We start from the raw sequence: 58,293 nt of genomic DNA, 5'->3' as shown, positions 1-58,293 counted from the left end.
TTTAGTTAAAGTAGTATCGCCACAGTGTAACATAAAGGCAATGGATTAAAACATTTGGCGTAAGGAAAAATACAGAAGCCAGTGGCGGAGCAGGGAAGAAATATCAGTGCGCAGCTGCATGCGGTGGAGCACCAGTGTGCAGAAAGTTAAAGGGCACCCCAGAGGGCACTTCATCCTGTTTTATCCACCATAGCGGCATCCAAGAGGGCTCTTTTTTTTATTTAATTGACTGATTTAAAGTATCAAAGGTTAAAGTATACTCATTATGCAGAATGGCCTCTTCCTGTGTGCCATTATGTAATTGGCTTATTATTGTACATATTGTAAATTATAAACAAGATTACAATGTTAATGGTGGAGGTAGAGCTAAATTGACCTACTTTATTAGGAAGTTTAACACAAAATGCATCATATTGTCTTGATCGTGTATGTTGTGTTGTAGTGTAAAGTAGGGCATTACAGTACAGTAAAGTACTTCAAAAGTACTTTGTTACTTTTCACAACTGCTCCTCAGTAATGTCCACGTAGCAGGTTATATTGAGTTTAGACACCAGGATTATTATGAGGAGTGCCACTGTAAGTCCATAGTTATTGTTCTTTTATACAGGACTTCCTTTATTGTTCACACCTAGACATAGAGCCATTAGTGAGCATCATTCCCCCAGTAGTTGATTGATTTTAGATGTTAATGCTACATAGACTTGTGATTTATTTACATTTGTGTGATTTGTGTGAAGTCATTTATCACATTTTGCCATTAACACTATCAAGTAAAAAAAGAAAAAAAAAGATATACACTGAGGCACAAGTATTCCCCCAAAAATCCAGAGAGACAATTATCCTCAATCCTCAGGAAGTGGATAATATGGTAAAATGGATAATGCTCCAGTAGACTGATATAGTTCCTCAGCAATATATCAAACAAGTAAAATGCCTCTGTGTACTGGAAGGAAAAAGGAAAGAGTTCTTTCAACATGCCTATGTATTGGCACAATATAACTATAACTGTTGTTGGCATTTGGTATTCTCATAAAAAAATTCTGTTTCTTAATTCATGAGTCAGTGTGCGTCATTATTTATCTATATTACAATATAGATAAGTCTTGTCTACGTGGAACGACAACACCCTGACTGACCCTCGGATCGTTCAGTCATTCATTCAAGTTTCTGTTTACTGGAATTGCCTTGGTGATGTACCTATTTAAATAACTTTATTGCAGGGACAGGAGTGGCAGTGTTGTGTTTAGTAGCCTACTGTAAATCCTAAATCAAAACTTAATCGGTTTAGAATGTGAATCAGATTTCTGGGATATCTGTTATCAATGCCCAGACTGATGTTGATTATGAGTTTGTGAATGATAATATTCCACACATAGGCTGCCTTTGGTTGCATACATCTTTGTAAAAGGTCACATATTCTGTTCAACGAATGAATTTCATCATACACACTGAGCTTCATCTTCTGATTTAAGACACATTACAGGTCAAATTTGACAGATTAGCATTGAAATCCTGTTTTTAGCTATGCTAGCAGTATTGGTATAGGCATATCACCCTTAAAATGAATTGTAATAACTTTAATAATCCCATTACCATCAGGTTAATCAGGTTAAATTTCATTTTGTCCAATACTTTGGTTTTTGACCAAATACCAAATATGTAAGTCATTCCCATTAGCCTCATGTACTTAGTGTTTAGTGCCAGCTACCTAGTGCTAGCATGCTAGCACATTAAACTAAGATGTTGAACACGGTGAACATCATACCTGCTAGAAATCTACATGTTAGCATTGCCATTGTGACTGTGAGCATGCGGTTAATTAGCGTTTAGCTCAAAGCCCTACTGTTTCTGTTCCTCACAGAGCTGCTAGCATGACTCAGTTGTTAAAAAATGTCCATCCATTCTAAAAAAAAGGCAATTTTCTCTCTTAAGAGCAGTTGGTATGACAGCTGAATATGTTACAATCAGTAGCAAGGAGAACAGAGGTGGGTTTTCATGTACCTTCATTAAAAAAACACTGTTAAATGTTTTCTGTCGGGGTAAAGAGGAGTGGTGCCGTGGTTTTGTTTTGAGGCAACGGTCTGATAATGAATGCATCCAGTGTGTAGAAGAGAAGATAATCTTTTGTGTAACAGTCTTTAATTAGGAGGGCGAGGGGGGGGGTGGGGGGGGGGGGGGGGGTGGGGGGGGGTGGGGGCTGACTGACAAGAGCTCGTTAGGGAGGTACATGGATCTCTGCTTTCTGAAAAAGACATTGGTCCACTGATTGGTTCTGATGTGACATGTTTTAGAAAGGCCCCTGGTTTTCGCAATGGAAGCAAAGAGACTGCTGTTGTGGCCATGACAACAGAAACACCCATTCAAGAAGAGCCCCTGGGTTCTGATGACCCAGGATGGCATGCTGCCATGGACTGGCCATCCAATGATGGGCTGAGAAGTTTGCCTGTGCCTGTCTCTCATTACTACGCAGGCTTAAACAACCATAATGTAGTCAGAGCAAACAACAGGTGGATATTTCTGTTCAATACATCCATTTTACTTCAGTGCAATGCTTTTGGGTGCTTTTTTTTCAAGAAACATACACACGAAGGTTTACTGCTGTGTTATTGGCTGTGCACTTCGTGCTCGTGTTAATCATTTATATTTACAACTGCAAGGCACTATTCACAAGGAGGAACAAGAGCCAAAGGTCTCATCCAGACATAAAGGAGAACCTCCTCTGTGAATGTCGGCTGGTAAGTCTGATTGCTACGTTTCATTATTAGGTTTACCGTTTTAAGTGTTAGCGTGATGTTTTTAGTTACCATATAGCATGGTTAACGGTGCTGCTCTCTTCAATCTAAAAAAAAACTGTACTGTATAACTTTAGCTTACATTTATAGCCTATACTTGTCTTTTCCTAGATAGTTATTTAAATTAAACAATTCTCAGAAGCATGAAAGTATCAAAGTGATTCATCCACTGAAGTCCTAGCATTAACAATCAGTTTATTCTCATATTATTAATTGATCATTGCTTACAACATACAAAACCTTACCGGAAATGCAGATTCCATTTTGTTTCTGTCTTTAACGAAATAGAAGAAGAACTTAAGGTAACCTAGGGGTTCTGTAAAATGACCTACTTGTTGTTGTTGTCTCTTGAAAATAAACTTCGATGAGATTAAGGGGTTTTGTTCCCTTGTGTTGCTCATGTTGTGTTCAAATGTTTCTAATGTAGAACTTCTTGCTTACATTGAAAACTATTATGTAATTCAATTTTCCAATTTAACATAATTTCACGCAAAGCAGGTCTTGTCTAATTACCTCCAACTGTATCAGTATTAAAGAGGAAATCACACAGGGCAGAAAGCAGACGCTGCTCTGCTCTCTCTGTAATGAAACCGTACAACATGTTATGAGACACTGCTCAGTGACATCACAACAGGTGGTAAAAAAAACCTGCTATGATATTGCTAATGTGGGTGTGGCCATATGCAATATGCTGTTACATTTCAACCCATGATTGAGGCACATAAATAACTTAACTGTCTGAATTTTGAACACTTATATTTAATTTGTTAAATTGTTTTTTCAGTTGTTTAATTTACTAATTGTATCAGATTGCTCATTCTTTTTATTTGCAGACATGGAGGGGATCACAGGGCTTATGATAGTGTTGTGCCTTATCGGCTTAAGTAACGGTGAGTATTTAGTTAATTTTATTACAATTTTGTCATTATGTCTTTACTATGAGACATTGTACTTATACTGTATGTTTTCTACAGCAAATACCAGTCCTACAATCAACTCTGTTGTTCATAATGTGTGTGAAGACGCCCCCATAGGTACAGTATATGTGTGTGTGTGAATTTTTGAAAACCGTTTTTTGTTTCACTTTTGCATTATACCTCAACAAATACTGCACACATGTATTTATGTTCCACCAATGTTGTTTTCCTAGGTGCCCCCGTGTTTACTATAAACGCAGTAGACGCAGAAAGCGACCCATTGACGTATTCACTCACTCCGCCCAATGCCGAATACTTCACAGTTGACAAGGACACCGGCAGAGTATCAGTCAGGAGGACACTGGATAGAGAGGTGTGGCGTGGTGGATTTAGAGATCCTTCACTTCTTCAATGGTTTCATTTGGATTCTGTACGTGTTTTATCGATTTATCAATTTTGTCTTATTTTCTTTATTCTAGGGGTTTGGTGTAATGGAACTTGGAGTTGTTGTCGAAGATGGTTTCAATAGAGTAAGTTTCAGTTAATGTTCATCATCCATTTATATCAGTTTGTTCATTATATTCAGAGTACACCATGCAATGCTTTTCAGACACCAGGAACATTAACTATAATATTGGAAGACGCCAATGACAACCGACCCATATTCCAGAACACTCCATACGACATTGAGATCCCAGAGGTAAGTCAAACATATCAGTTATTGATTCTCTTAACCTCTTTGTTCATCAGTTTATCTTTTCTAGCATCAAACTGACAATCCATCATGATGTCAAAATTAGCTTACACAGTTGATAATGCTGAGAGATAGTTGTGTGTTGAATTGTCGTTTGTTTTTCTGTCTTTGTTTTCATCCCCTTCCAATGTATCAGAACACCGCTGTAGGTGCGTCTCTTTTCATGGCACAGGCCACTGATGGAGACACTGCAATTAGTGCTGTTGTTCGATACAGCATTGATGAAGTAAGCTTCTTTTTGTAAATCACGTAATTGATTCATATCATATTCTGCTGTTCAACAAACTTTATTGAAATGTAATTTATATGGTATTTTCTAGGTTACTCCAAATGATGGAGTGAATCTTTTTAGGATTGTACCCGTAACTGGGGAAGTCAAATTAAATGGACAACTGAATTATACTGCATTGAGCACGTTCTATCGGCTGAAGATTAACGCAACTGTAAGTACCATGCAATAATCAAACAATAGTTAGAGATTTTGGGAAATGTGCTTATTTTAGTTCTTGCTGAGAGTTAGGTGTGAATATTGATGCCACTCTCATGTCAGGGAGTGGTGTCAACCTTCTCATTTAACTCTGGGCAAGATACTGAAGAAGCATATTTTTCAAAATGACATACTTGGATTCAGTTGTTTTTGTCCCCACTACATTTGTACATTTACCTTAACCATGATATGATAAGTAGAGTAAAAAGGGGTTCTGTTCTTCTGTGAATCTAAGTCAAAACTGATCTCTGAAGTGATTCATTTTTTCATTTTTTCAAGACAAATAATGATAGTTAAATGTTGTCTGATTTTTTATACATCACTTTACTAATCTAGAATTATTATTGTGGTAAGAATTTTGACAACCTTGTTTGTCCCGCAACAGGATGGCGGAGGCCGTTGTTTTTATGACGAAACCAATTACTTCTCAAGCATCGCTTTTTCCTTCATTACGGTTAAGGATGTCCCAGACCTTGACCCACAGTTCATTAGTATTCCCTACGTAGGGAGAGTTGAAGAGAATACTCCTTTGGTAAGTACTGATGCATTTTATTCTGAGTGCTGCATTGGAAAATGTGACTTAACTGGACTGATGGTATACAAATCTACAGGCAGTAAGCCTGCTTCTGAGTTGTGTGTAGATGTTAAAATCTTTTTTGTTTCTTTGCCAGGGCCGTTCTGTGTTTAAAGTGACTGCCCTAGACCAGGACACAGGAGTCAATGATGATATAATCTACAGCATTCAAGGTAAGCTTGATCAAGCTCAGCTAGAACAATGTCTTGTGTGTGAGTGAGAAATGTTTTTGTTTCTTCCACATTGTTTGACAGATTCCACAGCAGAGGGCCTGTTTGCAATCTCAGAAATGTCTGGCGTCATATCTGTACTGTCATATATCGACAGAGAAGATATTGGTGACACTGTTACCCTGACTGTAAAGGTACAGTTTTTTTTTTTTTAGTAATACACCAATTCCTTCCGCTGTATGTCAATTTACTTTGTATCTGTCTTGCATATATTTCCACTTAAACATTTTTTTTTACTTAAATTACTTACATTCAGCGTCTTAATACGGCTTCATAGCTTCATCCTCCCTCCTGTGGCTCCTGTAATGAGAGACAAGGAGGCCAGAAAGAATACAAGGAGCTGGTGAGGGAGGGTTGTGAGAAGTAGGCGTGATCTTTGCTCTTGACCATAATGCATAATAACTTCACTTATGTTAGAAACAGCCTTCTCTCAATCACAGCCCATGAGCACCCAATCAAAGAAAGGTGCCTGCTGCAGTCTGTGAAACACACCAGATAGTTATTCTTGAGAGCCTTATTTAATTGAGAACATTTATTTTTGCAAATATTTTAGGCTACTGAGTCTAAAGCAAACATCCACGGGTTCCAAGCCAACACCACAGCAGAAGTGCAGATCAACATCATCGACATCAATGACAACAAGCCGGAGTTTTACAAGTGTGAAGATGAGCTCCACTGTGTGACGGAGAGTCACTTCACGGGAGAAGTTGTTGAGCACTGGTTGGGCTCTGTTTTTATCAACATGACTGTCAAAGATCTGGATAAGGTGAGAGAAAGAAATCACCCAGAAAGGGGATATTCTTCAACTAAAGTGAAATGAGTGAATTAAGAAATATTCTTTCATGGCTTTTCACAGATTGCCCAAACTTATCTAACCCTGGAGGGAGATGACAAAGACGTGTTTTCTGTGCAACCACCATTTACAACGTCAGACAGCGTCGTTCAGCTGCAGGTCAAGGAGCCCCAAAAACTGGATTATGAAAAAAAACAGCAAATGGTTCTGCAAGTGAGAACAATTAAAATTGAGTCTATGTTCATAACTATAGTGACATTTTTCATCTTTTGGTTATCATATTTGTGATTTTTAAAGCACTTTCCCAGTCTGAGCTGCTTCCCATGCTTGTGTTATGGTGCAGGTCATTGCCAGAGATGGAAATGATCCCACCTTCCTGTCCAATGCAACAGTTACTATTTACATCAAGGATGCCAATGACAACAGCCCTACGTTCCTGCAGGACACGTATAAGTTGAACGTTACTGAGCATTCTCCTGTTGGGACAGTATTGGACACCTTAACTGTAAGTCCTTTACTATCTGGATTCTTACTCAGACAGTCTTAGCTTGCATGTAAAACATGTAGCACTTGAGGAGCACACAATGTTTTTTTTCCCCCCAGGCAGACGATCCTGATACGATGGATGAAGGCAACATAACCTACAAACTCCTTCCAGACAGCATGTATGGCAAACCAGTTAGTCTGCTGATTTGAATGCAGCCACTGCGCAGCTGTCGCTGTCATGCTAACTGAGACGACGCCACTGAAAAGTCTGTATCTGTGTTTCAGACTACTGTATTTTGATGTGGAGCCACATACGGGCAGAGTTTACGTGAAAAACGCAACTCTGCTGGACCGTGAGGTCAGATCTCTGTATTCAGCCACTCTGCAGGCCAGAGACACAGAGGGCAAGCCCGGCAGCACAGTGCTGGAGATCACTGTGACTGACATCAACGACAACGCCCCGATCATCAACAGAGACACTTACCGGGAGTTTGTTAAAGAGGGTGAAGCGCTTGAACTTCGGATAGAGGTATCTGCGAGACAATAAGAGAACAGTTAATACATCCAACTCTTAAGTGTTGGTGCTGTACTTCACAGGATTAATGATATATTGTTATTCTCTGTATTGTTAGAAACCTCAATCCCAGAGATTGTAACATAATTACTTTACTGTCTTTACTTTAGGAGAAAGCATAAGAACCCAAAACTGTGTACAATTTTTCAGCATTTTAGGATGTTGAAAGGGAGAGGGTGATTTTCACAGTTTGGCCTACAGCCCCCTATTTCCATTTAAGAAATAGGGGGCTCATGTTGGACAGTTCACAAAAAAGGAAATCAAAAATCTAAATCGATGCAGCAGAACCAAAGATATTTTATTTTTAATTTCAAGCCTTCGTCCTTGTTAAAACCTGGGGCTTACATTACCCACAATGCAATGCTTAATCGCAACCGTTTGGTGGAAGATGCAATTGTGTTTTGTTAGTAGCAGCTAATGTTGCCTCAAGCCTCCAGCCTCAAGAAGAGTTAAGGAGCAGGCTACAGAGGTCTGGTAAGCTCACTTCTAACCCTAACTCCACACCCCAAGATCTTTTTATTTTCAGCCCCAACTGATGCTGAATCACGTGACATCATTTGAGGCAATTTACCAGATTTGGCGCAGCTCCCTCTGGGGACACAGAAAGCTAAATACAACTTTCCCTTTTAGAGATCCCTTTTATGCTACAGCATATAATGATATCTTCGACAAAAGCATTCTTCCAATACAGTGGCAACAGTTTAGGGAGGCGCCTCTCCTGCTTCAACATGACAATGCACACAGCCGGGTCCCTAAAAGAAGATATCCAACAGTCACATATGGGTGTCGACATGTCTTTTGGCAATGTAGTGTAATTGCAATATTTAGTAACTAATGTACTGTAGTTTCTTAACCATTTCTTCTGTTTCTCACTTGGACAGGCAACTGATGCAGATGACTCTGATACCCTAAACAGTCAAATAGTGTTTGGAATCGTACCAAGCAAGTACAGTGATAACTTCACCATCAACCCTGACACCGGTGTGTTAAAGAACAACGGTGAGCTTGATCGTGAGGCCCTGGACCCGAAGCTGAACGGGATGATTGAGCTCAATGTAACTGCTACTGACAAGGGTACACCACCATTATCCACCATGGTCACCGTTATCATCAATGTAGAGGTACATCTTCAACAGTTTGTAACAAAGTATCGGTGCTGTGAAGCTGCCACTCCTGGAAAAGATGATAAACTTCCGTCTTTTCTTTTGATGCATCCCAGGATGTCAATGACAACACACCACAATTTAAAGCCTCCCCTTACAGATTCTCTGTCAAAGAAGGACAAAAAGGTCAGTATTTAACTTTGCAAAGCACTTTCAAGTGTTCATAATTGTGTGGCTGGACTCTAATTATATTTTCTATCCAATCAGGTGCCTTTGTGGGTTCTGTTCAGGCTGAAGATTTGGACCAAACAGCAGAGTTTGACCGCATTTCTTTCAGCATTATTGAAGGAAGCTTTGGCAGCTTCATCATTCGCACCTTCGCAGAGGAGCAGGGTTACAGGGGAAACATCACTGTGGACCCCGACATTGAGCTGGACTACGAGAGTGCTCGCAAGCAATTCCAACTGCAGGTAGAGGCAACAGATCTGGAACAGAAGAAAGCCGTAGTGACGGTGGAGGTGGACGTGTTGGACGTGAACGATGAAAGGCCCGAGTTCAAGCCATCCGACCCAGTGACAGTGAAGGAGAACATCGACAGTAGCGGGGCTGTTGGGAGCTTTACAGGGCAGGACAAAGATGGAAACCACTCACTGGTCTACGAGCTGGAATCCATGAAATGCAGATGCAACGATTCTCTGACACCCTGCAGCTGGTTTATCCTGGATCCAACGGGGGAAGTCAGAGTCAACCCGGGGCACACAGTGGATTATGAACAATGTCACCAGGTGCTGGTGGAGGCTCAGGTGGTGGACGAGTACACAGAGAAAGGAGAGAACAACAGCGTCACAGCAGGTTAGCACTGGGTTGTTGTACAGATAACAAAAGCAGTAAAAGCATAACAAAATAAGTCATTTACAGACCTGCACAAACATCTCACGTCATTTTACTTCATTTTTCTTTTGCAATATTCCAGGACTCATGGTGATCAACATTGAAGACATCAACGACAATGCTCCCGAATTCATTTTCTCAGATTCTGTATTTGGTGAGTGTATATTTGAGATTCTATGGCTGTAATTTAATTTAATTTTAGCAGCCTTTTTGTTGGCTTGTGACCCTTTAAACTAACTTCAAGCTGTCATGCTCAATAAAAAGCATTAGTCATAGTCAATGGACATTTAAGTCATTTAAACGAATAAACTTTATTTTTACTTTCCTTTGAACGAAGCAAAATGTGCAAATATACAACTTGTGGGTTATGGTTGTCATTTTGTGTATTTTATCAACATTATAAAGGTCAATACATATTTTCTGTCTTTGGATTTTAGTTGTGGTGTCAGAAAGTGCAAGCAAGGGGACATCGGTAGCAGGAGTCACTGTGAGTAATGCAAAACAAATAACTGACATGATTTCAGCTTGTAAATGAGATATGTGACATGAAGTCTTGACATTATCGCTCGTATCTCTTGCTGCTCTCAGGCTACAGACCGTGACTCTGGAATAAATAGGCAGATTGAGTTTGAAGTAAAAGCAGTCCAATTCAGAGACACCTACAATCAAACAAGTAACATGAGGATTCTGTTCGAGGCCGTCACCACACAGCAAAAGGACATATATGTTGGAATTATTCAGTGAGTACAAAGTCAATCATCAGCATTATAGTGCCATATCTCATTCTGCTCTAAATAATTATTTGTGCTTTTCTCACAAGCCTTTGTTTTTACCGCTGCACTCATTTATAAGTTTGAACGGAACCTGGACCAGAGCCTCTCTTTGAAAGGACTGCTAATATTTATTGTTGGAAAGTTAATAAAACAACCACAAAGAAGCGCAAAATGACAAGAAAGAGACTAAAAACAACTACAAAGAGACTCAAAGTGACTTCAAAGTGACTTCGAAACCTCAGAGACTCAAAACAATTACAAAGACATGCAAAGTGAACAAAAAGAGACAATACGACAACGACAACAACCAAAGAACTATAAAGAGACATACAGAGATGCAAACAAGTACAAAAAACACAAAGAGACACAAAATGACTACAAAGAGACACAAGACAGCCACAAAGGCAACTACAAAGTTGACAGATGGACAACTATAAAGGGACACAAAATAACTAGATGGCTGACTACAAAGACACACACAATTACTAGAAAGAGACACAACATTGCCATCAAGACAGACAAGACAACCACAAAGGCAACTACAAAGAGTCACAGAGTGTCTAGAAGATGGACGACAAAGAGACACAAAAGGACTAGATAGATGACTACAAAGACAACTGCAAAGAGACTGATAATGACAAAAAAGAGACAATATTACGACAATGTGTATCTGTATCTCTGGGTGTCTTGGCCCTGTGCATGAGGGGTGGGCTTATACATGTCTGTGCCAAGGCGGCCATTGTCTCATAATCTGCCCATGGCTGGACTGATTTCCTCCACATTCCACAGAACTAGCGAGACACTTGATACATCACTGAAAGGGAAGTATTTGGTAACAGTAAGTGCAACTGACACCGGCGACCTCTCCACCAGCACTGTACTAGAGGTGAGTGACTCAAATCATGCAGCTGGATTGTCAATCATGAAACCACCAGACGGACGGTATGACTTCAGCCTGATTTCCTACTTCTTATTATTTTGCAGATTTTCGCAGTTGATGAATCATATAAAGTGGAACTTGCATTTACAAAACCCCAAACCGCCATTGAAGGAAACATCAATGAAATCACCAGGTACATGTCTCCATGCTATACTGTGTTTTAGTCAAATTTTAGACACTGAATTAAAGATTTTCTCAATATTTTATTTATTTGACACTTACATTTGTCATGTTTTACATCGGGGACTTGGGTATTTTCTCTGATCTCTGAATTTCCAGAGCTCTTACTGCTGCAACCAAGGCTCTTGTAGAAATCGTTTCCATCAGGTCTGACTCTGCTGAAGCATCCAGGCAAGCTCTCTTTTCTTATCACCTCTAAACTTGAATCCCCATACATACAAATAAATGATGCATTCTGTGAATACAGATGCAGATAACCAATTATTGGCTGGTGCCAACAGCAACTCAGATAATCTTCAACTCTTTACTTGAATGCATATACTGTTGTCCACTAGGTGGTGCCAGTGTCCCTGTAAACATCCATATTGTTGAGGACAAATTATTTTCTGATAATTGTAATTGTTCATTTGGGGGTCACTATTTTAAGTGTATAAGTGAGTTGTGTTTTCCTCTCAGGGTTTCGGGTAACACCATCGTAGTGGCATATTTTGTCTACTCCAACGGGACTGCTCTTACCTCTGATGAAGTGGAAAAGATAATCTCTGATCCTCAACACTCTCTTGTATTTATAGACCTTGGCCTTGCGAACATTGTGAGTATGAGCAGTTTTGGAGTTTTTCCTGAAACGGTCTCTTTTCTGTCATGTTATACTTTCTTCAACTTAATTTAAGCAGCCTTACTTTCCTCTTGTTAATCGCTGGAGTAGATTTCCATAACTTCCTTTCCCGTTGTTGATGCATAACTTTCCACTGAACTGGAAAAGATTTCCTTTTATACAGCACAGTGAGTCCCTGAAAAATAAATCAGTACCACTACTGTTAACTGCAACAGTTTTATTGCCTTGTTGTATCTGATTTACAACGCAGAGGGCACACACTTATATATCAAGCTAATAAAAAACATTGATTGTTGTAAATCTACAATATTAATCAAAACTACAACATATTGAGCCTCATTGGAAGCTAACATGAATGACAATTAGTTTGAAGTATGATATAGTCATACATTAATTGTGTTAAATTAGTTTTATTAACACAATACAGTATTATCGTTGTACTTTAATTCATGACTGAGATTTGTTTAACCTAACCAAGCCAGGGAGACGGATTTCTGGTTTGAATACCGAAATAATCACTAGACTTGTATTAATCATTACCATAATTAACCATATTTTACTACAACGTACAAATAATAATAATCAGAATTCTATGAGGAGTTAATTGCAGAAGAATTGTCAGTGAACTGACGGTTTTCACGTTTGTTTCATTACAGTATGTGTTTTTTGTTTTACTTACATTTAATTTATAAATGAATGAGTCAGAATTAGATCTGACAACGACCAGTGTTAAATGAAACCCCATAGGTCCACAGACAAGAATATATTAAAGAGATTTCTTTCTTGTGTTCCAGGGTAAGGCTCCTGTGATCGAACCAGACACTGACCCTTTGAAGTACATCCTGCTCGGGATGGTGGCCGGCCTCATCATCGTGCTGGCTGTGCTCACCACTTCACTGATGTGCACTCGCAGAAAGTAAGAAGACGGATTTGGAATAAAGTTAGGGACAGGATGAAACGGGACAATTAACTATGAACCAATGTTTATCCCAGTAAAGTTTCTTAAGTGGCATTTATCTAAAAACATATTTGAGAGGTACTATGTCTGTTCACAAATCAACTCACTTCCCACTACAGCTACAGGAGGAAGCTGAAGGCCGCTAAAGCCATGAACTCTGCAGCCATGGTGACTTCTGACAACCAGAAAAGTGGTCCTGTGGTGCCTGGAACCAACAAGTACACCATGGAGGGGTGAGGAGACAACAGCGTCAACGAGATAAACGAATGAATAGATGACTTGAAATATGACACGTGTTTGTCTTCCTATGTATGTCATTATTAATGAACAGGGCCAATCCGGTTCTCAACCTCAACATCGACACAACCATGATCCTGGACATGGACGAGGAGAGCTCAGATGTGGACAAAGTCAGGTAAAGAAAACCTCTCTGTGACTGTCTGCACCATCTGTTGATAGCAGCTATTTGCTCCATCACAAGGTGGTGGCTCACAGTGACACACGACCTGGCGCTCCACTCTGTCGCCGTGCTGGTTGATAAACTGGGAATGTTCCCAGCTGAACATTTTGTCACAGCGTGCTCATGACGGCGTGTTATGATGGAGGTCTGGCTCTCCAACGTTGGCATGTGACCTTTAGTTACATCAAAACCGTAACATGGATTTGGGAAAGAAAAAAAAAAAACTGTCTTTATGAAGTTGTGAGTTATGCATATGGAGATCACTTTGATCACTTTGTTTTTCTTTTTTCCCCACAACAGCCTCAACTCCCTGGACTCCAGCAGTTATATGACTGAACAAGATAAACCAAACATGGTGAGTTGGCATTTTAAAGTCCATCTTCATTTGTATTAAGTAGAATACGGCCTTATTTCAATACGTGTCTGCTCCTCATTAGATGAGGATCCAGGAGGAGGAGGAGGGGGATGACAGCGGGCCACCGGAGTACATTGAGCCTCTGGGTGCAGCCCTGGCCCAGCGGGGCCAAAAGAAAGGCTCCGACAATCCTCACGTTGGTTTTAGTAACCCTGCGTTCAGCACTACAGACCTGTGATGGATATAATGAAGGGAGAGACCCTCGGCCTCAGATGGACATCATGTTGCTTCTCTGTAATCAGTCAAACACATTGATGGCGTTGGATGAAGTCTTTGTGTCTCCAAGCAGCTTTCCGTTGTGACCAATCGTAATGAGTTATTGCACACGCTCAAGTGATGAATTTGCTTTGTCAAAACATTAAATTCAAGGAATAACAATAAAGAAAACCAGAATTGGAGATGTTACTCTGTGAAAACAATGTAATGATACCACATAGCGTATTGATATTGTGAAATCTGGTTTGGTTATTTAATAGACTGTTTTGTTTGTCAAACAGTTGATGGAATAGTTTGAGATTTTGGGAAATATGCTCATCCTCCAGCTAGCCTGAACAACAGCCTTACAGCACCTCAGAAGCTCAGCTGGCTGTTTGCAGTCTTTGGGCTAAAGTTGGCTAATTGCCTGCCGGCTGTGGCTTCACATTTAGTGCGACGACACAAAAACCGTCTCTTGCAAAAAACGCATATTTCCCCCAAATGTCAAACTCTTCTTTTAAAAAAATCCTCACATAATTGTAGCTAGACAGTGAAACATTAGACAGAAGCAAAGGGAAAGCAAACAAAAGAATTGTTAGTTGCACATGTGAATCACTTTATTTTTTGTTAATATATTAAGCGGCAGCTTAAAAATGATGGTTTGCTTTGAAATAAACTGTAATATACGTTATGTCAACACACAATGCTATTTTTTTTTGCAGCTGATGCTACCAGAAAGACATTCCAAAAAGAGTAAAATATTGCTCAATGTCAATGCATAAACTAATTCCTTTTTCATGACTGCACATCAAACCTCATGCAATGTGACTTTGTGACTTCGTACAAGCATTGGATAGAAAAGATTGTTTCACCGTTTCCTGACATCTAAATGAATGTAATGTAAGTGCAATCTGAATAAAATCAATTTCGCCGAATGTGGATTTGATCCCACTTTTATGAATTTAACGTATGAACACCAACATCACTGACACTGTAACAACCTCTGAATTAAAGCACATTCAAAATAATTCATCACATAAATTTACAACTGAATCACTAATCATGGCATTATAATACAGTAAGTAATGACTAAAAATACCCTCATATCAGCTGTCGATTGTGCTCGTCATTTGTACATTTTTATACTTTTCTCAATACAATTAAATCAAAATTGTGCCAAATCTAAAAGCATAATATAAGACATACAAAAGCCTGCACTAATGGTAGGGACTCCTCACACAGGCACATCAAAGCAACATTTACATCCATTTGAACTTCTATACACTTGCAACAAAATTACCCGCAGGTTGCGATGACTGACCACAAGTACATAAATTACAATCAAAAACTGTCACTGCCATGGCTTCATATCGTCCAAGATGCATTTAAAAAAAAGCAGCAACAGCTAAAACGACTAAGCAGACAGTTGAGTGGTCTGATTGAAAAACATTAAAGGAGAAGGGCTATCGAAGGCATTGATATCTCTCTCCTTTTTCAAAACATGAAAACATGGAACTCCAAGAAAAAAATGAAAATCCCATCTTGTTTGGCTGATTCTCAATGCTCCATGATTGAAGTGTTATGTTAAAATGCTTTTGTGCTTTTTTTTGTGTCGTGTGAGGAGGCGATCTGCTTCTCACACATTCAACACAATGTCACGTCTTGAAGTAAATCAGCGTATAACTGACACATTTTTCATGTGATTTCTTTCAAAAATGATTATCGCACAGGTTTTCTTTTTTCCTTCTAAACAGCTGTTGTTTTCTCCACAGGATTCTTGTGTCACTCAGCGCTGTGAGCTCTGGAGCAACAATGTGGCTGCTGCATGTTCTCCATTAGCTGACGGAAAGGGTTTCTTCTGCGTCGGCTCACCTCTCCATCCCGATCTCCCCTTTTCCCTGAACGGCCCTTACCTGAACCAGAACCGGAACCGGAACCAGAACCAGAACCCCCCTGGATGGACTCTGGAGAGAGGGGCACGGCTGAGGGGTTGAGCGGAGGAGGGGGAGGCATTGAGGGCTTCTGCTTCTTCACCTGTTTCTCCAGGTGTTTCTGGATGGCTGAGCCCAGCACAGCCACTTCCACCACCGCCCCGTACACCTCCCACGTCATCCCCTTTTCATCCCAGCTCACCTCCTGCACCGGCTCCTCCCCTTTCTCCAGACAACTTATTGCCTCCTTTGTGTCGTCTTCAGCTGCTTCCACCTTCTTCTCGTCAGTTACTTTCTCCTCCTTTTTGTCCTCCACCACCTGCTCCTTTCTAACTTCTTCCTCCTCCACTATCTTCTCCTCTGTGCGTGCATCCGTCCTGATCTCAGGAAAAACTGTGATGGTGGGCGTTCTCGGGGTCATAGGTGCTGTAGCGACAGACCGAAACTCCACCTGCTGACCCACATGCAGCTCAGCATCTATAGTCTCTGTGCCTACACCTCCACATCTCCCCAAAGAGCTGGGGAAGTAGAAGGCTTGGCCGCCCTCAGGAGGGGTCATGGGGCTGGTAGCTGCAGACTGGCACTGCACCACTTCCAGGCTCACCTGCGTGCGGATGTTGTGGCAGCCGAAGGGAGCTGGAGACTCAGGGACAGGAGGCTTTGTCCCTTCTCTCAACTCACCACCTGCACCTTTGCTTTCTTTCACTTCTGAATTCACGTCTGTTTTTGCTTTGTCGCCAGCAGAAACAGAAGATTTCTCTGTTTTCCTTTGTGGAGGGTTTGTGATTGAGATCTCCTGTACGTCAGGGGCAACAGTTTCTGTGGAGACATTCTCCATTCCATCCGCCCTCTTTGCATCACCGTTGTTCTCTCTTAGTTCCTCATGTTCATCTATTTTGACCATCTCTGTCTCAAGGGTATAAAAGGATGACTCAGCCTTCTCTTCCCCTTCCTCCTCATTATTGCCATAGTGGGTCACCAGGATTGTAATGTCTTGATCCATACTTCCCATCCTCTGTTGCTTACGCTGCTGATTACTATCCTCCAGAGTTACTTGTGAAACTGTTAACCCGGCAGCATTGCATGAGCTCTCTGGAGATGGATTTGAGCTGAAGCACTCGCTTTGCTCCTTCGATGTGGTACATTTCAAAGTTCCAGTTATCTCTGACTTTGTCTCGTCTTGACCTTTTGTCTTCTCTTGTTGGCCACGCTCCCTCTGCACCTCACTCTTTTTCACTTCATCCTGCTTCTGCACCGGCTCTCTGCCGCTAAGCTCTGGGAAAGCCGTGGTCGAGGGCGTCTTTGGGGTCATGGGAGACGTGGCCACAGAGCAGAACTCCACCTGCTGACCCACCTGTAGCTCTGCGTCTTTAGTGTCAGCACCCACAGCTCCGGACTTCCCGAAAGAGCTCGGGAAAAAGAAGGAATGGCCACCCTCAGGAGGCGTCATGGGGCTGGTGGCTGCAGAGCGACACTGGACCACCTCCAGGCTGACCTGTGTGCGCATGTGGTGCTGGCCGGACGGCGCTGGGGAACGTGGGTCTGAGGGTCCTGGGGTTGCTTGCACAGGCACCAATATATTTTCAATGTCTTCCCCTTTTTCTCTGCCATGACCTACGCTTTTATTAGTTGTTTCCCCCTGAGTTTCTCCGTCTCCATCACTCGGGAACTTATCTGTCGTGTTGTTATGTGCTGCTGTTGTTTTGTCATCTTCAGGCTGTCGTGTCAGAAGGATGGCTTCAGTCTGCGTAGAGTCTTTACCACAACCCCCTCCTGAAAGCGCTTGATCTTTGGATTTTTCATTCTGGTCTCGCTCTTGAACGTAGCTGGCATTCATGTGAAGTTTTGGCTGAGGAGCTGTTGACTCTTGATTCGTGTTTATCTGAGGTCCGTCAGGCTCAGCGCTGCAATATGAGCCGCCTGGACGCTCTCCATCTTCTGTCTTCTCACACGGCTTGCTGTCCTCTCTGAGACCTCTCATCTCGTCCTTCAGACTTCCCATTTTTCCTCTGCATTAAAGTTGTTGAAGTACCTGCAGGGCACAACACAGCACTGACACACTGTGCAAATTGTAATCAGTAACTATAACAACAAGATCGCAGCATAGAATGTGCTAAAAATATTCTGTCGTACGATATCGATGTCAGGAATGCAAACACTGACGTGTAACCAAGTTACAGCATTGCTACTATTTGATGGACATTATTCACATGCTTATTTTGTATTGTAGGACACTGTAATATCTGGGTTATTTACTATTATTAAACACACGACTAGACTGCATTTTAAATTACAGATTCTTTTGCATTTTACTGTTACATTGCACCTTTCTACCCTCAAGATTCATCCACACAGCAAATACATGCACAGGAACCCAAAGCACTTGTCAAATTTTAGCTATGAAAATAAACAGGATGAAACAAACTGCAGGAAATCACGAGTAACAGACATACCTCAGCAGTCCAAGTCACACTGAAGTCTCTTCATAACTCTCACTCGCATTTGGGTCAAACGTTGCAAAGTCTGTCCGTTGATCGAGAGGCACATCTGTCTGTATATCTCCCCTGATGATATATGGTGATAGCAGCGGCTACAGGTTTGTCTCTAGAAGAATCTATCTTAGGCAATCCTCTCTCTTTAAGCTGTGGCTGTGTCTGTTGAAAAGCTTCACATTTTCCAGTTTCCCTGGAAACCACGGTCGGGTTCTGGCAGTGAGTGGTAATGTAATGACAAAATCTCTCTTCAGCTCTCTAATCATCAGTAAATCATAGTAATTAACCACAGATTTTCGTAGCAACACAATGGCAAACTTTGTGCAGAGAGATAAACCTGTGAATTAGTCAACTGGCTTTGAGGAAGGCAAAAAATTGGAGATAAAAGCTTTCATGTTACTACAGATGATCGGTGAGAGGGCTTCTAGAAGGAAGGCGGAGTATGCAACAGAGAGGAGAAGGGTTTGCTTTTCTTAATTGTGGATTGTTACTGTAGGTAAGACAGCAACTATGTGACTGAAGGGCACATTCGTTTGACCACTCTCAGTGTTAAGAACGCACAATCGCAATAAAAAGAAGGCTGAAAGATCAAAAAGGCACTTCCTGTAAACCACAACCAATTGACATTTGCGGAGGCAGATCATCACAGGCTTATTAGAGGACCAGAAAAGCATTGCAAACTCTGGTCTTTGTGCAGGCAGCAATTTGTGAAATATCAGTAAATGTGAGTTTTCTGCTGCGACAGTGAAAGCACATGAAAGACAGCGGGGGATATCAGCTGAAGGAGCTTGGGGGAAGAAGAGCTGCGCCTCCCACACAAACACACACTTGTAAACCACCGTGCCTTTCCTTCTCATTCCTCCCTCCAACCTCTCCATTTTGCTACACGTATTGCTCTCGAGCCTCAATCATTTCCTTTTTCTGGAGTAACTGTGTGTAATGATGTTTACATTTGTCTCATTTTAGGAATCTTCCCTTGTTTTTTTTGTATTGTATACTGTAATGGTAGGCTGCAGCATGCCCAGAACACCGTGTACCGACAGAAGTAGTCTCAGCATTAATTCAAAGGTCTCCACCAATCCCTGGCCGCCACAGAGTGCTGTTGCCTAGCAACCACGTAGTGTGATGCAGGGAGGTGTGCTGCTGAGGGCCGAGGTAGACGGCGCTGATCATATTCTCATCAGGAGCCATCAGCCTGCCAAAGGCCATCTTTTCAGCAATGTGTTGGCAATAATAACCACGGTGATTCGTTAGCGAGCAAAAAAAAAAAACAGGCTGCAGCACAGACAGAGCGCCTCTGCAGCTACGAACAGTGTTGTCTCTACTGTGTGTGGCAGGATAGCACATCTTAAAAACCTGACGAACACGTTGGTATCGGTTTTTATTTCCCAAAATAGTCACATTGAATGAAATCAATAATAAAGCAAGAAACAGAGACGCAAAAAGGTGAGAGGAAAACAAGAAATAAAAAGACAGTTGATAAAGATTTCTTTTGGAAAATAAACGGTGTTTTTTTCAGGTTTTCTGATGCCAAACATACTTCCATCGAAACATTATCCCTTGTCTAAAATGGATGATGAGACAAGTCGGCTCCAGTGTTTCGGCTAAAACTGTTCATTTTATTCGGGATCATTTGGTCTCCAATTTGTGTCCAAACTCCTTGATGGTGTCTGTGGCCTTGTCCGCAGCCTTTCCTATGGCTGCCTGAGTCTGTCTGCCAGCTTCTTGAGCAGCTTCAAAGAGTCAGTGAAGCAGAGGGGAAATATTCAGTAAGTTAAGCAACACATCATCACTATTGGGCTGAAGACATTGTTGTGCAGAGTTTGATTGAGAGTAGCAAACTTTTGTTACCATCTTACTTGCAAACCTATGAGTGATACGCATATATTTATGTGTATATAAAAAGCTATTCAGTAAATTCCATTAGCTGTTCTATTCCTGTAACGTTTTGAGGAAAAACACTTTCAATCAAGCTAAATATGAGTGAATGTGTATTTCTATAGTCCTGTGTTACACACAGTGTTGTCAAATAATAAGTCATATCAGGAGCTCAGCTTTAATCTGATGTGTTTTTCATCCTCCGACAGCTTGTCACTGCGCTCTAACTCCCGTCTGCTCAGAGTAATATATCCACTTGACCATCATAATGCTTCAAAGACTGAGGAGTGGGCACTTCACCTGTGTTGGCTGTTTCTTTGGAGGAGTCTGCCACCTGCTGCACAGCTTCTTGAGCTGCCTGCACTGAAAAACACATGACAGAGACTTACAGTGACTGACCAGCTTTTAAACTCTTCAACTTTGGCAAATGAGCTAAACGTTGACCATCTCAGTCGTTTACAAGTGAAAGACTATTTTAAACATTTGTGAAAAACAAAAAAAAGATGTATTGGAATGTTTTATCTATCAAGCTGCTCTTTTTCAACGAAGAAAGACAAACCATAGTGGGAAGAAAAGCCTTTACAGGACCTTACATCGGCCCCGTGTCATCTCACAGCTATAGTTCTACCTGCAGTGTCTGTGACTCCCTTCGCGGCCGAGTGGCTCGTGCCTTTCAGGCTCTCAAAGGACTTCTTGAACGAGGCCATGGCTCCAGTCTTTGTCCCTGCAGCGTCCACACATCCGTCTGAGCCGACAGAGGCAGGAGAGACTGTTTATACCCTCCGTTTGAGCCCGACACCCCCCGAGCCTGCACAATTCCAGCTGGATTAACCCAAACAAAACCCGCCCAAAGAGGCCCGATCAGACTGGCATCCCAACTATGGCAGCGTTCTGTAAAGGGCCAGAGCCCACTCAGCAGATTTTACACATCCTGTAATTAAACCCCCAGACAAGAGTGAGCAGAAAAGGGAAACGCATGAGGGCGTTATTAAATAGATAGAACAGGCAGGAAAAAAAACCCAGAATTGGTTACAAAAGATTTAAAATGTAATTAGTGCTCAATGCCAAAAGTGAGTTTAAACATTATCAAACAACACTACCAAGTGGTTTCTTTTTGTAATCTTTATTTACAGAGGAATGTATGTCTGGCTTAACACATAAACCTGTATATTGACAAGTCCTGCAATTGAAAGCACATATTGACAACCATTATGATTTCAAGACATAATATATTGACTTTAACTTGTTAAAATCTTCAGTACACACAAACACACGCACACGCACACACACACACACACACACACACGCACACACACACACACACACACACACACAAACATGTATACTCTGTCAATTTCAGAGATTACAGATTTACTGGAATGATTTCACAAGCAAATATAAAGATACAATGTAAAAAACTCTTACTTCAAAAAAGTTCAAAGAAATTTCCAAAGAAATGCAAAACAAAAAAGAAAGAACCCACAAACAGGCATTGTCGACACTTAGGAGGATATTATTGTTTTCATATCTGCTTGCAACTGGACATATTTATTTTTTCCACTCCCAATGTCTCATTGGAAGATGACGAACATCTATTGCACATTTCTAAATACAGATACACACACACGTACAAAGTCACAAGCCCCGGCTCTGGTCTCATTTCATTGGGAGGGAGTCAAGGAAATGAGACAGAGAGGACAATTCTTACGTCTCAATAATTACCTACACCCAACACGTTACATTAATAACATGACATTTACAATATATAATATTAAAAGATTTGTCTTGAAGGAAGAACATTTTTCAGTGGGAATGCTTGTCTTTTTTTGTTGATTTTTTTGCAACGGGGGTATAATAGTGATAGTTTCAGCATTTGTCCTTTTTATTATTAGAAATATTATTGTGCTGCTGGTTGGTTGGTGGCTTCGACTGGTGCTTTTACGCTTCTGGCTCGTAGTCCTGGCTCCCCTGGGAAAAGAAGAAACGATTATTAAGAGACAAGGCAGATCAAATCCGTAGCACAGAGAAGCTCGAGGTTTAAATTCAACAGTAAGACTTTGATTAAGACTTAATCGCATCAAATATGACTTAAATCAATTTAAGGAGAATACATATGACAGAGGGCTCGTGGTAACACATGATTGTGGTCTGCTGAAGGTAATGATGTCACTCTATCATAGAAGCTCCTCTGCTGGTCTCTCTCTTCAGCCTGCAGAGGGCGGCAAAATCCTTCACAAGCTTCAAGGACGTGTCGCAAGCACATTTCCAGCATCCTTTTAACCCTGCACACGCCTCCGTCACACACATGATCATAAAGAAAAACCCAATACGGCCTACGGGAATATGAAATAGTCTCAGGACATCGAAGGTGTTCACAAAACCAGGAGTGATACTGGACGAGATGGATTTTTATTCACAAATAATCCCTAAGAGGGCTTGGTTCACTCTGTAGCACTCGGGCTCCATATTCACAGCACTGCAGGGGAGACCCTGACATTACCCACAATGCACAGAGGCAGAGAGTGTCATCACCACACCCATTCAGACAGAGCTCACATATCGCTGGTGTAGCAAAGGATGGGGGAGGGGAAGCGATGCGGAGGAGAGGAGCAGGAGATGGAGGAGGACATGGATGGCACAAGCTACTGCCTCTGAGAAATTCACTTTTAACTTGCATCTCAGGGAATATCTCGGTTTTATACCTTTAACTGATGGATGCAATTATACATTAAGGAAAAGAAAAGAAAATCCAACTAAATGTATTGAATAATTTGAACATCATTAGCAAAATTAAATCTTCTTCCAACTGCAGCTGATTCTGAATATTTTAATATTCTCTGAGAATATAATAGTTTTCTGGGTAAAAACGTAGCAGAACTTGAAATCATTATATAAACTAGTGAAATGATCTTTTCCACATTATAGACATTGGGTGCTATTTGTATTTACTCTTAGCTATTTAAAATCTGGTTTCAAAGCAATAGATTCTGCAGTTTGTCACGCCCCTAACAGCCACATTCCAAAAATAACCATCGGCGTCAGACTCCCATCCTTCCCCCACACATGCACGCACACACACACACACACACACACACACACAGACACACACACACACTCCCAACGCTCAATGTAGGTAGGTGCTGCTATATTCACTGTACTCGCTGTGTGGCAATTGGCTTGTTAAGCCCTCTGTTTTCATTTCCAGAAAAAAAAGAAGAATTACCTCAGCGTGAGTGAGCTGTAATGTTTGTGTGGGGGGGGGGCAAGTGTGGAGTGCTATTGAAATGCAATACAGCTAAAATGTGTAACCATGAAGAGCTGGTGAATACCGACGAGCCTCCATCTACTGTAATGTGACTGCAGTCGATGACTTTACAGTTCTTTTACAGGCTTTTCGCAAAAAAAACTACAAAAAGCAATTTACGATGAAATCTTACTTCAACACAGAGACATGAGATTCTTTATTGTAAGGCAGAGACATGTATGCGCTTTGTGTCGTGTAGGCCGATTACCTGCTGGGAATCATATGTCTCCCCTTCTGGCTCCAGCATTGCCTCTCCCTGGCCCTCCATGGCCTCCTGCCCGTACTCCTCAGGCTGCAGAGACACAAAGAGTAAGACGATGAGGATATAAATATTATATACATTTCTTGGTAGCATTGGAGAAACCAGCAAGAGTACGCTAGACTTTTTTTTTTTTAATTATCCAACCGAAAAACCCAGTCCAGTGTTGCCAACTCTTTTCTAATTATAGTAGCTAGCAGTACTATGTGTGTATCTAGCAAGAAAGTTGCAAAGTCCGCAAACACTGACACTGATCCTGACACTGAGCTAGTGCCAACCAATGTCAACCGATAACACGCTTATGCAGGAGCTAAAGATGTTTCAGTTAGCATCGACATTGTGAGCATGTTAGAATGCGAATGACATTTAGCTCAAACACACACTGCTGTACCCAAGTACTGTCTCATTGAGCTGCTAGCATGATGGGGACTCTTAGCCACGTTCGCTTGTTATTCCTTGTTCAGAGAATTGAAGTTCTAAGACTCTGATGTATTGGTAATAGAGAGGCAAACAAATTGGGGGCAAGAAAAGACAAAAACTGACGACGCCCATCTCTCAGTACTCAGGAGACTATTTTCCGCTGTGGACTGATACACATTTGGTGTTCTAGATTCAAAATACATTATAGTGGCCTGTGTTCATTATAATAAAGGAACATGTCACCGAATGCAACGATGTGGCTCAATGAGGTGATTTTAATCATTTTTGGACAACAATGGAGGCACAGAGGACTAGGAAATTGGATAAAAGGATATGTCTGTGTGTAGCTAATTCATTGTTAGTTTTCATTTACATGAAAAACATAGAATAGCACCAGTCTTATCTTTTTCTATTTGAAGTGACGCTGATATTGATTGATATCGTGACACTGTGAGACTCTCCTTCTTAGAGCTTTCTGATGCAGGCAGCGCTGCATCTTTAATGCACCTCCTACTCCGAGCCCTTAAAACAAAGCTAGTGGGTCGGCACACATTTATTTTTAAACCCGGCACTAATCAAGTCAATTAGGTCAGAGACGAACAGACCGTAATCCTATGTACTGTATCATGCCGGTGTTATTGCTGTAAGCCGACCGACATGATTAGCATGGCTTTAAATGCTGCACAATGGGAAACCACCATAAAGACACACCTAATCAGACGGATCATTGACTGAGAAAAAGGGTGTTCGTGGGATTACAACAGAAGAGAAAGCTAAGTTTTTGTGTCCGATTGGTCACATTTGAATTCAGTCTAGACTCCAGCACAAGAGAAGCCTCAATGTTAAGACAATTTAGCATACGGTGCTCTTAAAAAGAGTGTACGAATGGATCAGTAAGTGCAATTTTAAGTACAGAATATAGTCACAGAGAGGATGTACGGCCCAGCACAAGCTAGAGCTGAACAGCAGATCGGCACATGTGATAAGAGTGTCAACAGTTTAACAATCTGTTGTCAGGGTGTTGGAATGAGTAGTTTTAGAACTCAGATAGTGCCTCTGAGAAGCCTATTAGAGCAGGCTGTCAGATTTACTAGATTAGTGAGTCAGTGGAAAGAGTCCAACTCTGAGGGATGAAGGCTTCGGACAGCGAAAGACGAAATGTCACCGTGCTTACAGCGCACGACCAGGTTGTTTAACAAGCGAAAAAACAATCAATAGAATGTGTATCACTCAAATTTTTCAAGCATGGCTATAAGTAGATTTTTACAAGTCAAATCTGTTCCACCTCAGTGATAAAACTCTGTATAATCGTTTGAATTGAAGCTATATTTTATAGACTGAAGGCAGCTCCGTGTGCAGAGCGGACTGTGTGGAACAACAACTCATCCTCGGAAAAACCTCAAGCTTCCTCCAATAAAACAAGCGTAAAACAAAGCCTTAACGCTAATTGCATTTCTTACGATTTTAACTGCATAAAAGCAGTCATCAACCAGCAGGTCACCCTTGCAGCATAAATGTTGATGAAAGCAGAATCATGCTGTGGAGCCAGCGTTAAGCATTGAGAAACATGTTTTTAACTGAAGTAAAAAAAAAACGTGATCGTGTTTCCTTTGGTGGCAGCAAACGTCTGCGCTGACAGCAGAGGAATAAAACAGATGCAGACCAGTAAGTCCGTGTTGAAGTGACACGCAAATTCATCAGCCCGTGTTTATCCCTGCTCTAAAATCTGGCTCTGCTACAACCACAATCCCATCCAGACTTTAATGAACATAACTTACGGCAAGTTGCCAACTGTAAGTGATTCTTGTATCTGGAACAAAGGTCAGTTGTGCACGTGTGCACATCCATAAGTAGGCTCAAACCAGAATAACAATTAGCTGCTTATATGCATGCTATTAAAGGGGCAAGCTTTTTGATATCAATATATCTATAGCTATTGATGAAGCTATAACTAAATTAATTGAATAGTCGATCAACAAAAATGTGAACAATTTGACAGTTTCATCAAACAAACTGCCAAACGTTCACTGGTTCCATCGACTTAAATGTGGGGATTTGCTGTTTTCCAGAGTTTTACACCATTGGAAATGTTATTTTTAAATCTATGAAAAAAAGAAACAGCTATAGATTCTGGTTGTACATAACCAAAACTAATAAAAGAAAGAAATGCAATACCGACCATAAATACATATACAATCCCCTCTGATGTCATTTTATGGCATACAATTATGGGCTACTGATTTCCTGTATGTGTGCGCGTGAACACTGCCAGACTTTGTCTAATAACAGGAACGGACTTAAGAAACTAGTGTGTTACACCTCACTGTGTGCGCTATCAGGGAGCTGATGGCGACCGTAACAGTGTACATACATTCATGTCAGCAGGGAATTCGTCCTTTCTCCCCAGGCCAGTGGCAGCGACAATGTTCCCGACGGCTCCAGTGGTCTTCTCAGCCACTGCAGAGACACACAAACATCATGGACACACACACACACAAACACACACACACACACAAATCAAAATTATCTCAACAGATTCAGCAGACAGATTAAAAGCATGCACATCGTGTCTGGCCTCTTTTGTTTCTAAATTGAATATTGTACATGATGACCACTTGACCCCTTCACCACACAGACCCTCCCCCATCACCACAGTGAATTTGCCATTTTCCCAGTTAGCAGTAAGTGGCTGGTCACAGTAATGAAACTGAGCTTTTAACTAACTGTGTCAATGATGAAGTTTGTGTTTCACAAGCAAAGAGAAAACTCACCTGAGCCCACGCCGTCTTTGGCCTTGTTACCTGAATTAACAAAAAAATGAATTTGTTAGAAATGTTACTTCAGGTACCATTTGACATTTTGCCTTTTAGGATTTTTTTTCTTTTGTGTTTGTAGAACTTTATACTCGTCCGAAACAAACCACTGAAGCACTACTGACATGCACTCAGAGCTTTAGGCTGCCTTGTAATTTGTTAAAATGCATCATTTTCTTTCACCACCTTGCTAGGCCATCTACCTGACAGCATGATTCATGACACACGGACGCTACAGAAGCCCATAAATAGCAGTATTACATTCAAAGACACAGCACTGCAGCGTCCTGTTCATCACTGCACACGTGATGAACTGTGAAATGTATCTAGCGTGATTCTCTTTGATCTGTCACTACCAACCAGAGGCACTATCTGAGCTTGTGCCGGCCTGTATATCCTCTAATTCTTCATACAACTGACGCAGTTTAAATGTAGTTGTTTCATTCACAGCTCCAGAGGTAATACAGAACAATCACGGCTGCAGAACTTGGGTTGCTTGGTACTTTTATTGTGAGGAGTTATTAAACTTTGTGGCTGACTTAAAGCCAAAACCACCGATCAATCCTCTGACCTTTGGCAAATCTCATCCATCTACCCTTACTCCATACAGCTATTTGGAGTATCACACAGTGCCCACTGGTCCCGATCACTCAAGCATTGTCATCCTCTCTACTGTGCAGCAGTCCCATGCCTTATTGGTCCCTGAGGGCCTTTAAAAGCCCACCGAGGAGAGATAAAATGATGCTAAAGTACAGAACCGGCACTACAAAAGGAGAGTCTCAAAGCAAAACATACATCTAAGATGTGCCTCCATTTCAGCAGTTGCTCTAGTTAAGTGCAGCTACCACACTGCATATTCAGGAATAAAATACATGATTTGATAATCATGTTTGTGTTGAAAATGAACTACAAATGAAAATAATAAGTACAAATACATTTAAGTCACCTTGATGGTTATAAAATCCCAGATTAAGTCTATAGTTCTTGGGTGTGAAATATATTTTTGTCACCTAAATATTGATAGTATACATTAACATCAAATAAATAGTAATAGATTACTGAAAGTGTTGTTATTTTGTAATGCATTTTCAGGCTGTAGCTACGGTTTAGCAAACGTTAGTAAGAGATATATCGAGACTGTGGTGGTAGGGTGCATGCTGTTAATGCTCTATGAATAAGGCTGTTAGCTGTGACATTAAATGGTATCTAGTACAGCAGGGTTTTTCCTCTTTTCCGCCTCTCCTTGCCTTACTCAGGCTGTCTGCTCAGCTCAGCTGGGTGGGCGGTCTGCAGCAGCTGTCAAAGGGTGGGCCCTGGGCCTATCAGATCACTCTCACCCCTCCTCCAAGAGGGGCCTTCAAGCGAATCATACGCAGCTTTCTAGGGCACTGCTATGCTCAACAAGCGGCATGCAGGAGCACAGAGATGCCACATGACATGGACATGCTCCTTTCTCTTTCTGTGTACCACAGGCAAAAAGCCAGGAAAAAGGAGCATGCACGTGTTTTGATGTTCTGGTGATGAGTGACAGGGACACGGTTCTAAATATGAACGGGTTCCATCTAAATGCAGACACGTTGGACAACTTGTCTTGGAATACCCAACGTCACTGAATCAACGGTACGGACTGGTGACTGTAGAGCTACCAGCAGGAGTGTCACTGGAAATGTGGGCCCTCTAAGAACAACTGAGAAAATAAATATCTGTAATGGCTGGCAGGTTCCAGGGCCCGTGACCAACCCTGAGTCCCGTGAGTCATTTACCCCTAACAGACCAACTGTAAGCTAACAAGCCTATAGCCGGCCAATATGGAAGAAGTGATTGATCACAAATGACAAGGGGGGTTTGTCAGTATAGACATACAGCTTGTGAAATATATGAAATCACATTAAATACAATGAAACAACTGATGATCATCACAATTAATTCTGTGGTAAATGACTTGAATTTTGAAAGAAGAAATGCCAAACATGATCTACTGCCAGCCTCTTAATCATGGGAATGTTCTGCTTTTCTTTATCTTGTGTAACTGTAAACGGTAAGTCTTTCGACTTTGGACAAAATAAGCAGTCTCAGGAAATTGTGATGAGCACTTTTCACTATTTTTTGACATTTTATAGACAAAATGATTGATCAAATAATGAATGAAATAATATTCAGATTAATTGCTAATGAAAATTATAGTTAGATGCAGCCCTAGACATATTAAAACCAAAGTATACAACTCAAACTAGGTTCTCTAAAATATGGTTGCTATCATTTCCTTAACATTTTAATTCATTGAGCTTGGTATTAATTATTTACACAATAGAACTGGTTCGCACTGGCTATCGTGATGATTTCATAATGACTTGACGCCATTAAAGAATAACCCTAAATGATTAACCAGCAACACAGATAATTAAATTATGCATAGCACTGCCTTTACAAGTGAAGCGTAAAGCTGGAATATGACAACTGGGAAAGGTGCTGTTTTTCAATGTTTCATTATGAACACAAGATGATCAAAGATATTAGAAAATAATTTGTCAGTTTCTAATGTTCCTTTGACCGGCTGCTTGCTAACCTTTTTTCAGGTGTCCATCCACCTTCATGTCACATGTGTTCATTTGAATAATGATCTAAAGCAAGTGAAATGGATTGGGCCAATAATCTAAAAGGCACACATTTGGAAATTACACTTTGAACTCACGCAACAGAGGCACTGATTTGTGCAAATAGCTGTAATGGTGCCCATTAAAAATTAAACTGCACAGAAGCAGAGGCCTTTAGTCTGTTTGTTTCCAGGAGGTGACCGCTGGCTGAGACTGTTTTACAATCTGCTGCCGTCCAATGCACCGACATGTGGCAAGAGCTGCTCCCACCATCCTGCTGCCCCACCCCCACCCCTGTTCCCATCTTCTGCCTGAAGGCCAGTCAAGTCAGGCGAAAGGGCACAAGGACATTCAGAGCCTCGTATTACATCGCACACGTCAAAATAACTCCTTTTCCCAGTGCATCCTTTTGAAAACAACTCGTTAATACTGGATAGTTTAATAATACATTGGGTAAAATGATGTTTTAATATACTGCATCAGCCTGCATAAATAAAACCAAGATATTGATCAACTGTCAGACGGATTTATTTATTAAATTACTGCTGTCATAATAAGATACTCATTCAGTTACTTATCATGCCGTACACTTTTAACATAGCAGTTATTTTAACTTACACCCCACATTGAGTCCAACAAAACATGCACGAGGGTGTAATATTGCCATTTGACTGTATCATGATGGTGGTGAACAAAGAGGTTAAAGACCAAACAATACCTACAGCCAGCTGGTTGCTTACATGTCTGAGGAAAGCAGGATTATGCCATTTATTGTACCAGTGAAAGACGTTATTGTACAATTCAACCATTTGTTTCAGGACATAATGGGGATGCTGCAGGGGCTGATTCATAAAATATTCTTTCTGCTGATTCGTCGCTGCTCATGCATACTGTATTGGAGGAACATTAGCAGTCTCAACGTGCCAGTGGTTGCATGTTAAAATAACCTGGAAAACAGATGTGTGATCACCTTACCTACAAACATAACTCCTTCTTTAGTCTTTTCAGCTGCAACCGCAACTCCCTCCTTGGTCTTCTCCGCGGCCACAGCCATCCCCTCTTTGGCTTTAGACAAACCCTTCATAAACACATCCATCTTGGCCGAGTAACTGTGGAGAGATGGACCGCACCTGCTGTCAGTCACGGTGTACACATCTTATTTATATGCATGTGTGGCATTTAATAGCTCATGATGATAACCAGCTTTAACTATTTAATTTCTATCGATTTCTACAGAACCTCTATGAATGGGGAGTCCATTATACGTTACAGTAAAAGAAGGCAGCACCGCCTCCTGTGGTAGATCCTGACAGCTGCACTCCAGCCATCAGGTTGTAGTAAAAACCCTCTGTTCAGTGTTCACTCATGCATTCAACCCCCTTTGCACATCCTCGTCAAAGCACATGAAATATTCACAGGCAAACAGACCTCAATGAAATGGTTAATTGTGGAGGCGCTCATTAATTATTGCTCGCCTGTAACGCTACTCTCTGTGGCAGCGAGATGGCAGGGCTGCGGCTGAGAAAGAAAAAAAAAGGGAGCAGGCCGTTTAAAAAGGACTGTACGTCAAATTACACTGGAAGGAAATGTATTGCAAGAGCTACAACACGTTGCTGGGGGGGGGGGGGGGGGGGGGGGGGGGGGGGGGAGCACGATCTACGCCATCATAACCACACACATTACGATTTAATCGTGGATTTCATTAAGTGGATGCAATCTGAGCTTGTCCGATCACACACGCAGGGAAACATTTAAATAAAACAGACAAGGCTGCACACCAACAGCTCGAATGATGTTATTGCGTTTCACACCAATCCATGCGAGTCCCGCCCTGGGTGTTGCAGGTCAAAGCTTTAATTACCACATGCATATCATTTCACGATGTCGGACCATTTCCCACGTTTTGCGTCGGTGCCTGGCTCAACCTGTATCGTCACATTACATTTCGCGACACAAATTGATAAAATAATATGCTACGAAAAGCAGGATAGTGAACATATAAACGAATGTTGGTCAGGAGACTAGTTGTTTTAAAGGCACGGTGCAAACCAGTGTCTTCCGATGACGACGCTCACATGCACGGTCCTCAAATGGTGGTGACCTCTATACGCGTGAAAACTGTGACAATAATGTAGGCATGCATGAAAGAAAAAAAGAGTCGTTACCTATTTACAAATAGCCGTTGACTTGTCCCCTTATGATTCCGTCGCACAGTCGAGTTACACTATCGTGCCTGAATGGGAGATATTTTCAAATGATCACTAGGTGGGCCTTCCTCGGGCTGATCTCCACCAACAGGGACGGCCCCCTTCACAGTTCGGCTCAGACTATAACCTCCCCCCATCACCCCCCCCCCTCCTCTCTCCGCCATGGTTCCTTCCACTACTGATCACGCCGAGATGTCAACTTGTACAGCAAGGAAAGGGGCTTTTAACAGAGCCACACCACCTCATCGTGTCCCTTTTCTCCCTTTTTGGTTGCAGAATTGAGCCCCGGTGTCAAAGTCATATGGCTGTAAATTGACTCTATGAATAGTATGTAACTGTCATATAGTACAATAATATGTCCTCTGGGTGGAATTGTCACCCATCTGTTCACATTTGATTAGAGGAGATGATAATAAAACAATCTTTTTTATTTAGACTACTTGATCTACATTTAATGGTTTCTTGTGGACTCCTGGATTTATTGTAGCTACCGCCACCCCATATTGCACTAAAACTGGCACCATTTTTTTATTGCCTTTCATGAAGACACGCAACCCCCATCCTATATATAGTATAATGTCATATATATTTTTTGGATCATTATTTTTAACTGCCCCAATTAGCAGTCGTCTTTCAGAGTAACTATAGACTCTCGTGAGTTGGAAAACGTTTAAAAGCCATGCATTATCCCACTTCTGTGTAGTGTGCCATTACTGACATGCGTAACACACGAGTGTGAGCGGGAGGGTGATACCATTTTGAGTAAGAAATGGGGGAAGGGGGATGTCACATATATGTTTTCCTTATTGCTTAGCCTATACCATAGGGTATTGATATGTTATGCATTGAACTGTTCGTTGTTCAGTCTGTTATTCCGTTTGCTTTTCATAGAAATTAAAATGATTTCTAATCCTTGAACAATTCAACAATACCAGAAGGGTTATTTAATGTTTGTAGCCATATATTTTCCACGCCGAGTATTAGTCCTTAATTGAAATTCAACGCTATGCGGTCACAAGCTCGTGACTTTATCGTTAGGCTTGCTAAATGACGTCCGTATAGCGGGCGTATCTCAGCCAATCAGAGCAGAGGATGACCTCAGATCGAATCATGGTTGAATATCGAGCAGCCCATCAGGTTATGATGCTTTCTAGCAGACCAAGCTAGAACCAGAGAATACTAATAATCAATACATTGTGTTAATAATGCTGCTGCTGTATACTACGTTTCATGGAGCTGATTTGCAACCTCGAGCAAATATACCACCTAGTTTTTACTCCCTGTCTGACGTACATAGTGACGCGGTCCTCGTTGTAGTGGGCGAGTATTTACGAAATCCTCCTTCTTCCCCTAACTCCCCCTCCAGTTTGAGGAAACCCCAGATAACTAACTCTCCTTGAAATTGCCCTGTCCTGTCTCATCTGCTCTCTGCGTGCATGAGTAGGCAGGCTGTGGCCATTATGTGCCGTGTACTGTGAAGAGGTAACCTAGTAAAGTATGACCACCGTTCTGTCTTACAAAGGAAATGGCAGCTTCTCTGTACAACCCCAAACTATAGCACCCACCTCTCATGTATCAGTTTTGCTGTGAAGAGGAAATACACTTTGAAGATGTGTTTTCACATGACTTTGTGGGTTTGTAGAGCAACATAGAGTTTACAATCATCATGACCTTATTTATCATCCTAACGTCCATATATTATGTGTGACTTGTGATCTGAATCGTATCTGTGCTTTCAGCAGTAAGAAAGTAGAAAGCTCCATCTTACATTGAGTCCCAGTCGGGCACTGTCCAGGGTCCTGAACTGAAGTTTGTCTCTGTCCATGGTGCTGAATTGCTGAAGCCAAAAATCACACGTGCAATTCATTAAGGGTTAATAATGTATTCCATCAAACCACTTAAGAAGAAACTTAACATGCAGTTTAAGTTGTCTTCTAAAGCTGCTTTCCACGCAGAGGTACAGTGGATACATTCAATACCTTTGTTTCCTCACTGACTGTTTGAACCTGTTAGCTGCATCTGCCCTCTTGTGGGCGTTTGTGAGAATAGCATGACAAACATTTTTGCATTTCAGCAGATGTAAACAGGAGTGTGCATCTTCGCCTCCCTTTGAAAAAAAAAGCCACAATCAGCTCCTTGGTTTTACTGACGTACATTGTTCTCTGAGCGCCACTCTGCAAGATTGTTGATTTCCTCTCTATATGAAGTCTCATTGTTGTTTGTAATCCGGCCGATATAGTGTCATCTGCAAACTTCACAACGGAGTTCTTTTTATGTTCGGGGTTGCAGTCGTGGGTGTACAGCGTGAACAGGAAGGGGCTGAGCACACAGCCCAGGGTGGCTCCAGCGTTCAACACTAGAGCGGAGGAGGTTCCACTGACAGTCCAAATTGCAATAAACAGTTGCAGAGTGAGCTACACAAGCCCAGAGTGCTAAGTTTACCAATCAGTTTCATGGGGGAGATTGTGTTGAAGGCTGAGCTGAAATCAATAAACAACATTCTGTGGTGTGGGTGTTTTTATTTTCAAGATGAGTGAGGACTGAGCGGAGCGCAGTGGAGACAGCGTACTCTGTGAATCTGTCGGCTCTGTATGCAAACTGCAAACTGGTGAGGATCCAGGCTGGCTGCGATGTTGGTTTTTAAGTGCTGAAGAACCAGTTTCTCAAAGCACTTCATCAGAATTAGGGTGAGTGCCACAGGGCGCTAGTCATTTAGACTGGACACTGCAGGCTTTTTAGGTACAGGAACGATGGTGGCTATCTTGAAGCAGGTGGGAACACTCTCCTGCGACAGTGATAGGTTGAAAATATCAGTGATGACATCAGTTAGCTGGTTGGCACATGTTCTGAGCAGCTTTACTCATATTCACTCTCATTAGGGGTTTTTCTCACATCCGCTGTGGATACTGACAGTGGCCGATCCTCTGGAGACAGTCTGGCTCACTTGACAGCTGACTCTTTGTTGAGGAGACCATAGTGAGCATAAAAGGAGTTCAGCACATCTGGCAACTTGGTCTCACACATGATGGGGGCGGTCCTGCTTTTATAGCCTGTGAAACTATGGATTGCTTGCCACATATCTTTAGTGTTGTTGGTGTTGAGGTCTCTCACCAGCCTCCGCTTTGCCTCCTTAATGCCAGATTGCAGTCTTGATCGGGCGATGTTGTATGCTTCCTTGTCACCGGACCGCAAGGCAGCTTTTTTTGGCCATCTTGTATATCAGCTGTCTCTTTATCTGTCCGGACTTGAGCTGTTATTTTCTGATGGTTTTAGACGGTTTAATTAGCTTAAATATGGAGGCAGAAAGAGCAGGGAATTATCTTCTGATTTTCCAAAGAATATTCTTGTAAACATGGTAAATGGACTGTAAATGGACTGTACTTGTATAGTACTTTTCGAGTCTTCTGCCACTCAAAGAGCTTTAACACTACATGTCATCATTCATCATTCACACCTATTCATACACTGATGGCAGGGGCTACCATGCCACCTGCCTATCATGACTAACTAACCATCCATACAACATTTAACCACCGTGTGAATGTTGTGACCTTCTAACTCTCCTTGCAATTGCCCTGTCCTGTCTCATCTGGTCTCTGCCTGCATGAGTAGGCAGGCTGTGGCCGTTATGTGCCATGTACTGTGAAGAGGTAACCTGGTCTACAAAGGAAATGTCAGCTTCTCTGTACAACCCCAAACTATAGCATCCACCTCTCATGTATCAGTTTTGCTGTGAAGAGGAAATACACTTTGAAGATGTGTTTTCACATGACTTTGTGGGTTTGTAAAGCAACATAGAGTTTACAATCATCATGACCTTATTTATCATCCTAACGTCCATTAGATATTATGTGTGACTTGTGATCTGAATCGTATCTGTGCTTTGAGCAGTACGAACGTAGAAAGCTCCATCTTACATTGAGTCCCAGTCGGGCACTGTCCAGGGTCCTGAACTGAAGTTTGTCTCTGTCCATGGTGCTGAATTGCTGAAGCCAAAAATCACACGTGCAATTCATTAAGGGTTATTAATGTCTTCCATCAAAACACTTAAGAAGAAACTTAACATGCATTAAAGTTGTCTTCTAAAGCTGCTTTCCACGCAGAGGTACAGTGGATACATTCAATATCTTGGTTTCCTCACTGACTGTTTGAACCTGTTAGCTGCTTCTGCCCTCTTGTGGTCGTTTGTGAGAATAGCATGCCAAACATTTTTGCATCTCCACCATTCTTTTACTGAAATTGCATTTTAAATCAAATGCAAGAGCTGTTCATGAGATGACATCATTATGTTCATATAATAACAGAGACACCCTTTCATTGGTTGTTAGTACACTTGCAGTACCTCCATCTTAGCATCTTGTGTTCAAAATATTTAAAGCATCCTTACCAAATTCATCTCATTAGTTAGAACAACAACAACATTACTCGCCATTAAACCCAATTCCGGTAGAGCTCCTGGACAAAATCAGCAGGTGGATGTTTGCACATGCATTTTAATGTAAGCAAATACAATAAAATAGAATACATCTGTATTGTTTGGGTGGAAATGGGCCTTTTCCTCACCAAATACAAGAAATAACAACATAAAAAACAACTATTATAACTAGTTAGTGAAACAAACACATAGACCTGGTCATATTACACGTTTGTGTGAATGTCTGTGGCTTAAATCTTCTCTGTCACATTGCTAAGGTAAGAATATTGATGGCACATTGGATGAAGGACTCATTGAATACACGTGTAGTTGCCAGAGGGACTTTTTAGCACCTCCATTAGCACAAGAGCTCAAACTGGTTGAAGCAAGGAAGGGAACCATCTGCCTGGATACTCAACGCTTTCTTCCCTGTTCTTTCTGTACAAAGTTGAGTCAAGGGGTTTGGGGGGTTATACAACTATTTTGGTTGCCATTGACACAATCACATATCTTCATTCTTATGTCTAGTTACGTGTCCTAAAAAGATAAAGTTGCTGTGAGCATCCCTTGAAAATGTACTATAGAAGCTCACCTGGAAGTGCAGAACTGTACCGAGGTATTTAAAGTTTCCCAAAGTTTCAACATGTTGGCAAACAAGTGAAACTGGCTCTGTTTTCAGATCTTATTTAGTCCAGAAACTGTATTTTTTGTCTTGGCCGCATTGATTTTTATCTGGCTACTGCAACACCATATCTAATGTGTGCCTTGACGTGGGCCAGATAGGCAGCTTCAGCTAATAGGTCTGTTCCCTGTAGAAGGACACTGAGTTCATGTCATCAGCACGCTTAAACGATCTAAAATATTTCTGATTGATGACCAATCCACTCGTAAAAAGAGAGAGAATAGCGCAGGGGAAAGAACATAGCCTTGTCGGAAGCCTTAGCTCCCAGTGAGCACGTCTGACATGCTCCCCCTGACGCAGACCCTTCGTGGGCAGCAGGAAAGAAAGTCTCTCATGCAGAGAACGAACCACGTATTGACGTTGAGATCAATGAGCCTTTTCAGGAGAATATGTATTTTCATTTAGTTCAAAGTTGAGCTAAAATCCAAGAGTAGAACTCAAGCATATCCTTTAGTATCCAAAAGCTGTTCAGTAAATGCAAGCAGAGTCAGCACAGCTTCGACTCAGCCTCTTATAAACTGGAGTGGATCCAGTATAGTGGCCTTAGTGATGATCAAGTGTCTGGCCAGAACTCGTTTGTGTTTTTAATCTGTTAATCTGTAAATCTGTTTCAATGGTCAATAGCCATTTTAATATACCACTACCTTGTTGATCATTAGGCTGAAGGAATAACCTATGCTTATAAAACATTCCTTAAGCATGCCACCATTTTATTTGCCCCAGTTACTCTGCCTTGTTTTATTTTAATTTGTTAATCAATCAAGACAAGCTAGAATGTTTGTAAAGCTCAGAAGGTGGACAACGATCTACAGCAATGAATCACATAATGTCACCGACTGAATTATAAGTAAAGCAACGTTTCCCTTTTTCTATTTAGATTCTGATTTCACTAAAGTACTTTCCCAGTTACTTCATAGTGACTTATCGGATTGGTTTCCAGTTACAATAATTCTGTCGAGAAGGATTTCCAGGTTCAGGCTTTTCTCGCTGTGGTATGAGCTGTATGACCAGTATTAGTCCGGTAGATTTCACTTCTGTGGTCGAGGTAACTAATGATTGGGAGTAAGCATATTGAAATGGATACCAAAATCTAAGAACTGTGACTCAGCTCAGATACATGAAAAGACACACAACAAGACTCCATCATGTAACTTCATAGACACAAGGTAGGATTCTTGAGCGTTAACCCCAAAATACAATCCATGCTGTGAATGTTGGACAAAAAGATTTGATTGAAAGTTATGTCACGTTAAGCGTGCAAACATATGCTTCTAATGCAATCACGAGTTATAGTTTTGCGATGCAACATTTACATTATCACTCATTCACCATTCATTAAATCCCACATTCCTTTTCACTCAATAGCTTTTTTTGAATCAATAAACTGAGGTGTATGAATCATTTTGTCATTTTCAAGTCGCATTCAATTTGTTGTATGATCTCTTAATCAATAGTTATAGTTTGTAAATGAAATAATGAGTTTAATATAGTTCTGAAAGGACGTTCAAACTGACATACTTAAGCCTTTGTGGTTGCTTGATGGAAAGACTGCCGAGTTTGAACCCTTAAAACAATCATGTTCTTGTTTATCTTTTTTAGATACTGTTTATAAATAATTTGGCAAGACGCAATCATAAGCAATTAATAGTTATCTTAGTTTTAATGGCTAAAGTTTAAAAAAAGTTTGATTTATGGGACACTAATTCCAGTAAAGACGTCACAGTTGGACCTGGTCCTGATTGGACCCGGTCCTGATTGGACCCGGTCCTGATTGGACCTGGTCCTGATTGACTCTCCTCAGTGAAAAATTCCATCCAGTTAACAGCATTTTAATGAACAGCACCTTGCAAAGCCTCCTCTCAGCAGGTTAACCTTATGTGAATGAGAGGAGCCTGCTGTTTGCTATATACAGTAAGAGCCTTTGAGGACTTGGTTTTCCAATTAATTTAACAGATACCCCGTCACTGCACTACATTAACCTGCACACTTCAAAGACAACAACTTGTCCTGAGCACATATTAAATCAAAATCACGACAATGTAATAATGCTGCCTCTTAACTTCCATTTTCTTCATTTTTTATTTTTGAAGAACATACACTGAGCGGTCCACAGCAGATGACTGTGGCTGCTCATGTTGCTGTTAATGACAGCATATCTGAAGTAAACTGTGCAAGCTTTGCAGAACCAGCTGCAGGCCAAAAATAAAGGTGATTCACCATGCGTTGTATTCTGGGGAATAAAATAAAATGTTCCCTGTGTGCAGTTCCAAAATCGCTAGCGCAGTCAGATTTCTCAGCCTCCGTCGGCAGTGGTCCTTTCAGCCCCCAGTGAACCCGTCTTTATCTATCATGACGTCTTTACACCCCGAGCTCCAGCACAACGCTTCTCCTTTTACAGATCCACTGAGTGGAGTCGGCCAGTCACAGCGAGCATTATATAATTCCAATCAATCTGAGTTATAAAACCTTGACACAGGTCAGGCCGCGCCACAGCTGAAATTTACAGCTGTTTAGATTGCAAGTCATTTTCCCGCTGCATGTGCATACACACTGCATCTGCCTTCTGGAGCTGAGTGAGAATAAAAACCCTGCCTGCGAGGGACTTGAAATCTGAGTTTTACTCCCTCTTAAATGCTATCGTGAGTGATTGGGTACATTTACCGTATCAGAATGCATTAATATATTTTAGTCTGCCATAAACTGTATGAAAAAAGGAGGGAGGGGGGGTGCTTGTAGCAGGTCTTTTGAGCAGAAAACATAATTGAGACAACGATGAACAAACCAGTAAAGTAAGGTAGCCCTCGGCACCTCTAGGTGGCAGCAGAGACTGTTTGTCTGCACCTAAGGTGTGATTACTATTCACAGCACTAACCAGGGTACATATCAACCCAAGACATGCCTGCATCGATTCAGTTTAATGTGTGCACGGTTGCACATAATGAAATATTTACTTGTCTATGACACACCTCTGGAGGTTGAGTGTAGCTGGTATCAGACGTAGCAGGATGCTGCTGTCCTCACCTTGAGCCTAGCAAGCTCTCTGCGTCTCTGTGCATGTGTGTCACCAGCAGGTTTAGCATCCAAAATGGGAAATTAAGATCAACATTCATCTCACATTGAAGATGCACTTTTATTGCACATACTGTAGCCTAATCTCAGGGCGGATGTCGTAATGTGCCCCGTTTACGGCTATAGAGGATTTGTGCTCTAATTGTTTACAACAACCATCTGTATTTGTCATACAGTGTCGCTGTGACCTCTCCATTTCTCTTAAGAATACACCAACGCTTTTAATAATGCGAGTTAATTTATGTAACACTTGTTGTTAACACATTTGTTTAAGTGTTCCTTTACCCACTGTGTACATTATACACACAGTGGGCAAGTCTACAGTCTGCTGATTGAACTATCCTTTGGGTATAATAGCGGATGCACTAAAATTAAAGGCATTATGCAAATTGTACATACAAAGTGCCCAAAGCTATTCTCCATCTTCTTTATGCATACGGGCTTAATTCAATGAATCTGTGTGAGAGCACTTTCACCAACGATTGAACTCGATATACAGCACCTGAATGTAAGCCAAGCTATACAGATTAACATTGTGACGTACTGGAAGCAATATAACAATTGTGTCATAGCAGTTTGTTTAACTGTCTCAGGGCAGAGCGCATGAACGGAAGGATAACTTATGGATTTTGGGTGGCTGCATGTGTGTGTGTGTGTATGTCTGCAAATTTGCTCCTTACAGGAAAAGGTTGGACTTTTGTTGGCAGTTATATAAACCCATCCCAGCTGGCTGGTTGCCTGCACAATTGCCTGCTATTAATGTTGATGCATAATTGCATTACATAATGTGTTGTGCTGTCTTTTAGAGGAGTCAAACAGCTGTGGCTATTGGCTGTCTCTGCACAGAGTCAAGCACTCTCCTCTTGTACGCTGCCAGACAACTGCCTAATAGTAAATGGGAGCTGTCACAGGTCGTTGTCAATTTTAAGCCATATCAATGGGGCTTTTGTAACAGCTACAGCACTTCAATGTATTTTGTCAATGAATTGTAATATTTTAAGTCCAGGGAGATTTGATTCATTTGTATTCTTTTATCAGACTGCCGCTAATTTAAACACAGCAGTCGTACAATGTCATCAGTGACAGAAAGAGAAATGAATCTCTGTTGTAGAGAGAGAGAGAGAGAGAGAGAGAGAGAGAGAGAAAGAGAGAGAGAGAGCGAGAGAGAGAGAAAGAAGGAGAGTCGAGCATTTGACGTGACTGACTCTGCCTTTTGGCTCCCCAGCAGATGGTAGTGCAGCATCACAGAGGAGCATCTCACAGAGCCGGACGAAAATGGTGCAGGAGACGAGCTGTCTGAAAATGAACGCTGCAGATTCCGAGGTATGAACCATAATGGGATAATAGGGTAATATCTTACCTACACCATCATTGTGCAAGGCAGCACATTTAAAAAAAAAAGAAAAAACAGAATCACGAATGACAGCAGTATATCTTTCAACATCTCCCATATGGTGTACCCAGGGGGACGATTAAAAGTGGAGCACATTGATAGCCGGGGTGCAATGAATGCATGTGCGTATGGCTGCAGTTTTGAATCCAGTCACTTACGTAAATGAATCCAGGATTGAGTGCAATCATAATATTCAAACTGAAGATTAAATACTTGATACGGTAAGAGCACAGACAACCAGCTGGGTTAACAGAAAGCAAACAAGGAGCAGAGCAAATAGCAAGTGAGCTTACATTTATAGATATGTCAACCGTGTTTACAAGGGCCTTGTTTGTATCACAAATAGCATATTTTACAGGAGGATTTGTGGATATTGTGTCATCAGACTTTGCTTTGTTGTGTGGTATCACAGGAATTTTAATGTCATAAAGCACTCTCTACCTGTTCACAAAGCTTAAAACATTTTGCTCTTTCAGATGTGGCCCTTTGAAATTTGCCACGACGCAGTAAGTGCATGTTAAAAGCGAGATCAATCACCGGCTTTCCAATTGCCTCTGTCCTTAAACAGAAAGTCAAGTATTGTTGCTGTGCTGCATTGCATGCCATTTGGGAAATATCTTGGCTGTTTTTTAGCTCTATATTGGACGGGCACGGATAGATTCACACACTCAAAAGTGCTTAAAGAAAGGGTGGTGAGGGAAGTTTGTCACGCTGTAGCAAAAGCACCAAACAGGCTCAGAACAGCAAGTGGCCATATATAACAATGCAGCATTTTCTGTGCCCACCGAAAGGAAAGAAGAAGGCAGGGTGTCGTGCTCTGGTGATGCAATGACATTTATTAACAAGAACAGAGGAGCATTTAAGGTGAAACACATCGCACCATGCATGTCGTGACAAAACACATCAGTGCAGGAAACATCAGCCACAAGTTCTAAGCCAGAACTGAATCCTTTGAAGTCCTGCAAAATGGCTCTCATCAGATGAGAGCTCTTCAGACTGAGACATCCAGCTTATAAAAAATGCTGTGATTGGAAACCTGGTGAGCTAATGAGTTTGCACTTCTATCTTCTCGATTTGTACAGGCTTTTGTGCCAAGGCCTTTGAGGCTTTTCTGTGCCAAGTCTTGTAATAGTGTTCTCATTGTTCGCCTGAGAATCTGACACTTTTTCATGAAACTTAGGGGGGATCCATCTCCAAACTTTTTCACATGAGAAAGACAAGGAGGCCGGGAAAATCACTGTGAATTATGGATATTGCTGCAGTGAAATGAAGTTGAGAAATGGCATAAGAAAAAAAAAGAATCCTGTCATAAATGGCTCCAAAGGACGGATACTTTACAACTGCATCTGAGCTGCAATGCGGCGTAACAATAAGTACTTCTTGTTAAAGACTTATGAAACCATATTTCTCCGCCCCCCCCCCCCCTCTCCTTTTGTCAGCCTAAGAGGCTGAACTCCAGCATTCTTATAGGTAATAATCTTCTGTAACTATTAATTATTGGCTCCACAAATCATGTGTATATTAGAATCTAACCTTTGTTGTCAGAGTTGTTGCTGTAAAAGGGAAATAATTAAAGGCTGCTTGTGTGATAGTCATCTCCCTCTCCCTCTGTCTCCCACTTTCTCTTTTGGTTCGTCTCCGTCGAAGCAGACCGCATAACTAAATGAGCTACAAATGAGAGAGGGGTTTTTTTTTTTACACGTGGGAGTTGTTCAAATTATTGGGAGGGCAGTGACCACAGTGCTTATTTGAGCTTAAGATGCAGGCTGTTGAGATTGGCCTGGAGCAAATCTAGAGGGCTGGTTGAGTCTCCAGGCATGTCCAATCCTATCCATTCAACCATTAATGCCTGAGAGTAGACCAGAGGAAACATTACAGCCCTCAGAGCAACTCTGTAGCAGAGAGACCAGGGTCCCTTTCCTCCTCGAACTCACTGCTTCCTTTGCCCAGCCTCGGCGAAAAATTCATTAACTCTTAACACATGACAAGACAGCACAGAACACTCTCCATACTCTCCTCACTATTTTAAACTACTGTACACTCAGCAGTTGACTTCTCTAATTAGAGTTACTTTGCATGCAATGATCAGCTGTCTGGGGAGTTTGGAATAAAACATACAGCAAAGAAAAAAACACATTATCTCATTACGCACTTTATGATGAATGTAGACAGATGTTCACACATCCTATAGGTCAAACTACTGAAGAAGAAGAATTTAATTAGAAATGGAGGAGAAAATGAAGGCCCCCGTGTGAAAGTTAGAAATCCTCGGTACAGTTGGTTCAGCACAGTGGACACACCTATCTCTCTGTAATTCGCAGACACACACAAACACGCACACGGTAATTCTATGAGGCTCAAGGTTGTCGTGCTTATTAAATATATCAACTTAACCACTGATGTCATTGATCAAAAAGCCAATTCCAGTTCTATTATTGTGTTAGAGGGTAAAACAATTGCCAAATGACTTTGTGAGGTGCACTCACTTGGTAAACAGATCTGAGATCCATTAAAGCCTTGGAGATTATCAAGCCTCAGTCCAACAATTTGTGGAGATTGCTCTAAACACCTTGCTGGTGACCTTCCTCGTCCGGTTGAAAGTCAATGGGAAACGTGGCAAGGAGCCCGCCACAAGCCCCCCCCCCCCCTCCCCCCTGCACTTTAATTACACCGCACTTCAATGGCTGAATATTTCCTAGTCCGCGCCCCTTCCTCGTATAACCATGTGTCCCTATCAATACCTCGGACCCACCTTTATAGTCCATGTACCATAAGCTTAATAGCCCCCAAGACACTGCTGGACACACTTAATCAGGGTATCTATGCTCCTTGATAGATATGGCATAGCATGAACTCCATCTCATCAATATTAACTCCATGCTGTGCCTTGTGGTTTACTGTAGCTGCCTCTCTCTGACCTCTGAGTGAGGAACGTGGGTGTTTTCCATGTGCTTAATCATAATGCACAGTGCTATACTGCATTGATAGGTTAATGTACCAGAGAGGATCAATGCAGTCTTGAGGACGTCTAGTACAACAAACATTTAAAGGTTCGGGAAAGGCTTAAACAATGAATGCAGTCCGTCTATGTTAAGATCTCGATCCAGCTTAATGGAATGGGGTTGTGTAAGGTCTGCAGTGTGATGAGTTACTGTAGATAATTGGCGAAAGCGAATGTTCTTAAGAATTTAAATTCAACCAAGAGCTCATTAAGAGCACATAAACAATATTTTCCACAGATTTTTGAAAACATATTCCTAAAGATCAGTGTCGGTTCAATACTTTGTGAAAAACAGGCGCAGTAATGAATGTTTGTAACCTATGGGGTCCTAAATCAGTCTGAACTCAAAGCGGTCTTGATGTGTTTTCCACCGAGTTGTTTAATGTTGTACTGATATTCAGGATATTTGAAGATATCTGAGCCCGATCCCTGAATAACACTGACTGGCAGGGGATCAACAGTCGAAGCATTTATGTGCTGGTAATCTCCATAAAACTTTATGCAAATCTGCTTGGAAAAAAGAAAACATAGGCTTTTTGCCTCACACGGAAAACTCAGCAATAATTGAAAAACAAGTCAGAAACTATTCTTGTCCCTCTGTGTCAAGATAATGCTTTCAATCTGGCATTTGCAGGGACGGTATGGTGTGCAACATGAAAAAGTGTTTCTAAAGCTCTTTTTTATTTTCCTTTTTTTATTTTTTATACTAGAGTTGTACTGTATCTGTCTCCTCTGAAGGGGAACAAGCCAGGGAAAAACATTTGCTCCCAATGAATAAATAATGAATGGAAACGAGGTGCTTGCATTAATTTGCAAAGCAGAAAATGCACAAATTTTCTGTCAGAGTTTGGAGCCAAGGTTTTTGGGAGATCATTTACCTCATGGCGGGGTGTTACAATATGCAGCCAAATATAGCAACACTTTGGTGAGGAAACTTTAAAAATGCAGTGTACTTGACAGTAAATGAAATGGAAAACATTCTACAACCTTTTTATTTTATAAGGACTCGGGCTGAATCCCAATGCAATCTAAGAGGAATATAGCTGAGTGTGCTTTGAACTGAAAGATATAGAATCTAGAAGAGAAATTTCATTTGTATATATAGTGAAGAAATATGTGCTTTTCATTCTTTATCTGTGCATCATACCCGTTTAGGAATCGGTGCGCATGCCCATGTTAAAATATACGTCTTGTTTACACTAGATATATAATTTGAACTGTAAAAACATACTTTTACGTGAAAGCTTTACTGAAATTCAGTCGTACCGTGAAACTGTAGCTCCTCCACTGCTGCAGAGCTGATGAAGACCGTACTCACTCCATTTGCAGAAGACCACTGAGCATCTGCAGGCCAATTGTCTTTTTTATTTCCCAGTGTCTGGCAAGCAATGTAGCAGAGCATTACGGTCCAAAGAGCTGGAAAGCTGCTGTCTCTTCTTGGTGGAGACCTGAACGCAAACACAGACGTGTGCCATTGTCTGGTCGGTCATTTATCTTTAGAGGACAAGCCATATTGTAAATCTGACTATAAAGATGTTGAATTAGATATGTCGCTAAACAGCTCCATAGAATGATAATTAATATGTCGCCTTGTGTCTTAGAAAGGGTCCCCGCTGATGGTGGCTGTGCAAAAAATGCCTCAAGCAGACCTGAGTTCATTTACCTCTAATAATGCATTACCTCACACTGAACTAGCTCTGTTCCTCTTCCTGTACTTGGAATCTCTTTCTTTGCACTATCTGAGCAAGAGAAACTGATAATCGAGGTAAACATTTCAACATCTGATTCTTGGCACGGATTTGAGCGAGCAGAGTAAATAATAAGAGCAATGATCTGTCCCACATGGAGAATTATTAGTGACTATGAGATATTACATCACTTAACAGTAAGACTTAGGAAAAAAAGAAAAACTTAATTAGCACCTCCAGAGAGCAAAAGCAGATCCAAGATTTCAAGGGTAGCACTCAGCCAAAATCTCAGCCAATACATTATCTCTCACATTAGCTGGTAGCCTGCTGCAAGAGAGTACTCTTTCCATTTAGAGATATACAATATGGCTGATGAATGAATGTAAGTCCTGGTCACAAGCCCAAATATTGTCCATGTTTAATAAACTAAGCTGCCAATCAAACTACTTATACTCTGCTTTTACTTGAGGCTTGTACCGTACAGCTATTATGAGTGTATGGCTGCATTTCATATCAGAAACTAGAGAAAGGCAGCTTCTTTCTATTGCTTTTATGTACAAAGAGATGAAATGCTGTGATGTTTGTTGACCTTTTTAAAAAGGGGTGGTTTCCGTCGTTTCACTGTGTCTCAAACTTGTAAAATACAATTGAACTATACAGCTCTCGGTTGCAGCCGGAGGTCTTAATTGGCATGTGATTGCCTGTCATGAGTCATCACAGGAATGTTGGATGTTTTTCAAGTTTGCAGTTGCTGTGTGCAAACACACGGATCCAACAGATGGCAACATTGTTCCTTCAGAACAGGTTACTTGGAGCGCTGCCAGTGAGGTATGGGGTGCATCGACAAAACCCTCCAAAATAAAAACAGCCATCAAATACAAGTGTGGGCGATGACGATGTGACTAATTGTTGCCATGGTGATCTGGTCTTTGAGATAACGTCTGACGGTGAGGGAAAAGGAGTGAGCCGTATGAAGAGCAGAGGAGAAAATGAGAACGGGGAGGAGAGGAGAGGAAGACGGGTGAAAGAAAAAAGGAGCATTAATGCTCCATGTGGGAGAGGAGAAAGGAGAGACGTGGGCCTATAATGTAAGGTCAATTCAATGTCTCCCAGTCAATTCAGCGATGTAAATACCTTCTGACTCATTTATTCAAGAAGTGGCTTTCATCCTCTGAGAGTATCACTTCTCACTCTACAATTACTAGTGTTCAAAATGGATTGCAGCACTTTACATAACAGCTCCACAATAACATGGTAATAGTCGGGTAATGGTTTTATAATTAAGAGTTAGAAATTAAGTGATGCCATGTAATTTTCCAAAGTAATGAGCAGGTACCAATGGGCATATTTTACATACATTAGACTGAAACGTATGTTACAGGGTAATGAGGGGCCAAAAACAATGTAATGATGGGGAAACACATTTAAAGATGACAACGAGGCAAAACTGTCAAAGGTACAATGTGTAGCTTTTCGGGGGATCTATTACCAGAATTTGATTATATTCAAAATGATGTTTCCATTAGTGTATAATCACCTGACACTAAGAATGGCTGTGTTTTCGTTAGCTTATAATGAGCTATTTATATGTACATATAGGGAGCGGGTCTTCTTCACAGAGTCTGCCGCGTTCCTAACAAAACACTGGCTCTAGAGAGAGCCTTTTGTGTTTTTATGTTTCCTGAAGGCCACCGTAGTTCTCCGACATGCTTGTGAAACTGCGTTAACATAAGCCAAAGAGTTGGAAACCGTGGTACCGCAAGCCGTCGTCTGACTTTCGTTGCTCCTAAAGTAGTGTTGTTATGCTAATGATGGCCTCTGAGCGTTAACACGGTTTTGTAATCCGCAATCTGGAACCACACTGCTGGATAACGCCAAATCCTACACACTGCAGCGTTTAGTATTATGTTTGGTAACAATATGGTAACCTGCTATCGATTAAATGGTTGTATCTAATATTTGGCTAAACATATGGTAATATGGTGGAATGAACGGGGTTATAACCTGATAATAATGAGGTAAGATAGGTTGATGTTTTCACAATATTGTGGGCTAAGCGTAATACCTTTAAAATCACAAGAAAATTCATCATTACTTATGTTCCAAACAGTCCCATTTGCTTCAAGGTTATTTTGCAGAAATTAGAAAGTTTAATACTGTGACTTGTTACCTGGAAACACTTTTTGTGGTTTCTGTGTAATAACCATAAATATAAACACGAACCCAGATATACCCACTGTTAAAGCGAGGGTGGGTAATGCATTTTCGAAACAGTTTTAGTTAAATTAGTTGAAATTCTCTTCACATCCCGACAGCAATCAATAAATCAATATCTAGAACTGTACAGGGCGATTGGACAGCGTACCTGCCGGCATGGTCGCACTCTGCCTGTGTACTCATTGCGCGAGAGTTTACATTCATTAGGATACGTTCACGTTCACAATAATAATTTTGGGAAAGTGGCTTTGGAGGGAGGCCCGAAAAGATGGGCTGTCGGTGCTGAGACTATTGGAACCGGTGCTTTAAAAATAGTTGGCAACACTGGGCTTCGGATTTTATAAAACAAATTGGTATGAAAGAGGTTGTTACACCCAGGTTTAATTATGTTCTGATCCCTCTTGCACCAGTCTTCTAAAAGTCAAAAAAGTACATGCTCATGTGTTTCTTTCTGAGAAAAAGAAAAGGAGCTGCATTTTGCAGGATACACCTGCAGGATCCTTTCATCATCGGGCTTTGTCTGTGACCGAGGTAGCATGGCTGGCGTGTGTGTTTTGTTTGCTCAAGCAGTGTTACCCCACAGCAAGTGCAGAGTCAGTGTCTGCTGTGTTAATGTTGTTCCAGAGAGAGAAGCCTGGCCACAGACTGTTGCATCAGCCCTTCCTTTTGTTTAACAGGACAATGAACACTGGATGCTATAACGCAAGACGGGGAAAGTGAGGGCATGAAAAGGAAGAGGCTCTTCATTTCAACAGCATAATGTCAATCTTTGTTTAAAAAAAATCGGACTAATCCAGTTTTCCCCATGGTCAAGGTCAGCTCTTTAATAAGGCAGATATAAATCACCACTGGGTTCACATTTTCCCTCGGCGCTATCTGAGACCATGCAGCACTGTTGTGTTGTGTATTATCACATGTTGAGCTGCCAGTTGTGTGGCAAACTAGGCTGCAGCGCGGGCTTGTCACAGCACTGCGTGTCATATGACAACCTGCTAGCTGGCAATAGTTTCCACTGGGGCTGAGTGATAAGAGGGGAGCTGCAGATAAGATGTCGTCTGTTCTGGAGGGGCCAGGAGCCCGTGCTAGTTACACGGGAGGAGCTGATCATTTTTAAGAGAAGCGTAGGGAAACTGCCTTTTGCGGTGTGTTTGATGCCACTCACCGGAAAAGTCATTAACGGCAGAATTAATTTTTAGTGAAGGACTCGCGAATAGCAGCAACCACTGTATGTGACTTATCATTACTCACTCCTCTGACTGCAGTGTGCCCGATAACGACGCAGGCATGTGGATTTGTCTTCACACCCACACAGGCTGGTGCTAAATGACAGTGAAGTGACGAGTCCTGACGATTCTGACATGATACATGTCGCCCTTTCGCCGAGCAAAATTTGTCAGTAACACCTGTCACTGTGATGCTACCACATAAAAGACGACCTCGTTCCCTTTTCCCCCACATGTTTCTAACTGAATCGACTCATGTCCTATATAATACAAAAAAAGTATTTCGTACATTTTCTAATGCAGGAACATTGTTGCAAATGTTTATTCTCTCCAGCCACATCATACTGGGAGAGAATGTGTTTTTTTCATGGAATTCGCCCCTGGGTGTCCCTTCTGCTCCCTCCCTATGTTTACAGGACAATTTGTTTCTGCTACAACCTCTCAGCAGGAGTGTGTTAAATTAGTGGGGCCTGTGTGGGCACATATACACCAGGCTAGTTGTTTGGGTGCGTATGTGTGTGTATATATATAAGCTTTCTTGTGTGCTTCGCGTAAGCTTGAACTAGGCAGTTGTGAGGAACTCCACGTAACAGCAATCAGCTAAGGCTTCATTAAAATGTAAATTCTACCCGAGCCTCTTGTGGGTCTTTACAGTGTTTCCAAAATAACCGAGCGAAGGCCTTCTGGGGACTTAACGTATGATCTAATCGCTGTGTCTTATTTGAAACCTCCCTCTCTCTCTCTCTCCGCGCAAGCAGGACTGGAGCGCCCCGTCTGATTTGGGGGGGAACAGAACACTTAGAAGCGATGCCTGGCTGGCTTTCAGACCGTCCCTGCTTTCCCTGTTTGTTTGCTTTTCAAGAGCAGCACAAAGCTAATTAGACAGCTGGTGTTGAGCCAATTTGTGTCCCTCAGTCTGTTGTTTACCCACTTTTTGCATAATGCAGACGTGATTGTTGACACCGTATGATGCCGCTACATGGTCACAAGTGGCCATTTGGTTCATTTTCCTTGGTGTAGCCTGAGTGGTAGGAAGCTGGGTTTTCTTGGTTGGGGGAGGCACATGTGTGTCGATTGTGTGTCTTTGTGTCCTAAGCACTCATCAATTTGCAATTAAGAGCGATACACAATTAGCAGCCATCCAAATAGATTACACTGCCATTCCAGATCAAGTAGCCACAGGAAACCCACTGACCGCGCTGTGTTTGCATACCACTCCATTTCAAACTGGCCGGTTTCCTGCACTCAAACTAGAGCTCAATCAAAATGTTGGAACGAATCTTACAGTATTTTTGAGAGAAGACTGGTAATGAAACAATACAGCTCTTTTAAACGCAGCTACATTGATGTAAGTTCTTTTGGTTTCAATTTTAAATATCATGACTTATGATGTTCCTGAATAAATAAGACCAATTACATCATTAAAGTGCTGCTTAATCTCGACAGTCTGCTTAATAAGTAATTTTGGTTTTGATGATTTAGAATAATTTGCTTAACCGTTAGCAGTTAAAAAAGTAGTTTTTAGAGCTGGTAGTAATAAGTAAGAGGAGCATTTAGTGTGTCTTGCTTGTTTCAGATTTATAATGTCTCATCCATTATTTCTGTATCATTTCAGGTAAGAAACACAAAACATTTGTTCAGACATTCATTCTCTAATTGAACTGCCAAGTGTGTCTGCTTTTCTCACAAATGACACAATGCTTTTATTCCACATGTTTGAGTGATGTGACCCTTAAGCTCCTTCATCTCCAGCTTCTCATTAAGACAAAATCAAATCAAAAATATTTACATGTAACATCCATCAATCCTTCTTGTGTATCTGCATATATGCTTTTCAGAGTCCCTGGGAGCTGCAGCCTATAGATGCTGTAGACGCTGCACAGACCACCAGGCTATCACAGGGCTAACACATATAGACAAACACGTTCACACTCACGTTCACACTCACGTTCACACCCACAACAGGAAATGAAGAGTCTCCAATTCACAAGACCTGCCTGTTATTGGACTGTTAAAGAAAAAAGGAGCAACAGGAAGAAACCAAGCAGATAAGAGGAGAACACGCAAACTCCAGACGGCGAGGCTCCAGCTGGTCGAGTCGGGTTCTTGCTATGAAGCTACAGAACAAACCGCTGAGTCATCGTCATTGCAACAACCAGCTAAGTTCTCTACATTTCTCCTCCATGTAAAGTTGAAGTTTGTGGTTAAATGTACTCAGTCAGGAATTGGAAAAACTGCATGGTACACAACAAAATACTGCAATCTCATGTATTGCTAATTTACAATTTATTTAGTTGTCTTTTCCCAGGTGGTTCTTGCACACTATATGTCGCTGTTTATGGCAAAATAGTCATAAGGAAAGTTAGCAATCATGTCAATTCATTTAAACTGTTTGCAATATATAGTAACATTTCATTTTAAAAAGGTAAACCAGCACATTTCTACTTTGCCCATCTCCTCAGCGACAGACTGGGCAGAGGCCTGAGTGTGTTCGATTAGAGGAGGACGCCACTCGGGAGTGATTAAAGTTTGATGACGCATGAGTCGGCCCACAGACTGAAATGTTGGTTTGGGGTTGTTGCACCGGTTACTCTGCCAAAGTGACACATAAAGTACTTTTAGTGGTTTGAAAATAGAAATATAATACCTATTTGGTACACATAACTCTGAGAATATGTCATGATGCAAATGATAACACAGTATGTTGTTTTACATATTAATAGAGTTATTTAGTCAGTTAATTAATCGCTGTATTCATTTTCAAGTGGTTTAATATCATAGAGTGACCTCCAGGGGAAAGAAGCAGGAGGTATTTGAATAAGAAGCAGGTTCATTTCTACAAATATGAGAATTACCTTAACTATGTTTAATCATGTTGTACTCCAGGTGAATCTCTCTGAAGAATACTTCTGAAAAGAGAGACATGACAAAGAATGAATGAGAAATGAGAGGACTTAACAAGTTGAATCCCATTACGATGATATTGTATGTCTGTCATTGCTAATAGCACATCCATTTATACCACATTAATCTATGACTGCTTTGTGTAAGATATGGTGGTTGAGTGTCAGTGAAGTCAGAGGGTTAAAGTAATTCAATTTATTTATTTTTCACCAAATGTGAAGCAAATGGCACCATTATTTTTCCGGTGACCATTTGTCTATGGTCATAGATTTTGCCATGCGGTTTATACTGCGGTAGCTATCCCGCCTTTAACATCTCTGTGTGTACTCTATTAGGCCTTGGTGGGCAATATTGCTGTTTTACTGCAACATAGGATTTGTTTTGTTTTGTGAAGTATAATTTCTCAATTTATTTCCCAGAAAATGTATTGCATCACGATCTATTTCCATATCTTGACGTGAAATAATTCACAGTGGGATGAAGAAATAGAAGAAATTAAATCCTGTCAAGTTGCCTTAAAAAGGACCACAACAACAGGTATTTAAACTCTTTCAAACACCTGTTTAAAAAATATAAAAACGCAAGTTATACAGATAAGTATCAAAATCATTCACATACCTACAGGGACTGTCCTGTCAGACAACACGCTGCTAGCTGCTTCAAAGTTGTGAAATTTGTGACAACCACAGCTGAAAAGGCGTTCAGTTTTCCCCAGTGAAAAGCTCAGTTGCATCAAGGCAGAACAAGAAGACTCTTTCTCTCTCAAAGGGATTCGTGCTGCAGACCACGAGAAGCTTCTGAAGGCAACACAAGTTGGTGTGTGTACACAGTATTCTTTTTGTCACGTGCAGCTCTTTATTTGGTGTTAAATGCCGGGACGACAGGACAAACCCTTTTTCTTTGTATCAGGACCGAATTTGGTTTAACTGTGATTAATTAATGAAGCGCAGCCAGTTGCACCGCATTACATAACATGCTGCATGAAGTCACATAGCGTGAGAATGCATGATGTATTTATTGAATGTCAGGATGATGCTGTGTAGGTATAGTCTCCTGTCTGTTGTGCAAGATGTCCTGCTGGACCACGTGAACCAGTTATGTTACTATGTTAGCTGTTTGTTAGTTGCTTCACTGCCCCAAACACAAATTCACATTACGTTCACATTACTGCACTTGACAAACCTTCTCTGTGTTTTCTAATTGCCTATTATTTCCATGAATTAAATTGTGCTTGAAAGGATATTACATTTGTCAGCACTCAAGTCTGCAAAAAAACCCACATCTTTTGTTATGTATGAGATTTAAGATTAAAGAGAAAAAAATAGAGAAATAAATAGTTAAAGAGAGAATAACTACTGCTCTAGACCAAAGCGTGCTTGGATAAAAGTTGGCATATCGAGCTGTGGAAAAGCATCAGACAAGGGAGTAATTGGTTTCTTAGGGACACGTGGCAGGGTGTCAACTAAAAGGTTACAAGAGGCCATCAGACGTGCAGCTTCCCACACCAATGAACATATTTAAGAAGCCCTCATCATCTCCCATTCACATCACGTTTATCATTTCATCGATAAACGTACAGGTAGCTTGGCAGACATTAATGCTTGTAGATACTTTTCATGTGGAAACTTCTCTTTGAGTCCTTCTGATATAACTTCATGTAGCATGAAAGAAAGATCAAAAGGAACCAGAATAAAAGTTCAGTGGAGAGGGAGGTCAGCGACCGGCCAGGAAAGGAAAAAGCAATAACCCAAAAGTAATAAAGGAAGCACTGCTGGGGAAGTGAGCGTTTGCTGATTTGTTTGCCCATGCTTTTTAGTGGTTATGTGCATATTTTCCTCTTATGCATCTCATCTTCGGACAGAAAAAGGATGAAGGCTCCGAGCTTTGTTTAAATGTGACTCTTTATTTCCTCCGTCAAGGGGGAAGTCAGATTGCGACCCTGTGCTTCTGTCAGTCATCCCTTCAGCCCCAAGGGGAACAGTCTGTCTTTATCACGCAGGCCTTCCATCCTCTGCTGTCCTTTTGTTTCAGACTCTATTCATAGATCATGAAAAGAGAGACGTCTTTTCTCTCTCCCTGTTTAATCCTATTTTTGTCCTTGCGCGGCTTGATTAAGTTGCCACGTGCGAGGCTGTATCCTCTCGGAGCCTATTCATCCTTGCAGTGTAATAATTATCAGAATGGATGCATCTCATATACACACATACACGACCACGGGGGAAGCTACAGGTGGGGCACTCATGTCTCTTATCATCAACAAACCAAATCAATCAGCGACTGTGCGTCCTCTTATCAAAGTGGAGCAAAACTGGGCGTTGTTTAATTTATGTAAAGCATGCTAAAAATGTCCTCATGTGTCTATATTTGCACACACGTTTTGTATCTGTCTGTGTGTGTGTGTGTGTGTGTGTGTGTGCCTTGTTGCACTGCATGCCTGCGTGAGCCATGTACAGTATCTGCTTCCAGAGTACTTAGCCAGAGGAGCTGTCTACTGTTTGAATAAGGGCAGTCAGTCACCGGCACTAAAGAGAACATTCATCAAGCACTTTCACAGCTTACACCTGTTTCTGCTGGCTAAGACAGACAAGCTGGGACGGCTGTGGTGCCACATCACTCTACACGCTTTCCCAAGTGTTCCTGTGTGTGTGTGTGTGTGTGTGTGTGTGTGGGGGCTGCACACACACACATTGCTCCTGATGCTTTTCACATTAGCTCCCCGCAATGACCATCACCATTCATAGGTAAATAAAGCTAACTTGCCTTGGCATGAGAAGAGGCGAGCAAACGGCGACACGGTTGCTGTTAACGTTTCTAAATCACATCTACCTGCATCACAGTGGCGGCGGTGCATTTCAAACAACATTACAGTGCTGGTTGACTTATGCTTGACTTCACAGGAGGGGTGGGTCTGACCCCACACACTGCCAGGGGTTTTTGATACAGTCGTTGCCAGTAACAGCAGGCATGGTTGCTCCCTTGCTCAGCCTTGTTAAACTGTAGGACTGTAACGCTGCATAATTTCCTGCTAATATGACAGATGTGTTCTAATCATGACAAAGGGCTGGCCGCGATGCATAGCGACCCAGTGGCCTCACCTCAGAGCTCAAAGCGTTGCTCCCATTCAGCGCTCGGCAGCATCACACGTAATTGCCTAACTCTATTCTGACATGGCCACTCAGTGGAATTGGGCCTTTCTAGCTCCACATATCAGATGTCTCTCTTTGGGTGAGGTGTGTGCGCCCGTCACATTTCTTTTGGTGCTCACTTCAGCGCGCGTTTCCTTATAGGGACAGGATAAGGGCATTATTAGTGTGATCCATCAGAGGATATGCGTCACTCTTTCATATTTTCTTTCCTGCCGCCTCAGGTTTTGATATTACACTCTTATCTTCTTCACACTCCTGTTGTCTGCCGTAGTGCAGGGAGGGGAGAGGAAAAAAAAGAAGCTCGTCCACTCGCATGCGGTACACATTCTCGGCTTTATCGATTTCCTTTAAAATTGTATTTGCAGAAAACAGGAAGAATGGGGGCTTTAATATTTCCTACTCTCTGCAACATCTGGTCTGGGGTTGCTAGGTAACACGTGGCACGGCAGTGTTTGATGTGTGTGCTCTTTGCAAATGGCTTTGATCCTTAGCACACTGACAGACTCTCCACAGAGTTGCCTTCCCCCGGTAGTTTTGGCACCTCATCACACTATGGAGACTAAAACGTATCTGAAAGCTCCCAAGTGAAATGGAATACCTAGCTTGTTTGGCAAAGTAGAAAAGGGAAGCTGTCCAGAAAAGTTTAAGCTTGAAACTCTTTTCATTAACAGCGCTGCAGAATAAGGCAGACGGTGCCTCCCGAGTTATCAAGTCATGTGACAAAAGGAGACCGCAGTTCTCTGAAAGCAACAGACTGCGTGATGTTATGCACTCATCAAGGATGAAACAGATCTCGTTTAATACAATAGACTTCTAAAGGAATAGCACCGACACAAAGGTTGGTAATGACAGTATTGTTTAAATCAAATGAGATGTGGGATCTTTAAAGTGAGACTTCTCTCTGTTGCGTGTGATCAAACACGTGCCAAAACACTCCCTGCATGACATTTTACTTCTACACAGTGACATTTCATTCTTTTCCATAAAGTAAACCTTCAATCTCATCCAGGTACAGGAAAAAGCTTTGTTAGGAAAAAAACTAACTTCTTTTTATAACTCACTCCACTGACGGTGAAACTAGTCACATTTAACGCATGATTTACAAACATTATTTTCAGTACAGGCATACAGATCTGCATATACAAGATCCTTTCTCTCTTACTAGGGTTGTAAATAATGCCAGTCATGAAGATCCAAGTTACATTTTATGTAAAATAATGAATGAATTGTCTACCAAAGAGAGCTATAGCTAAAGGGTGACTGTTGGCCTGTGACAAATAAAGAATTGAAGATAAGGAAAGAGTAGAAATTATGAAAAAAAACCCACATTTAATTGCTAAGTCAGATCATTCTTTAATGTGTTTGTTAATTTTAGAAATTAAAAGACACACTTTACCACAAAGCCAAGCCATGTGAGCTAATGTGAAAAATGTAGTTTCAGGTGGCCATATTCTGAAGTAAAATAGTCCGAAAGTAATCATACTCAATTTGCAATTTGCACACAGACCTGCTCAACACTGAGCCAAGCCAAAGCAAGAGACAGACAGAGAGAGAGAGAGAGAGAGAGAGAGAGAGAGAGAGAGCGGGAGAGAAATGGGGTGTGCAGTGGCTGGCCCTGCACACGGGCGCATTTGAGGTTGTGTGAGGTTATTACAGGTTTGATTATTGAGTTCCACAGGGCAATTGGCTCAAATGAGGGCTGACAGCTTCGCAGGGCACCAAACAGCTGGAGAGCTCATCTCTGCCAGCAGCCACATTAAGACCATTTCCCTCCCAGGTGCATCAGCTGCTATGATCTGTGATTAAGGCATAACTAATGAAGAGTTGGTGAAAGTAATCCGGTGCCACTGCATCTGCAGACGCTTTCAAGATGCTGGACCTGTGACTTCATAGCTTTAGAGAAAAATAAACTGGGAGGATGTTAATAATGACACTGACTGGATTTAAGGAGGAAATCCATCACTGAATACGTTCTTCAGAAGCTACCCACACTCGCCGTCCTTCAAAAGACTACGTGCAACACAATGAGCTCATCTGTCACAGCCTTTTGAATAAGTGCCAACATACGTCAATACGGCGTCACACACGAGTGTCGTTCCACCTTTTTCACCGATTCATATCTGTAACCTAGCAACCAATCAACAGCTGGCAGCTAGGCAACAAACTAACCAGCTTCATTGCTTTGTACTTCTGTGTGAAAACACCATGAATGGCACTCTCTCTCTCTCTCTCTCTCTCTCTCTCTCGTGTAATATTGCTTAATTGTTTACTTGAACTGCAGAGCCATGATGACATTATCTTTTGAATTCTTGTTTCAAGCGGGGTTGGATTTGGCTGGAATCCAGATGTATCAATTTTTGAGAGTTATACTTTCTGCAAAACGATGTCAAAGCCTGGTGGAAACGAATTGACATAATCTCTCCTTAGTGCAATATGTATGAGCAACCACTCACCGTGGCAAAAGGAAATTTGGCCCGATGTTCTGCACAACGTGGGTGTTGGGACCCCTGAGCAACTTGT

The 58,293-nt window shown here is 41.5% G+C and overlaps 4 protein-coding genes across 5 annotated transcripts; 1 reads left to right on the top strand and 3 right to left on the bottom strand.

Moving 5' to 3' along the window:
* The first annotated feature begins 2,685 nt into the window (after nt 1–2,685).
* On the top strand, nt 2,686–15,077 carry cdhr2 (cadherin related family member 2). Of its 2 annotated transcripts, none has more exons than XM_079167785.1 (31): nt 2,686–2,735; nt 3,626–3,682; nt 3,767–3,826; nt 3,943–4,082; nt 4,189–4,239; nt 4,320–4,409; nt 4,600–4,689; nt 4,784–4,906; nt 5,336–5,482; nt 5,622–5,697; nt 5,779–5,888; nt 6,308–6,520; nt 6,611–6,760; nt 6,891–7,052; nt 7,151–7,212; nt 7,319–7,562; nt 8,489–8,728; nt 8,827–8,896; nt 8,978–9,562; nt 9,684–9,755; nt 10,039–10,088; nt 10,190–10,341; nt 11,164–11,260; nt 11,359–11,447; nt 11,594–11,665; nt 11,951–12,086; nt 12,905–13,026; nt 13,188–13,301; nt 13,400–13,483; nt 13,829–13,883; nt 13,966–15,077. In XM_079167785.1, the coding sequence occupies exons 1-31, from the start codon at nt 2,726–2,728 to the stop codon at nt 14,119–14,121; spliced, it is 3,879 nt and encodes a 1,292-aa protein (XP_079023911.1). In that variant the 5' UTR covers nt 2,686–2,725; the 3' UTR covers nt 14,122–15,077. The 2 variants fall into 2 exon arrangements, with proteins under 2 accessions (XP_079023911.1, XP_079023912.1); XM_079167786.1 differs by lacking the exon at nt 2,686–2,735 and adding an exon at nt 2,993–3,094.
* Nucleotides 15,078–15,920: 843 nt separating this feature from the next.
* Nucleotides 15,921–18,071, bottom strand: gprin1 (G protein regulated inducer of neurite outgrowth 1; the record flags this gene model as incomplete). Its single annotated transcript, XM_079168205.1, has 1 exon — nt 15,921–18,071. The coding sequence occupies one exon, from the start codon at nt 18,069–18,071 to the stop codon at nt 15,921–15,923; it is 2,151 nt and encodes a 716-aa protein (XP_079024331.1).
* A 2,119-nt stretch (nt 18,072–20,190) lies between these two features.
* Nucleotides 20,191–21,146, bottom strand: adirf (adipogenesis regulatory factor; the record flags this gene model as incomplete). The annotated part of the gene is made up of 3 exons (XM_079168204.1): nt 20,191–20,294; nt 20,740–20,802; nt 21,068–21,146. 3 exons carry the CDS (start codon nt 21,144–21,146, stop codon nt 20,191–20,193), a joined length of 246 nt encoding a protein of 81 aa, XP_079024330.1.
* A 1,215-nt stretch (nt 21,147–22,361) lies between these two features.
* sncb (synuclein, beta) lies at nt 22,362–30,925 on the bottom strand (the record flags this gene model as incomplete). The annotated part of the gene is made up of 5 exons (XM_079167794.1): nt 22,362–22,407; nt 23,952–24,035; nt 26,794–26,879; nt 27,194–27,223; nt 30,805–30,925. The coding sequence occupies 5 exons, from the start codon at nt 30,923–30,925 to the stop codon at nt 22,378–22,380; spliced, it is 351 nt and encodes a 116-aa protein (XP_079023920.1). The 3' UTR covers nt 22,362–22,377.
* Between the last annotated feature and the right edge of the window lie 27,368 nt (nt 30,926–58,293).

Source organism: Pholis gunnellus, assembly GCF_910591455.1.
Source record: "Pholis gunnellus genome assembly, chromosome: 10".
Classification (NCBI taxonomy): domain Eukaryota; kingdom Metazoa; phylum Chordata; class Actinopteri; order Perciformes; family Pholidae; genus Pholis; species Pholis gunnellus.
Note: the sequence above shows the minus strand (reverse complement) of the source record. Positions and strands in the feature narration are given on the sequence as shown.

Excerpts from the sequence above, each read along its gene's own strand:
- cdhr2 (XM_079167785.1), top strand. Across the intron at positions 9,563-9,683 it reads GAACAACAGCGTCACAGCAG|GACTCATGGTGATCAACATT; the intron begins GTTAGCACTGGG and ends GCAATATTCCAG. Across the intron at positions 10,089-10,189 it reads CATCGGTAGCAGGAGTCACT|GCTACAGACCGTGACTCTGG; the intron begins GTGAGTAATGCA and ends TGCTGCTCTCAG.